Source organism: Scardinius erythrophthalmus, assembly GCF_964197995.2.
Source record: "Scardinius erythrophthalmus genome assembly, chromosome: 20".
Lineage (NCBI taxonomy): Eukaryota > Metazoa > Chordata > Actinopteri > Cypriniformes > Leuciscidae > Scardinius > Scardinius erythrophthalmus.
The window spans coordinates 6,245,842-6,317,930 of NC_138240.1; the positions used below are offsets into that span (position 1 = coordinate 6,245,842).

Here is a 72,089-nt window from a genome sequence, read left to right on the forward strand (position 1 = left end):
TTTTTTTAGCTTAAGACCGTCTTTTTCTGATAGATTGGCAAAACTCTTTCTGTTAAAAACAGTAGGCTACTTCAAAAATAGGCTTTTCAAAATAGTAAGCACGCATTTCTTGGAATGAACCAGCCATTAAAATATACCTATCTGCAGTCCCGAAGGAGTGACTCTTATGAACCGATTCTTTTTATTGACTCGAACCCAGACGACGCGACCAGCAGACCTATAGTTCGATTCCCGAGGGAGCGACTCTAAAGAGCCGGTTCTTTTCACTGCGAACAGCAGTTCTTTTCACTCCTGGAGGAGGGAGAACTCGGCTCTAAATCCAGCCACGAATCACGGAGAATGTGCGTGAAATGCTTCACTGCTGTTCTCTGTAACTCCACAGGGCAGATTCGGTTTGATATTACTGCACGGACGGGTTTGGGAACGTCGGAGTGACATTGAAGAAGACGCTTTTCTGAAGACCCTAAACCAAACTGAACCTTCCTCTCGAGCTCATCTACAGTCATCATCCGTACATTCTGGACCTGTTACCACTGGACTGGTAGGCTACCACTGACCATTTCACCCTGTGTGGATACTTCTCCAGACCGCAGAGGATTCGCGCAGTTTCCAACGGACCATATTATGACTCATTTTACTTTGCTTGAATGAGTTGTCCATCAATTTTATTTGCTTTGATTTTCGACCATAATAAATATTATATTGTTACATTTTTAATTGATCAAATAACAATTAAATAATGACTTTTTAATGCCCGTCCCTTCAAATTTAATATTTTAATGCGTTTTATGAGATGCGTAAAATGGAAACCACTGCGCGTAAATTCACGTCGGATTAACTGTCTCTTCGCATCCCGGCCACATACCCGTGAAAATCTATGGAAGTAGCCGAGTTTGCTTTGAACTTGCTTTAGGCTGGGTGCCGGGAGTGTTTTCTGCGGGACGTAGTGAGGATGCAGTCGGGGATGCGGGCGCTCTGTGCCGGCGGAGGCGCGTCTCTCTGCTGCCTGCTCATGCTGTGGATGATCTACACCCACATCCTGAAAGAAGGCAAGTGTTGAGCATCCCTATATTTGACTTTCACTATGGTAACCGAATAACCTCATATTTTTCTATACGTAGGTTCTGTCCTTATAAAGTTGCTTAACAAAACACGAGTCAGATTTATCCGAGACAAGCTTCTGTGCCTTAACACCCAGGGGAAAAAAACAGTGTGTGTAGGACAGAAACAACTCCTCTGAGAGACCCTGGAGAGCTTGTGACATTATTATGGAAATCTATAGCATAATATGGAGGGCGTGCTTCACAACCCAGAGGAAAATTGTATTGCTTAGGGGTTGCTCGTTCATTGCTCAGGGGATTTGTTGAAGATCTCATTCACTGTATGTAACTTTGTCTCAGAGGTTTTTCCTAAAATTCATTTGAAGAAATCAAATTTGAGACATGCAGTAAGATTGTATAGGTATGTAAAGAATTTAATGAGGAATTTTGAAGATCTCTGATGGCAGACTTGAGAAATCGGAGTACAATTTGTGCCATTGTAGAGATTTCTCTTCGAGAAGCAGTTGAGACCTCATTTGTGAATTTCCTTTCCTTTGAATGGCTTTTAGGGCTGCATCGTGTATGTCCGAATATTTGTACCGTGAAGCTCATGGGTCATGAAGTTCTTGTCTTCTACTTCTATTGCTGCGAATGATTTGTTCAGGGACCACTGCTTTTGTGTGCATGCATTCGCATCAATGCCTACTGATATGCATCACACACATGCTTTGTTGCTTGTGTGTGCATGTCTGTCCGGCGTTTCCCTGTGTGTTCTAGAGGTAATGAAGAGGACAGTCATGATTTGAGTCAGGGGTAAGAATGTGACTCATTTGATAAGCTAACTGGCCTAAAAAGGCACTGGGAGGCATGTCAAACATGGTACAGCGTTTGTGTGCTGATTTGGAAGTTTTGCAGATGGCTGTCAGTGAATGGTTTTTGTCATGGGGGTTGAGTTAAGATAGGATATAATAATAAAAGATATTACAGACATTAACACTTCATCTCACGGTGGCGTCTTAGCACGGTAATACTGCAGATTTATGGGCACCCTGGTGCACAAATCCTCACGCTTAACCGAGACATTCAGAGCACTAAACGTTAGTAGGCGGAAAGCGGTGTCTTGTTTGAGGGATCAAACATCCCTTTTAGATCCTCTCAGTTAATGGCTAAGCTTTATTTGGGCTTCATGGCCTCAATCTAGGGAGGGGAATCTCCTTTGCAAAAATACATTATGTTCTTCGGACCACCAAGAAGAAACGAGAAATACCAGAGGGCCTGAAATTTTTGCATCACGTCCAGCTACAGAGGCTGATCAATCAGTCATCAAATGTCACTGAATAATTTTACGGTCGTGTTTTACTGGCAAGATGAGAGGATATTTCTGCCATTAAGACTTTGTAATGTTTTTGAGATGGACAGACATCGCTCAAATAGTTTGAAAAGCATCGCTTAAATAATTTGGTCTTGGAAGGATTTGATGTGAATGTATTGGATTCAGGATTGATGTGCCCCATTAAATTTTATTGTGGACAAAAATATTTACAAAATATTATTTTGTGTTATGCCAAAGTTTATGCTCTACTAGTATAAAAACATGTTTAACAGTTTTTTTATTTTTTGCTATTTAGTGCCATTTTCATGTTTCATTTAGTTTAACTTCTACAGAGCCCTGCTCATGACATGTAGACAAAAATATACATATCGTAGCCACAAATTAAGAATTCATTCTCTTGTTTAAATACATTGTGGCCATAAGTTACATTTCCCGTGACTTATTGATTTGTTCCCTCGTTTTAGTAAATCATGGCCACGTTTAACTAGTTTGTTCCCTCAGTTTGATTTAATACAACAAGGCCACGATTTACTAAAAAGAGAAAGGAATTCATTCAAGGCCACGATATACAGTACATTTTTCCCCCGCATGTCATGTGCGAGGCTCTGTACATTTATGCATTTGACGTACTTTTATGTGACTTGCATTGCATTGAAGAATTTTTTTTACATATTTCTTTATATCTTTTTATATACATCATATACTTTATATAAGTCGTACGTGTTTAGAATGACATAAGGGTGAGTAAGTATTGACGGAATTTTCATTTCTGGGAGAACTGTCCATTTAAGCGACATGATTTAGTTCAATAGCTGGATGAAATGACATCTTCTGATTGCTGTGATGCTATAGCGTGGTGGCCTTTCATTTCGATAATGATATCCGTGATCCTACTGAAGTTGTGTGCGAGATATTGATCGGCCTTTGTCTCTGTTTGGCTCCGAGTCATTTACAGATGAAAGCATGTGGCATCGAATGAGGCCTTGACCCTTCAAGCACCATAGGCATGTGATGAAAAACCCTCGTCGCTCTTGTCCTTTTAATGGCCTTTTAAAAGATCCAGCGTACAGATGCACATTATTATACTACTTTAATTGTGGTAAGATGTAAGTGATACGGAGATGTGTGTGTCTTTGTGAGCCAGCAGCGTGTGTGTTACTGTCGTGATTTAATTATGCCGTCCTCCCAGGCCAGAGCTGTCGTCCAGAATCACAACAGAGCTGCTGTGATGACATCACCGATAATGCACAGAGCGTTTTCATCACTGATGCCCGCCGTAAAGAGAGGGACAGTGACGAGATGAGAGATTTACAAGATTAAAATCAATTGTCAGGAGTCCAATTAAAAATTCTCTCTTCTTCCATTCTGGAATTCCCCGGTAAGCTCAGCGCAAAAGATTAGTCGTTTGTTAAATATTGTCGAAAGAAAGGTTTCATTGAGCACTTTCCGCACGACTGAGCATTCAAACTAATGCCTGTGCAAATTTGATTCAGCTGCTTTTTTATATGAGATGCAAACAAGCTTCTCTGCATGTGCAGGCTTTTAGGACACAAGTTCATGTCACGACTAACGTCTCCCTTTATCAATCAAGTGCTCCAAATGCTCCCCTGCACATCAGAGATACTGCTCGGTGTGGTTAAAGGTGATGTGGGACATTTTTCTAATGTTAAAGCACTTTCTCATTTCTAGCTTAATATGCAGAGACAACTGTAAGCCGCTCTTAGGTTGATTTCAGGGAGTTCTAATAAACCTGGAGAGCTATCCAGCTTTCCCATTCATCCGAAAGGCCGTTGCTCTGCTGGTGTATGCGGCCTGGACGCTGCGGCCTTTGCTTCAGTTCCAGAAAGATTTTCTGAGCCAATCACCTGAGCCTTATATGCCTCTGATCGTTCTATATTAGCCATCTTGCAACAGACAGGGAAAACATAAGTCTGTTTCATGCTGTTAAGAGCCCTGTGAGAAAAATAGGTCACTGGTGAAACATCTACAATAATAGTGAATGCCTACTTTTTAATGGGCGCCAGCGCCACAGGGCTATTCGATTTTAGAAATTTTGATTTTGATTTTTTGTTTCAATTTGTCTCTCATTTAGTTGACTCTTTTTTTTTTTTTTTTGTATTTTAGGGCTTCATACCAAAGTTTTTACATGCCACTAGACTTTAAGTTTCATTAAAAAATTCCCATCTATGTTAGTTTTAGTTTTATTTCAGTTAATGCACATTTTTTCATTTTCTTTTTTTAGCATACAACCTTTTTGTAAACCTTTACAGACCCTATGAAATCAAAATCTGAATTGTGAATTTAACTGAATTGTGGCTTTTAGGTTCCTTGACTTTTAGGGCATCTATGCTAATGTTCTCCAAAATGTTGACTGTTTTTGTAGAGATATATATATAAACGTTGCAGTCTTTCTCTTCCAGGAAAGAGATTGCCACAAATCATTGATGAGTCATCCTGCACTAAACAGATTTTTGTCCAGTCAGATTGTCCCTCCCCAGTAATTATTGAATAATTGTTCATTGTAGTGACAGCTAAACCCTATTGGCTAATTTTGCGATATGTCCCATCTCAACTTTGGTTACACTTTATTTCAATAGTCCATTTACGACATTCTAGTAACTTTGCAACTACAAGTTGACAAACTCTCACTAATTTGCAACTAAAAGTCAACTAACTCTCATTCGAGTATTTGTAGCCTATTAGTTTAGGGTTAGGTTTAGTAGAATAAGTTGACATTGCTTGAAAAGTTACTTCTAGTCAGTAGAATGTCTGCTAGGGAGCATCAAAATAAAGATATTAAGCAGACAGTCTACTAATGACTGCTAGTTGACATGTATTTGCAAAGTTACTTATTGTTAGTAGAATGTCTAAAGTGGACCATTGAAATAAAGTGTTCTTGTTTCAATAAAAGATGTCAACACAGGACAGAAAACCTAGCTCATGAGGTATTTTCTGGACGTGCACTCAAGGAGGGTAATTCATCTGTTGATTCTTGGCAGATGAAATTTCATAACCACCTTTGAAAACCACCAGCAATGATTTAAAATGGCATGATTTGTAGTAGATGTTGTTCCCTGACTGTTATCCAAAAGTCCCTTTACAGATGAGAATAAATCATATTAGTAAACTTGTCTATGGCTGAGAGACAGATGGAGGGTGTTTGGCTTAGGAAATGGATTTACAGTACAAGAGAGTGATGTAATAAAAGGACTTCTGTGTACTTTTTAAGACAGGCCCATTACCTGCAACACGTGCTTTGGTCTGTCAGGCCCTTTTGGGGGTTCGGTAACAAAGAAATGTGTGGGTCTCTCCGAGTGGCTGTGAATTCTGCCCTGACAGCTCCCCCACAAAGCGCCACCATTCGTCATGGCACAGACAGGAAATCAAAGTGCGCTTGGCTGTGGGTGTGCACTCTGGGCCAGAGAACAGACAGATGGATGAGCTGTCACCAACATCAGCGCTGCCAGTTTTATTTAACAATACATTTGGAAATGTCAGTGTTCCCTCTGCGGACTTTTCGCCATGCCACCGCCGACACCTTTCGGCTTCCGACGTTAAGCTCTATTCTATATCATCTATTAATTGTTCTATCATCTATCTATCTTATTGATTATTCTATCTATCTATCTATCTATCTATCTATCTATCTATCTATCTATCTATCTATCTATCTATCTATCTATCTATCTATCTATCTATCTATCTATCTATCTATCTGTCTATCTATCTATCTATCTATCTATCTATCTATCTATCTGTCTATCTGTCTGTCTGTCTGTCTGTCTGTCCTATTTAATGGTGCACTATTTAATGGAGAAACGTCTGTAGGAGAGACAATTGATACCTAATAAAAGATAACTGAGCTGTGAACGAGCAACCTCTGAGCAATAAATTTGTCCTCTGGGATTACTTGGCTGAACCATAAGGTTTGTATGTCTGGTTATTTTTGCACTCTCTCTAAATGCCATTGTTATAATGCTGTGTAGGTGGGCAGGACAGATATGTCATTTCCAGCAGGACAATTTGCAAAATGCGATTTCTTCCTCAACAAAGGGCACCAGCCCCCAGCATGCCGGATGTTAATGATGGTCCGTGTCATAAATTTAGTGGCGAGAAACAACTTGTGCCTCTGTTGGTAATGAAGCCGTAGAACTGAACGGATGTTTATGGAAAACTCAAAAGCTTTTGTAAGGCAAAATCAATTGTGCGCATTGTGGCACCCATTTTTTTTTATAATTTTTCGCTGCTGGGTATATATGAGTTTAATTTATGTCAAATGCCACCCTGCTCTAGTTTGCTGTTCTCTCTCTCTCTTTTAGCTGAGAGGAATTCTGGAGTGTCTAATATACGAAGATGAATGATATGATGTACTGCAGTATTTAACTTCACTGCTGTGAAATGCCGTCTGAGTTTACTATTGTCAAATGTTGTGTGAAGTGTGTGACCTTTGTTCCCTGGCTTGTTGCTAACTTGTTCAATTTTTGTTGTAGCCATCCTCATTCCACTTGAGGCTGACAGTAAATGACATAGATGTTTAAACAGTTTCTTAGAGGGTTAGTATGGGTTAATTAGCTCTTCCGTTCACAATGGAGGAGGTTATGGCCGTCTCTATTGCTGAACACAACTGTTAACAGCAAAGACAAACTCTACAGACAGGCAGTTTTGAAATTGCGTCTCAAGCTGCACTCCTTTCCGCTCTTACAGTAACAGAGGATTAGCTTGGCTGTCTGTGGACTGAAGAGATGTATTTGAGGGAATCTCACGATACCCGTCAAGAACATCATATTCCACCACAAAGAAAGAGAATAGTTACTTGCATTCACTGTTTCTTTCATGTCATTTGTGGCACACCAAAGAGGGTGTTTAAGGAGGATTGTCCTTGTGATGAAAGTGGATTGGGATCATGATCTAAAAAGGATGGAAACAAGCACCATAAAACATTAAGTCTGTGTCTTCTGAGACAAAAAAAAAACAATACAATAGCTTTGTGTGAGGAGTGGACTGAAATGCAAGTTATTTTCTGAATATCTTGCTTGTCGTGAAAAAAAAGCAAACGGCTAACTTTTTGTGTTCGACGGGAGAAAATGATATGGATAGCAAAATACAATTTATTTAATTTCATTACACATTAGAGCAGACATTTTGCCCTAAACTCTTTACTTCTAACTACTCATAAATCTATTTGCATTACTGTAGTGATAAAACAAAATTATTTTTATATAGTTTTTATACTTTATTGCCTCTATGCTGATTTTAATATAAAATATTGCATTATAGTATTTTGATACTAAAGCACATGTGAAACTTACTGTTACAGTAATGAGAACATAAAAAGAATTACGAAAAACTTCAAAGTGAAATGTTCACACATTAGAGTATTGATAATCTGATTATTATTATTATTATATCATTATTTTTTACCATCCATTCACCTATTCTCCAAACCACGCTTGTCCTATGTAGTGTTGCAGTATTGTTGTTGTTATTTTGCATAACAATAATGACAGTTGATGAATAAATGTGCATAATTATCATTAAAATGTTAATATAAAATATTTTATCTTTTGAATTTGGTTTGAAATATAACCTGAACATGTTCTTGACAAGATTCATGACATTCGTTCACTCCCATCGTGTGTTAAACTTTTAACACTCCCACTGATTCAAGTGATCGAAACCCAGTGAGAGTTTGCTGTGAAATGTTTTGTCTAACCCTTATCTTTTGCTGCAAACTCTAGAAAGAAACGAATGTCTTCTTCCTGTCAGCTGTCCTGTGGTGTTGTGTTTGGAGTGGAGGTGGTGTTTTGAACCGCACTAGCTTTGAGCTTCATGTTCCCTTGCAGTCGTACCTACATCTTCAGGCTAAAAGTGACACCGCAGACCTGAATCTACTTCCTCTGGGAGAGTATAGAGAAGTATAGAGCTGAGTTTGGTGTCCCCGCCGGTCTCTGCTGTGTGCTGCTCTGTGTCCAGGTGCATGTAGATCCTTATCGTTTGATTCGCTCTGTCGTGTCTGGACTAAACAGGCAGAAAAATCTCCTGTCGTATCAATTAACTTGACAACCTGTGATGGAATGGCTGTCAAGCTTTTGGCACATCAAACCCTCTGACTCTTTTGCTTTCTCTCTTTCTCTCCATCCTGTTTTCTGTGGCTTATCTCCATCCATACCCATTCATCCTCTGGCTGTTAAACACGGACAGAACGCTGGTTTTTACATGCCATGGATGTTCCTGGCCAGCTGTTTTCGTGGATGTGTGTGTCGTTTTGTGGGTGTTTCTTTAATTACGGGAATACGGGCACATCTATGTCCCAGGGGTTGGTTTTTATTAAAATTAATTAAAAAATTTAAATTAACTTTTTTTTTTTCCTGTTTGTTATATGAAGGTCACTCTCTCTTGGAAAATGTTTAAAATGTCTTCATTTTCCAAAATGCTTATTATATGCTGATTGAGTGTAATTTTTACCTTTATATTTAAATGATAAAATTGTTTTAAATGATTGATATAATTATTCATAAATGAAACGGGACAGTCAAAAGACAGAGTCGAATAAGCACTAACAGTTTTGTATTTATTAAGAAAAATATTTTTGTACATTTTTACACAGATTAAAACTATTAATTAAAACACAATTTTACCTCTAATTATTTTTTTAAAGTTAGTGTTTTTGGTTTTCAAACATGAGTGCAGAGCATAATTGAAATAAAATATGAAACGTGATATGTGAACAAAATCAAGATAAAAAAATTACTTTTATCAAATATTTTATTTCACTTAATTTCCAATCAAGCTCTAATTTCGTCAAGTTCATGTTTATGGCTTTCAGAACTGACAAATACCAGAATCCGTATGTAATGCATGAATATTTGCAGTTGGCAGACAAATCAAATTAACTAGTCCAAGTGTGTAAAGTATGAATTTATTTTCTAACAGACCCAATAGCACCCGTACTTGAAGAAACTCCTCGGTATGAAATGAAACAAAATGAAATGGGGCAAACAGAGAAGCATCAGAGAACTGAAGGAGGGGTTAATTCTCTTATCTAAATTCTGAGCTGTGGAGGATTAATGTGGGCCGTTATGGAAAGAGGTTGTGGCTCTATTTTGGAGGAGGCTGATCAGAGAGAGAGAGAGAGCGAGCGAGACCGAGAGAGGTGACCTTCAGCATTCTCTATAGTCTTTACAATAATGATGTCTGCTGGGATTTCTCATCTCCACTCAACAAGATGCCCCCATCGCCTTCAAGGTTAAAACAATTTCAATAGACTTTGCATCTGACACGTTCGGCCTGAAATTGCATGTAAGTTTTGCTCTTGGTGTGTAATGTTTCGTATTGTGTTGATGCAAGAGAAAACTTTTTGGTACATAAGCGAGAATGGGCTTAAAATGAGTTCCCAATGCAGTGTTTTTAGTCACTTATTAGGTAATCGCATGTCCTTTGGAAAATGTACAAATCTAGTTATATTAACAGCTCCCAGTGTTTTAAAAAAGATCAAGGGTTTTCACCGTAGGAATGGGGTTGACTGTCTCTCTATTGCACACTGTGTTCAATTCCCCTGGATTCTTCCATGAAAGGCAGGTGTCTACTCATGCTTGGCTGACCTTAACCTTGTTTTGAAATAGTAATTGTTCAGGCCGCTGGACTGTGAAACCAATTGGTCGTCCTGTAGGGAGTACAAGTTTTGCGTTCAGCATGTCTGTCTTAATCTGCTCAGTCTGTACCGACTGTTGACCAAGCAGTAGCGGCCATCAGCTCTACAATGCTGTCTTCGCATTTCAGTGGGTCAAGTGCAAATGCCACGGGAGGGTGGGTTTGCTGTTTTTGTGCATGTTGGAGTGGGGAGGGTGTAAAATATGATGAAAAGCAATAAGCCGTTCAGCCCTGCAATCAGCAGCCGCTTAAAGCTAAAATCAAGGCTTACGCGTTGACGATCAGAGAATATGGTGCATGAATAGAGTTTTCTGATTTCTTTTCGGGTTGTCTTTCGTCAAGCCTTGATTAAAGTTGTCCCGATGCAGTGTCGCTGCATTTTGGAGACAATAGTTAGCCATTTTGCTTTTTTTAGACGATGAGATCTGATTGGCTCTCCGTTCGGTCTGATCGGAATGAATTATTGCGCCCTTGAAATGAGCTTCCAGTGAAAAGGAATCTTAAAGCTGGAGTCAGCGGTGATTCATCACTGTTCCCGAGTTCTATTACACATATAAAAATCCCCTTTCATCACATCTCTGTTGGCTCTTCAACAGTATCACATAAGATTAATTAATATTGTAAATCTGCTTTATTACCATTTTTAACAGCCGGATTCATAGAGTTGTACCCGGCCACTTTTCCTTTTTGATCAAACACAAAGAAAGAGCAAAGACAGGAAGTTAATGACTGAGGAAGACGTTTCTTTCTGACGTGAATTATGACTATGATTATGTATGAGACGGGCTCATGCCTACCCAGACTTTTTAAACTTTTCATTCTTTTTCTGCAAAGCTTGCTGGTCATTGTGGTACCTTGAATAGAAGTTGTAAGCTTTGCCAGCACACTAAAAGTGTCAAAAATACTCAGCCAAGCATTTACGCTTGTCAGAGAAAGTGTCGAGGGGAAGTGGTCTCTGAGGACATGAGAGAGAGAGAGATTTTGCTTTTATAAAAAGGCTTGAACAACAATGAACACCTTAAGAGAAGTAAAAAGCTACCATTTATAAAGAGTGACATTTTAAAATGGTCTCTTCTTGTAAAGACATGATGAGAAACCAAAATGAGAAAATGAGTTTTACCTCTCTCTGGTGCTATGCTACCTTGCCTGTTCTGGTTTATTTCAGATGTCTAGTAAATTGGTTGTCTTGATATTTTTGGAGAGATCTAGTATTTGTGTAATGCCTGCTACAGACTGTGCGATTTTGGCAATCCTATAAGATCATTACAAATCACACTGTACGACATGGATCTAATAAACTTGGGTACGACATGTATGTAGACTGTACGATGATGTGCTAGTGGTAAACAAATAGAGCATGATGAATTGCACTTTGGCAATTGGTCATTGCTAGGGAAAAGAGGCCAACTTGACATGCCAATTTTGTAAATGGAGCTTGAGGTAAGTAGCTTTAAGTTTTAGCGAAATGTCGCGTTGATCAATATACCATTTCATTTTGCGTTTTCATTGGCTAGTCAGTAGATGTAGGTCGAAGCAGCCAACACACTGCTACGATGATCATGCCAAAAAAGAAGAACAAGAAAACACCATAAAAGGGGTCCAGTCAGTGGTCCACAGCTTTGTGTGATGCACAGTCAAAATGAATGTTGTTTCTCAGTGTTAAACTGGGTGTATCCTCTGAGACCGAATCACTGAGTTGAACTAAAGAACCAAATCAGTCTGATTCATGAATCATTCAGACCAGTGTTGTGAGCTTGATCAACCAATTTATTTAAAGTCTCCCTGTAGTCAATAATATTGTCCCTTAAAACTCATCTTTGATCACCAAAATGACATTTAAATGTCTTTTCCTGTGAAAAAAAAATTCTTCAAGCCTTAAAATAGCTTGAATGTAACTACACCCTTGTTTCATTTAGTATATGCGGCTACACAAATATGCTAGCACCGCCTCCACTCACACAGCTCACAGATTCACTCGACCAACTTACTGAGGTAAACGCTGCACAATGGTATTGCTCTTAACAACGTCGGAGACATAACGGTAGGGCTGCACGATTTGGGGAAAATGTCTTATTGCGATAATTGAGGTCAATATTGCGATTGCGATATGCGATATAATAAACAAATGGTTTCATGAGTCAACTTGCTTGGTTCTCAAGGAAAATAAATGCACACACAGATTAGTGATAATCTGCCTAAAGAAAAAAGTTCTTTAGTCAAGAGCAGTGAGTGTTTTTCTCTGTTCCCATTGTTCTGTGATTAACTTTAGCGACAGATATAATTAGTGGCTACTGTGTACTGTCCCTTTAAGACCAGCCGCTGCTGTCAGAGACGTGGATCTCACACGCGCCTCATTCTCTCATGAGTCACAACTCTTCACGTTCATCATAAGACTACTCTTATGTTATGAAGATACTCGACAAAAAGACATTTTCTTTGATTAACTTTAGCGACAGATATAATTATTGGCTACTGTGTACTGTCCCTTTAAGACCAGCTGCTGCTGCTGTCAGAGACTCGGATCTCACACGCGCCTCATTCTCTCATGAGTCACAACTCTTCAGTTCATCATAAAGACTACTCTTATGTTATGAAGATACTCGACAAAAAGACATTTTGGCATAATTGTGTGTGTGTTATTATTCGTTCAAGCTCGAAAGAGAACTGTATTCTGGCATGCTGTTTTGTGCGCACGCACGATATTAGCGCGAGTCTCTCTGTGTGTCACAGTCAGGACATTCACAGGCAGCGCGCTCTTTTTTGTCTTGACGCGCATGAATGGTTTAAAACTAAAAGCTTTTGCATGAATAAGAGCGAGATCATGTAACACTAGCCAAAGGATGCCAAACATTAACAGATGCTGCGTTAATTGCATTAACAGCGCCAATTTGTTTATTTAATATAAAATCGCAGCATTTTGCGTCATATAATCGCGTAGGTTTGACATCGCGATTGCGATATGATTAATCGTGCAGCACTACATAACGGTAATTAATATGATTAGCCTTTTGCTTGACTATGTTATTAAACAGCTAATAATGTGTTGCTAATGTTACACAAACTATGTTCCCGTTCGGCATCTCAGAGTCAGACAGCTGCCTTCTAAAAATCATCAGAAACGCTTTGAACAACTCAGAACGTCAGTGGAGAAAGGCATATATAGTTCATCATAACATCGTAATATACATCCACTATATTGCTAAATCTACCCGATTTTTCAATCAACAAAAACGGATAAAAAGGATAACCTGGCATCTCTTGAGACTCCCCTGCTAGTTCAATGTTAATGAAATGGATGTGAATGAATGAATGCTAAAGCCCGCTGGCACATTGACCTGATTGGTTACAAGGTAGTTTGTGACGTCAGAAACACCAGCGATTTCAAATCGTGTTTTTGAGACTGTCTTTGGTTCACTGCAGTGCAGTTTTAAGGAGAAAATACTCAGCAATGGTGTTGACTTGTGAATTTGCACATGGTTTGTCTAAAAGCACATTAAAAACACCACATAGACATATAAACAATATTAAAAACATGATTTTCACCACAGGGGGACTTGTGAATATCTCAAAGACTCAAAATAATGATTGATTCCCAAAATGTCTCATACAGAACTATTGTATGAGTATGACTAAAGAAGATTTGGATAGTTGAGTCAAATGAACAATTTTTATAGTACACAAGTCAAATAAACCACTTTTATGGTTCTTGTTCACTTTCATTAAATTGATTTACAAATACCTTTGTGTTCCGCAGATGAAAGAAAGTTACACAGGTTTGGAATGAACAATGTCCATGTTCTTTTTTGGGGTGTACTGTTCCTTTAAATGTTTTGTTCTGTTTCACTGAAAGTTGTCCATGTTTATTTCCCTCCTTGACTCTCAGACTGGTACATAACAGTGCACTCAAAGATAGGGTAATTTTAAGGGATATTAAACCTTTATGTTGAAGTTTTAACAAGTTATAACAAGATTAAACCATTGATATGCTTACTTTCAAAGCCATGCTTTCTGAAATGTGTGTTTGTGTGTGTCCTCCACAGGTCAGTTGGCAGTAGGGACATGTGAGATAGTGATGTTGAATAGAGACAGCAGTCAACCCAAGCGCACCATCGCCAGGCAGACAGCCCGCTGTGCCTGCCGGAGAGGACAGATCGCTGGCACCACACGGGCCCGACCAGCATGCGTGGACGGTGAGATGCAGCCCACACACACACACACACACACACATACACATATCCGCTCACAGCATGCAACAAGCCACGTCATGTCGTTCAACTTCACTGTTTAATTTGCATGCATTGTTTTTTTTGTCTCGTGTCAAAATCTTGTATCACACAATACAACACAATAGTCAGACTTACTACATGTAAAGAAATGTTCCTCTCTGCAGTGTGTGCTGTGTCAAAGTCGAGGATGGCTGAGGATCGGTGAAAAGGGAAAGAAAAAATGTAATCTTTGGATTGTGATTGTCACTGTGGTTTAGGAGGAATTTTTGAGCTTGTCTGTTCTGCCGAGCGCCGGATATGGCGGAGGATCTCATGAGGTTGGAAGCTTTCAGCTTTTCTTAGGTTGTAAACCTGAATATGATGGTAGTCGTTGTTTTTGTAGCAAATAAACCCAACTCTCCTGACAGCTGGGGTCGTGTAGCTAGTTTCTTCTGTGCAATGGTGTTTTTGGTAATGCTACAGCTTGAGCTCTTCAACGACACATTAGTAGCACTTTGTGACGGCAAGACCAGAGTAATTAACCAAGAGAGTACCATAATTACAGCTGTGGGAAATTGATTTTTATTGGCTTTCTCTGCTGCCTTCATGCTCCATTAGTAGTGGATCCATTAAAGAAGGACCTGTTGCGTACACACACACACACACAGACACACAGGCTGTACAATTACAGACAACCCTATGACAGCTGTACAGACAATTAAAGTTTTAAAGAATGTAGAAATTACAATAAAGGTCCATCCATTAGCATCTAGTCAATCTACCTTCTACTTCTCATCTGCTCATTATATTTCCTGCGTTATAGAGTTCAAGGACTATGAAATTTAAAATGGAAATTGATTTTTAAGTGAAAATGTATGAAACCATAAGTCAATGTGATTTCAGCTTAATTTACATGGAATTGGACACACACACAAACACACACACATAAATATATCTCATTCAAAAGTATGGGGTCACATTTGTTTTATTGTTTTTTTAAACTCTCTTATGCTCAATAATGCTGCATTTATTTGTTTATGTTCAATATTATGAAATATTATTACAATTTAAAATAACTCTTTTCTATTTGAATTCAAATTAACATGATCTTTCAGAAATCATGCTGATTATGCTTATCATTCTAATGCTGATTGAAAACATTTGTGGCGCTTAATATTTTTGTGGAAACATATTAATTATTTTCAGGGTTCTTTGATTAATATAAAGTAAAAAAAACAGCATTTATTTGAAATAGAAATCTTTTGTACTGTTATAAATGTCTTTACTGTCACTTTTGATCAATATAATGCATCCTTGTTGAATAAAAATAGTATTTTCTTGTATTAACTTACTGAGCCCAAACTTTTGAATTCTAGTCCCTCTCTCTCTATATCTATCTTTCTCATCCATCCATCCATCCATCCATCCATCCATCCATCCATCGACAGACAGATATTTTTATATACTGCTTTGTTGTTGTTGTTTTCTGTGCTTCAAGTTAAAATGACCAACTTTTAAAAATTCTGGTTAAGATTAGTCAACAAACTAGTCGAAATGCCCTTCAGGCAACCCACCTATATTTATAGTTTTGCACTCTTTATTAAATGATTTTCTAAAATAGAGAAAATAAATGGAAATATATTTCCTGAACCCACAGAGCTGAGAGAGTGTGCGCTCACTCTTGTGCTCTATCCGGTTAGATGTCAGTCTGCAGGTGAGGCTGTGTCTGGCAGATGAGTCCGAGGGGCAGATGGTCAAGGGTCGAGGGAGCGAGGGAGGGCATGCGCGAGTCGGGTCCCTGGAGACGTCTGGATCAGTGTAGGCGTGCTGGAGCCGGCTCAGGTGTTGCATGCACACAGAGAGACAAATTGAGTCATGATGCAGAACAGAGGTACCATGGGAAACGGTGTGTGTGTGTGTGGGTGTGATTCATCCTTTTTTGAAGCTGGACTCCGCATAAACGCACTGGTCAGTGGGTGGTATCTTTTTTAACATGCTGGGAGGAACAGGAAGTTGTGGGCTGCTGCGTGTTTATATTGACTCTTGTTCCACTGCTTTTCTGGGGAGATTTAGCATATTCCTGCCCCATATACAGTGACCCTGAAAGAGAAAGTATTCTTGTTCTATCTATTTGCAAGCAGTTAATGATGAGTGAGTTTGGAGCGGAAGCACACGGCTCCCCAGGAGGCCATGTGTTCACTGGTTGCCTCTACAGCGGAGAGCTCAGCTCAGGAGCCTCATCAGGCTTCACATGAAACAAATAGGGTACGAAAATATCTGCTAAACTCCGTGTGAGCTGTAATCTGCCGGTCTATGCTCCCTGTGTGGCCTAGTTAGAGCACTTCACTGTACCCAATGAGACGTGTGTATTTGCATCTCACATGCATTAATGATAATTAAGGCTATATTCTTATTTTACATTAAAGGCTTGTTTTTAGATCAAGGCTTTAAAGCCAGCGATGGATCGGCACCTTTACGGTTTTGTTTATACTAGGAGTTTCCATTCTAGGACGATATGAAAAGGGAAACAGATTTTTCTGGAAATTACTGAGGAAAACTGGTTTTGAATATTAGAGAAATCTGTTCTAGTTCTAGGCCAGCAAATAAAGTGCATGTTAAAAGTCAGTACTAGTATGAGTACAAGTTCAAGTCAGTAGTCAGTATTCAGTAGTCATTACTAGTTATACTAGTATGTGTACCAATTCAAAGGCACTTTTAGTGCTAGTGTGGGTACTAATTCAAATCAGTACTAATGCTAGAATGAGTGCTAAATCAAAGTCAGGATTGGTACTAGAATGTGTGAGAGTTCAAAGTCAATTTTGGTTCTATTACGTGTACTAGTTTAGTCAGTATTAGAGATAGCAGACATACTAATTCAAGGTTATTGCAGGATTTAGTAGAAGTGATGCACCAAGATGTTTTTTTTTTACCAAAACCGAAAAATCTATATTTTCATCAGCCAAAAAAATAATCAAATTTATTTAAAATCAGTTCTCAAATAAAAAAAATTAGTTGTATATAAACATTTAAACTGCATATAAGGTGGTTTTATATCAACCTATTATTGATATACTTGTGTTGTTGAAATTTAAACATTTAAATGGTGGCTGTAATAACTTGTTTTCATGACAGATTTGTTTATTAAATAATGAAGACAGCAGGTTTAGTAAAAAGTCAGTACTAGAGTGCTGAATATAATTCAGTATTAGGGCTAGTAGATGTACTAACTCACAGTCATTTCTAGTGCTAGTACGAGTACTAGTTCGAAGTCAGGACTAGCACTAGAATGAGGATTAGTGCAGAGCCAGATCAAGTGCTAGATCTTGCAACGTTTAAGTACAGTACTGAGTACTAGTTCAAAGGCTTACTATTAGTAATAGAAGGAATATTCATTTAAAATGTTCTAGATCATAGATAGTACTTAACTTGCTATGAAAAATCAGTACTATATCAAATATTCTACTAGTGCTAGTATGAGTACTAGTTGAAGCTAGAATGAGTACAGAATTAAAATCTGTTCTAGATAAAAGATAGCATTGTTTTTTACAATGAACAATACAATGTGCTAGTTCAAAGACAGTACAAGTGCTAGTATGAGTTCTACAGTAGTTCAGATCAGTAATGGTACGGTATGTTTACCTAGCATGAGGTTACTCAAGTTCCTTATCAGCATTATTGCTACCCTGGTTTGAAGTTTTATTTAAATTTCAAGTCTTTCCTGAAAATATTATGAGTAGTTCAAAGTTTTGCTTGTCACATGGATATGGTACAATAGCATCTGTTTCACATGTTGGACCAAGATCATGCCCAACGAGAGCATGCCTATAGTGCTCAGGTGCTCTGTGTGCTTTCAGCAGATATTTCTCACAGATGTTAAAACTAGTCCACACACCCCAGTGCTTCTTTCAACCAGATTCCAACTGGAGTGTGTAATCACAAGCGTTACCTCAATATAGCCATTCCTCAGCATGAGGCATCACGGCTCAGACACCCTGACCGACTGTGCGCTAAATACCTCGCTCAAGCATTCCAGCTTCATTTAAGCCCATTGATTTTCTTTAGCGCTCTTTGTTTTTTTCTTCTTCATGGCCCAGTTGTATTTGTGCTTTTGAATACTGTCCCTCGGAGGGAGGCTTGTTTATGTGATGTGGGATGGATTTGATTGTTTTCGGCCCCCCAGGGACAGGAGGACTTGGATGAGATCTGTAGAGCTGGCTCGGCCATCCACAGCTTTTGCTCCGGATCGGGTTTAAGGCATAATCCTTCATTTCAGCGGCACCACTTTACTTTGATAAATTCAGAGATGGAGCTTTGATAACGTTTTCACAAACTGCCATGAAAGACCTGCTGTGTTTTAGATCGAGAAAATGGTTGTAAACATATCTTAAGCGTCTGGTGTCTGGTGAAATTTTCTGAAAAGGCGAGCCTTTGTGCGCAGAAAATTGCATGGACAGAGTAATCAAGGAACGGAGGTCTCACGGGGATGGTATATTAATGAAATTGAGGATTTTACAGTCTAAATCCTGGAAGGAAATGTATTCTGTGCACATCCATGTTCAGTTTCGTTTAAGTATCAACTTTGTTGAATTTCTCATAACATTTCTTCAGGGAAATAAAAATTAAAACCAAAAATTATTCAGTTGTTGACTCATAGTAAGATTATAAGAAATTAATTTGTATATCTTAACTCATTTAGCTTTGGAAGAATATGTTGAGAAATGTTTGACCTTGGTATCTTGGCAAATCTGAGCTTGAGTTTGAGATCTTTTCTGATTCCCTAGATAAACAAGAGGAGATAACTATGGTACTTCTTGGTAGAAGCAGGAGTAATTGCTATCTTGGAGAAAAAACTGAGATATTACAGGGATGTCATTTGTCATTGTTCTTTCCTGGTATGCAGACGAGACGCAACCACCTTCTGATTGTCTGATGCTCTAAATCATCTTTGACCTGTTTTGTTCCCCTCACCTTCTGAACACTGGTTGATCTGCGTCTGAAGCACAGGAACAGCAGGGGTTTATGGAATTTCACATGGATCTACAGCGCAAACAAGAGAACTGAAAGCGACAGCCTCAGTGCATACACATGTCTGATGTAGCTCTCTTTGGTTTCTGATGGTTTCAGTTCTACAACGTGAAGATAATGAAGTGTGCAGTGAATCAAGGCCTGCAGGCTGCTTACTGAAACATGCATGACTTTGCCATAATCTCAAATCCACTTTCATACACAAATCCATATTTTATGTTGAATATAAAGGTTTGGTGTTTTTTTTGTGATGCCTGTTGGATCTCAAAGGGTTGTAGTAACAAAAATATTTTATAAAAATCCATTATAAGACAGAGATGTACCGGTATTATGACAGATGTTATAGGCCTACATGGTGTCATTTTCCTAATTTAATCATCTCAATTGTCAAGAAAATAGAAAAACCACATTGTTTTCAGCATTGGATATATATATTGTTTTCAACGTTTAAGCTCTATTTTAAATCTGAGCTGTTTTGAAGAACCAGTTATCACCTTTAGCTTTTCTGCATGTTATGCAGCTTTAAATGGTTGTGTAAATTATCAAATATGTCCTACATTTTCTAATAGTTTAGCCCCACATATACTACTCTTTGTAATGTTGTACACTACATGGCAACAAAAGCCAGTACAGCACTGTACTAAGCACCTGTTTTAATGCAGCAGTTTATTGTGTATAAGTTGCAATTGATTTGTTGTGTTTTGAAATACAACCTGGGTTCATACTGATTTATTGGTAGCACTTTATTTTACAGTCATGTTCCCCGTGTACATACTATTATAGCAATTACAATAATTGGGTTATAACTTGGTACTAACCCTGAACCTACACCTAACACTAACCCCTGTAGTTACCTTATATTACCAGTGCTTTCCTGGGTAAGTACCCTGTAAATGCACATACTGTAAAATAAAGTGTAACTGATTTATTTTCATACAAATTGTGTTGCTCAATTGTGTTATACATAGCACTAAAGGGACATGGTGATGGAAAAAAAGAAAAATTTTGCGTTCGCATTCAAAATGTCTTTGTTTTTCTGAAAACAAAGGAAGATATTTTGATGAATGTTTGTAACCAAACTGTTGATGGACCCCATTGACTTCCATGGTATTTTCTTCCATACTATAGAAGTCAATGGGGCCCATCAACTGTTTGGTTACAAACATTCTTCAAAATATCTTCCTTTGTGTTCAGCAGAACAAAGACATTTATACAGGTTTGGAACAACTTGAGGGTGAGTAAATGATGACTGGTGATTTTTGGGGTGAACTATCCCTTTAAGGCAGTGGTGCTTAAAAAAAACTTCTGTGTTTGTATGTTTGTAGCCCGGATAGTGAAAAGCAAGCAGTGGTGTGAGATGTCCCCATGTTCAGAGGGCGAGATCTGCGGACTGATCTTCAATCGCTCCGGATGGACCTGCACCAAGGGCGGCGGCCGCATTAAAACCGTCACGGTGAGACACGTTCTAAATATCTGTAACATTTCATTTATTCACTTAGTTGAAGCAATGTTGCATCATAAACACCACCTGTGTTTCAGCTCATTGGATAACACGTTCTAATGACTTTCATTAACCGACATTATTTCTTTATATAATGCTCAAGAGATCATTAGTAAATGTGCATTCAGATAGATTAGAAACATCATTAGACATCTTACATATTCATAATATATGTTTATATTTTAATGTTTTGTAGTTCAGCTACTGATCTGTTAAGCAGTAAATAATGTTTGCTCATTACGTATAAATGAAAGTTATTTTGTAAGGGTTGATGTAGAGTCAGCCTATCATTATTGCAAAATAAACACTGACGGAGTGATCTGGACCACAGGGCGATGTGTAGGGGTCTTATATGACCCTGGACAGGTTTATTTTGTGATAATTACAACGTGACTGTACGATATTTCATGTAAACATACACTTGAGTTGGAATTATTTTATTATGTGAGAAGACACCTCAGTGATTTGAGTGGGACGGGACTGGGACAACAGTCTATTATAGTTTAATGGTTCTTATGTTAAAATATTTGATAGCAGAATGCGCTGATTGACCAATTAGAATAAAGTATTTCACTGTGCAGTGTAATTAAAAGTACTACACTGAATGCAAAGCCAGTGCAAAGCATTTTCATCATTGCTCAGATATTTTACTTTTAGTACAGTATAATAGAATGACTTTTATTTACACTTTGTGTGAATAGTATCAATAACTATTTGCATTTACTGTAAACAAGATGCTGTTCTTCTATTTATACCTGCAAACAGTATTTACCGTCCTTTACACACTATATACAGTAGTGGGAAAAAGTGATGTCCGGAGGGGACATTTGTTTTTTATGACCCTACAAGTTCGATTAAACCATCAAAATGTGAGGCAAACTACAGCTTTTACTTTTAGTATTTTTACTGGTTTTATTTTACTATACAAAAAACAGAATGCATAGAAAAACAAAAAAGATCACAGGAAAAAGCATACATTGACTACAACATAATCAATTATTCATATTTTGTTGGTCCTCTCATGTTTTTGCATGTGTTCATCATTTATTTGTATGGCAGCCTGGCCAAAATGTTTGCACAATTTGGTATATTTTAATTGCGTTATCACAAATATACTACGCAATATGCCTACAAAATTTAAACACATTTTTGATATTTAAATAAAGGGTAAAGATGTCGTGTGGTTAGTTTTGGCCACTACTGTATGTATATATACCATTCAAAAGTTTAGTGCCAGTAAGAATTTTTTTACAAAGAAATTAATACTTTTATTCAGCAAGGGCGTATTAAATTGATCAAAGGTGAAGACATTTATTATGTTACAAAAGATTTCCATTTCACATAAAAGCTGTTGGAACTTTTTATACTTTAGTGAATCCTGAAAAGAATGGATCATGGTTTCCACAAAAATATTAAGCAGCACAACTGTTTTCAACATTGATAATAAGAAGATTGTTTCTTGAGCATCAAATCATCATATTAGAATGATTTCTGAAGGATCATGGGACACTGAAGACAGGAATAATGATGCTGAAAATTCAGCTTTGATCACAGGAATACATTACATTATAAAATATACCATATTAGAAATATTTTACAAAATTGCTGTTTTTAATGCGTTTTTAATCAAATAAATGCAAAATTGGTAAGCAGAAGAGATTTATTTCAAAAACATCACATCTTACCTTGTGGTATGTCCGGTCCCTTGGACATAACTGTACACTATTAGCATTTGTGTCTATTTCTTTAACAACAACAAGAGCAGCAAAAACTATTTTATTTTGCCATAAATTTGCCTATATCAGTTGAGCAAATTGTCACATTTTTATTTTGTGCATTCAGCATGAATTGAGATTCAAATTGGGGTGCAGTCTCAGGAAAGTTTTTTAAAATTCATCTCGACAGGCTCCTACTTGTGTGAGTGGCTGTACATGAGATGGATTGGGCTCTGTGGTGTGATTCGTTGTTTGTAATGTGTTGCGTACATCACAGGCATAAGTGCTGAGCTCAGGGGGTGTTTGGGCTGTGCTGACCCTGCAGGCTCCTGCCCCATAATGTCTTGAGTCATTCTGTTTTTTTGAGTTGCTTTGCACAAAATGACAAGGAGCAATTATGCTGAATTAGAGGGTGTTTTCGTAAAAGAAAAAGGCATATAGTGGGAAGTGAGGCTGCATATGAAACAGCCTCAGTGCAGTTCTGCTCGGGTTAGACGGGTTGCGCCATTCAGGCAGAATAGCTGAAATCATTCATGTGTTACCGAGGGTGTGAGTATTCGTGGTCTGTCTTCATTTACGGCTTTATTTGCAAAGTTTAATGCGTGCCTGTGCTTTTTGTGTGTTTGCATGTTCATTTAAAGTAAACATGAATTCAGAATTGACCTTGTTTACTTTTTGCGTAATTATTTAGTGCACGTTTTCCCCCCAAAAAAAATCAAATATAGTAACTTGCGCCACCCATTTAAACACCCTCTTTTCACAATCCAATCATTCCTGATTCATAAAATCAAGTCCTTTCCCACATTTTTATTTCTGTAGAATATCTTGTTTCACTTAGAAGTTTATTAGGTTTAAGTTGATTTTAAGATTATCTTATTTTTTCTCTGGTATCTCAATTCTTTCTATCTCTCTCTTTTTCTCACTATTTCTCTGGGCAACTTCCAAATAGCATTTTTGCACATTTGAAGGGCACTGCAGAAGGGAGACACTCTTAGTGGGCTCTTCTACAGGGCCGTTAGCGAAGTGCACATGCAAATGAAGTCATTTTGTCATTTATGATCGCATGATAATGGCGCAATTCATTTTAAAACCTGAGCTAATTTAATAAATAACCTGCTATTTTTATCACTCAAGGCTTAAATGTACGGTGGCCGCGAGAGCTCAATGTGCTACAACCGAGGAAGATACATGTAAATAGAAAAAAGCACCAGCAAATTAAGAAAACCAAATACTCACAATGAACATATGTTCAGGATGTTAAAATAATTAAAAAAACCTCACCTTTCAGGTCATCGCACACACCCCTGATGAGTAGACATTGAACAATAAGCATGTATCAGCCAGGTTCGTCACTTGTTGGGGTCCACTTGAAACATTTCTGTCCTATTTGCAGCCCGGTTCTGTATTTGGTTGCGTTGTGAGTATTTTGCAGTGTGTTTCTGTATTTGGTTGTGTTGTATTTGCAGCGCGTTTCTGTTTTTGGTTGAGTTGGGAGTATTTGCAGTGCGTTTCTGTATTTGGTTGTGAGTATTTTGCAGCGTGTTTCTGTATTTGTTTGAGTTGTGAGTATTTGCAGCATGTTTCTGTATTTTGTTGCGTTGTGAGTATTAGCAGTGCATTTCTGTATTTGGTTGTGTTGTGAGTATTTGCAGCGTGTTTCTGTTTTCGGTTGCGTTGTGAGTATTTGCAGCACATTTCTGTATTTGGTTGTGAGTATTTTGCAGCGTGTTTCTGTATTTGGTTGTGATGTGAGTATTTGCAGCGTGTTTCTGTTTTCGGTTGCGTTGTGAGTATTTGCTGTGTGTTTCTGTATTTGGTTGGGAATATTTTGCAGCATGTTTCTGTGTTTGGTTGAGTTGTGAGTATTTGCAGTGCGTTTCAGTAATTGGTTGCGTTGTGAGTATTTTGCAGCGTGTTTCTGTATTTGGTTGTGTTGAGTATTTGCAGCGTGTTTCTGTATTTGGTTGCGTTGTGAGTATTTTGTAGTGTTTCCGTATTTGGTTGAGTTGTGAGTATTTGCAGCGTGTTTCTGTATTTGGTTGCGTTGTGAGTATTTTGCAGTGTTTCCGTATTTGGTTGAGTTGTGAGTATTTGCAGCGTGTTTCTGTATTTGGTTGCGCTGTGAGTATTTGCAGTGCGTTTCAGTATTTGGTTGCGTTGTGAGTATTTTGCAGCGTGTTTCTGTATTTTGTCGTGTTGAGTATTTGCAGCGTGTTTCTGTATTTGGTTGCGTTGTGAGTATTTTGCAGTGTTTCCGTATTTGGTTGAGTTGTGAGTATTTGCAGCGTGTTTCTGTATTTGGTTGCGTTGTGAGTATTTTGCAGTGTTTCCGTATTTGGTTGAGTTGTGAGTATTTGCAGCGTGTTTTCTGTATTTGGTTGCGCTGTGAGTATTTGCAGTGCGTTTCAGTATTTGGTTGCGTTGTGAGTATTTTGCAGCGTGTTTCTGTATTTTGTCGTGTTGAGTATTTGCAGCGTGTTTCTGTATTTGGTTGCGTTGTGAGTATTTTGCAGTGTTTCCGTATTTGGTTGAGTTGTGAGTATTTGCAGCGTGTTTCTGTATTTGGTTGCGTTGTGAGTATTTTGCAGCGTGTTTCTGTATTTTGTCGTGTTGAGTATTTGCAGCGTGTTTCTGTATTTGGTTGCGTTGTGAGTATTTTGCAGTGTTTCCGTATTTGGTTGAGTTGTGAGTATTTGCAGCGTGTTTCTGTATTTGGTTGCGTTGTGAGTATTTTGCAGTGTTTCCGTATTTGGTTGAGTTGTGAGTATTTGCAGCGTGTTTTCTGTATTTGGTTGCGCTGTGAGTATTTGCAGTGCGTTTCAGTATTTGGTTGCGTTGTGAGTATTTTGCAGTGTTTCCATATTTGGTTGTGTTGTGAGTATTTTGCAGCTTTGATTTGCTACAGCTGTAGGTATCATTTTTGCTGCAATGTTATCAAAGATTCTTAATAAGTGGCAGTATGTATGTCTTTGTGTTGTTTTTCAGTAGCCACCTATGAGACTCACTTGAAGCGCCTTGGAAACGAGTTAGGCGTAGTGATGCTCACTTTTGAATGGAATTCACCTCTCTTGTTCTGACCCTCCTTCTTGTGTGTCTGTCTACTCGCTAGTACAGCATTGGTTAGTGTGTGTATGCCATTGTGTAGGCATGTGTGTGTGTGTGTATGTGCCTGCAGCCTTGTGTCTCTCTGCCTGGGGCAGCTGCCGCAGATTTCATGCCCCTGTTTCTTGCACCATATAATCTAGTCTGACAGCAGAGAGGAGTTTGCATGGGAGTTGTTTACTTATATGAGTGTGTATTGAGTTGAAATGTCCCTGTGTCTGAACAGATTTTTGCGTCTGTGCATGATTATGGATAAGTGTCCATTTGTGGGTGATTGCGATTAGGGTGTGTGTGTGTGTGTGTGTGTGTGTGTGTGTGTGTGTGTGTGTGTGTGTGTGTGTGTGTGTGTGTGTGTGTGTGTGTGTGAGTGTGAGTGTGTGTGTGTGTGTGTGTGTGTGTGTGTGTGTGTGTGTCTGTGTGTGTGTGTGTCTGTGTGAGAGCATGTATATCCTTTCAGAATGACTCTTTTTATGGTGGACTGAATGCTACTGTGTTACAGTGTCAGCAGAAGCAGTTTTCAGCAGATTTGTGACAGCTATTCTTAGAAAGATATTGATATGCTTCTGGAAAAGTGTTATAGCCTTTATTGTGAGGTCTAGCAGGAAATTAGCAAGATAATATGAGTACCCAGTGAAGCAGGTGGTTCATAAATCAGTGGACCTGGAATAAAGAGGGTTGTAATTCCTGTATGTTGCAGTTGCTGACCCATATGGGTTTTTCAATGGCTGATGGTGATATCTAGAAAGCAGGGCAGTAAGTATAATGTTCATAATACATTTACTGGACTTAAGAAACTTAGGTTTACTTGATTATCCATACATGGATACATTTGTTCATCTCTCAATCATAATACGTTTTGCCCCCACAATGAAAACTACGTAGCTTTGATCATAAAACAAAGCATTTAAATATCTTAATAAGACATATTATTGGGAGATATAGAGTATCAATGATGTTTATATGCATTTTATGCAAGTAATGTTCTAAATATTTCATCTTAAGTTTTAGCCTTATAAATACAGTATCAGCAACTGCACTAAATTGCATACTGTAGTTTTACTCAGTTTGGGCCTCTGGATAAAACTGAGGTATTTTTAACTCCATGTTCTCACTTTATCATACTATATGAGTCATAAAAGCCTGATTTATCAAATATAATACAAAACATAAAAAAAGTATAGGCCTATGCATTTTTTTTTTTTTTTTGCCTAAAGGCAACAAACAGGCAATAAACTGTTTCATCGCAAAATATTAAATTTGCCCGACCATTAATTATTTACATGATTTATCAGACCTTACATGATTAATAATGGCAAAAGATATATACATATTTGCTAGAGTTAAATGCACATAAGATTTACTCAAAATGCACACACTGGTCCTTGTCACAAAATCAATCTTCTATAGTGTGGTCAGGACCATGACACAAAGATGAGGGGTCCTGTATCACCCTAAAGGTTTTTTTGCGCTAATGCCTGACTGACTGTTGATTATCACTTATTACTTGACTGCTTACCACATTAAGTTTAACACATTAAGTTTTATTATTTTATTATGCAAGATGAAAAAAACCACAGAGTGGTTTGAGAAAAATGAAACTAGCACAGCTATGTAGGAAATTGGTTGCTTGTATTGATTCATCTCAATGGCAGCTGCACGGCTAAAATATAAGTTAATGTAAGTCTATTTCATAGCTTTGAGTGCTTTCCGAAAAAGTAACACTGGTGAAACTAGTATATTATAATGAAAAATTAGCAATATATATGTTTCTTGCTAAACAACCAGCCATCACTTACAATGTTACATTTTTTATTACTTCAATTTTGTTTTAATTTTTACATAATTTACAGTTTAGTGTTCATTATACAAAATGTTTGACCATATTTTGTCATGATTGACCCATCAGAATTAGATATTTCAGAAAGCTGAGTGATAAACCATTGTATAACTATTCTGTTGGCAGATTTTCTTAAATTGTTAGTTCACCCAAAAATGTAAAAAAGGCCATCAATTACTCACCCTCATGTCATTCCAAACCAGTAAGACTTTTGTTCATATTCGAAAAACAAATGAAGATCTTTTGGATTAAATCTGAGAGCTTTCTGTCCCTCCATTGACAGCTACACAACTGACACTTTGCATTTCAAAAAGTTCATAAAGAGATTGCAAAACTAATCAATATGAATTGAGTGGTTTAGTCCAAATTTCTTAAGAGAATATATCACTTTTTATGATGAACGGATTGAATTTAGGCTTTTATTCACATACAAACATTGATCAGCGAACATGAACAATGTGAGGGTGAGTAAATTATGTTTTTGGTTGAACTAGCCTTTAACGTAATAGCAACTAGTCATAAATCCAGTCTGCTCATACGTGTATGTCACAGATTGCAGTGGGACTGCATTTGTGCATGTTGCAATTTGCAACAACATTGGATTGCATTTGTGTTACAGAATTGCTGTATTCATATTATGCAAAGATGACTGAATAGCAAATGCATCATGGGGTGGCGAATCAACAGAAACAGACGGTCCACAAGCACAGAGTGGTTATTCGTAGGCTCGATTCCAGAAAACGTGTGCAAATGGAGTGTGTTTATGTCGTTTATGTGTGCATACGTATGCCGTCTTTCTGCTGTAGCATGCACACACCTGCAACTTTCCTATATTCAGCCCCCCCAGCGTGCAGGGGATTCAGACAGAGCCAGGTTCTGACCCGCTAATGGAGTTAGCATATGCAGCATGCTGAATCCCTGCCAGACATTAATACAGATCACTCACGAGGGCCCCTAAACACGCCGGCCATTTGTCTTCACTAGTGAACTGCTGAAAGGTTCAAATTTGCCATAGTCTCAGGAGCCCACTGCTTTGGCATGTTATGCACTGTAGAGATATTCACAGAGATGGATATGAATAGGAAACAAAGAGGACGAGAGTGCGAATGGATCCTGTTTTCTGGGGAGAAGGGCTTGAGAGTGGGTGGGCGGCATGTGAACTCTGTCCGCTCACAAACCACTGAGTCATGCTGTCATGTCTTTTATAGTCCCTGTGAAAACAATGCTCTTGCGGGAACAAGGATCGGTCATTATATGTGCTTACCTGATGTTTTCTCAACATGTGGTTTTCTCCGTCTGCTTTTATTTAGCTTCTCTGCAGGAGTGCAGATTTGATAGATAACATGAAATCAAAATTAAAGTCACCTTGAAAGCAAAATTGACTATTTTGCAGTGTTTATTTTTCCAAATTCACGTCTCCTTGTAATCTTTCATCATAATAACTTCCCCTCCCTCATGCAGTGTCATCTCATCTCTTCTCTGATGACAACCTGTCACTGACATGAGATCACACCAATAGCAAACCACAGCAATGCAATGATCCAGTGAATTCCCAATGGGCAAAATCAAGATCAAAATCACATTTTTCTTGTTCAAGGAGCCGTTTCTGTCTGTCTGTCTGTCTGTCTGTCTGTCTGTCAATCATTCTGTCATTTAAACCTTCAAACTTCAGGTTTTTTGCATGAAATGAGACATTCTCAATTCACTTTTTAATGAAGCACAGCCCTGCTGTGCAAACATGGAATTAGGAGTAAAATGCATGTTAGAATAACAGGGTTTCTTAATTTTTTTTTGTGCAAAATTCAGTTTCTTAGCTCATCCTAGGCTGTTGTTGCCTTAGGCGTGTTCACTGGGGCATTATTTTCCTGTTCTTTAATCTTCTTTATTATTCTAGGTTCTGTAATGCTGCTTTTAACCATTTGTATTATTACAAGCTATACAATTATATAGAAACAAACTAGGGCTGTCAAAAGATTAATCGCGATTAATCGCATCCAAAATAAAAGTTTGTGTTTACATAATATATGTGTGTGTACTGTGTATAATTATTTTGTATATATAAATACACACACATGCATGTATATATTTAAGAAATTTTTGCATACATATACTGTATATATTTATATATAATTTATATTATATATAAATATAATTTTTTTTATATAAATTACACATTTTTCTTAAAAATATACAAGCTTGTGTGTGTATTTATATATTCAAATTTAATTATACACAGTACACACACATATATTATTTAAACACAAACTTTTATTTTGGATGCGATTAATCGCGATTAATCTTTTGACAGCCCTAAAACAAACATATTTTAGTCAAACACCAAAAAGAAGTTGAACTCCCCTCCAAATCGAAACCTGTGTTTAACCCAAAGCTACTCCCTTGCTTCTCTGTCTGTGATTTATTTTATTTTTTTTTTGACGTTGTGTCTTTCTCTGTCTTAATCTCTGCCTCCCCTCGGTTTCTTCTGGGTAATGGCATTGCTCTGTCATCAGCACCGAGAGAAAGGATGAAGGAGACATATAGAGGGAGGGAAAGAGCGACGGAGCGGTGCGGAGGAATGAGGCGATTGTTTTCAGCCAGCCGTTGTAGGGGCCGTCTCGGTGAGATCGGCTGCGACAGGGTCAGAGCAAACACAGCGTCTCATCCACGAGCCGTCTCCCTCACTCCGCCTGCTCGCTTTCCGCTCACGCCTGCACTGTTAGAGGCCACTAAATATCTGACACACTGGAGAATTGGCAATCCTTTGAGATTCTGTACCCTTTTCAACCCCTCCCCTCTTCTTTTTATTGAATACATTTATGGAGCCGAGCGCGTGGCGCAGCGGGTCGCCTGATTTGATTCTTCTTCGCCTCATCCGTAGGGAGGAGGGCATCCAAATTCAGCTCGGTGGGTCCTCAAAGGGGCCTGTGTGACACAGCGGTGTGTGCCTTTATTCATAATTGAGTGAAATACATTAGTCGAGTGCCAGCGTGGGATGTTTTTTGTAATTGAAGTGGCAAGGTGTTAGCAAAAAAGAAAACACCCTTTCTCTCAGTGGAGTGACGCTAGGAAATCTATCTACCTTGTTATCTGCTGTCGCAGGCTGTGGATTTATAAAGTATGTAACCAAACAATATTGGTTACCAGTGATTTCTAATTTGAGAAAAATAGATTCATACAGATTTGAAATGAATACAAGGTTTATTAAATATGACACAATTTTAGCAGTGTATGTGCATTATTGGATGAACTATCCTTTTAATAAAACCCTACAACAGAATATTTTTTCTTGGGAAGCAAGATATTTTGACTTGTTTGTATTTGTAATATAATATTGTCTTACTGCACTGGAATATTTTTTCACTTGTCAAAAAAATACATTGAAAAATCTTCCAGTGTTGGAGAAGATAAAATGCATTGACAAAAGGCTTTGAGTGTCAAATATAGGCCCTACATTTTTCCCTGTTGCTTTCTGCAAATATTTAAATTCTTGTCAAGTAACACATTTAGTAAAATAAATCTATTTATAGTAATATAAAACCTATAATTTAGGACAACAAGTGTATGCCTACAATGTCAAAACAGGTTTGATTGAAAAGCCCTGAGCACATCCATGCAAGTCTCATTATGTATTTGGTGCTCAAGAGATCGTTACGAGTAATTGCCTTATCAAAGCTTGCCTCTAATCAATATCAAAATGTTTCCGTTTATTTCAGAGCACAGAGAATGAGCGCAGCACAACACTGGCAATTACATCTAAATGTGCCATTTCTGTTTGGGTCGACAGATCCAGATTGCCTTGTTAAGGTTTGAGTGAATTAAGCACGTGTTCTGTTCTTTTGAGTTTTCTTAGCATGCATCATTGTTGATTTCAAAAACTCTCCTCCCTCACCACCTCTCCCTCTTAAAATGATTCCTTTATGTTTTTGGCCTCTTCTCTTTCCCGTCAGAAGCCCCTCTCAGCCAGCCGCCTCGTCACTTAAACCACGTTTAGGCCATTTTCCATCTGAAGGATTGCCAGGGTTTCTTTGAACTATGGTTTTTGCATCCCACATGCAGCGCTTCACATTTCCCAGAGGAATATTTCGGAGATGTTTGCTGCGGGTCTATCAGGCCATGATCAGAGGACGTCTAATATCGTCCTTCTCAAAGGCCCCCGCTACTGTTTTGGATTCATTTGAAGACATAGCCTATTAGCATACCGAGACTAGAGTGTTAGCTCTTCTACTACAGGAAAACCAACAGGATGAAAAATTCGTTTGAAACATCTTCCAAAAGAAGGTGCTTTCAATAATGCATTTGAAGTGATTGAAACTGCGATGCCTCAAAGAATTTGAATGGCAAGAGATGATCATATGCAGCTGGGATTAAACTATATCTCTAAACGACCCTCTTTACCAGTTCATATATGCGTCTGTTAATTTATTAATTTCTTTATTCATTTTATTAACTCGCTTTGTCATGGGAGCCCTGCATCGAGCAGAGAACAAAAGCATAGCATTAAAAAAGAGAGAGAGAGAGAGAAATGCTCTCCCTCCATTGTGACCTGCTCTCCCACAGGCGGCTTGAAAAGCACATATCGCACCAGGGAATCTAGCCTCCTTTTGAAATTCATTTCATTGAGATGCTTGATAAAGCCTGAAAAATGTCTCCTAACTATTGGCTGACTGGAGTTTAGCAGTCATTTTCAAAGGCTACTCTATCAATATACGCTATATTACCCATCAGGTTCGTCCCTGCAGTTTGCCAGTGATTTATAATTGCCTTAATTGCTCCACTCACAGCCACTGGAGGAGATTAATCAAACCTTAAATTCAAAATCCAGTCGAGGCCAGTTGGAGGAACGGCCCTCGCCGCCTCCCGCAAAGGGCACGTATCGCTTTTACTGCTGTTACTGTGGAAATGGAGACTAACACGAGTGTGTTAATGCACGTCTCCCACGGTTACAAAATCACTAATCCCTGCCTAAACCGCATGAGGTTGAACGGCCACACTCTTCCAAATGCTTTCCATAGGCCTGCTTCACACATCATGAAAATAAGCATCAGTGCATGTATTTTGAATAGTATGTTTGTAAATTAACAATGAATCCCTAGGTTAATAAAGGCAATGAAGAAATGTTGCTCATTGTTTGTTCATGATATGAATTATCAATTTTACATCACAAAATGCTAATCTGATATTCTAAATATTTAAAAAATTCATCCACATATCATTTCAAACTTGTATACTTTCTTTCTTCTGTAGAAGACGTATTGAAAAATGTCTAGGGTTATTTGTCCATAAAATGAAAGATGGGGCAAGTTTACTTTCAGGGTAAACAGAGAGTAGCTCTTTCAGAGAGTAAATAGTGTTGCTGTTAATAATATTGTCTCTGTTAAGCACTTTTTACCTCCTGCAACGTGAACACCTGGAGCAGTAGCATCATTTGCGCTAATGATAGCTAATCCGCTCAATTAGCAAAGTACACATTTGTAATCTGGGCCTCTCTGCTAGCAGGCAAGTTTACATACTCTTCATCTTCCTCTTGCAGACTAATGCCCTACGACATTCACAGTATGTGGCAGCACACAATCCCCTATGGTAACATGCTAACAGAGGAGCTGTTTCATCCGATTGTTTGCAGGCACAAGAAATGGCTTTTTCTTTCCACATGTCCCTCTGTCTCTTACTCAGTATCGTTCTGCCGCTTTCCGGCATTACCACATGACACCGCATTCACCTATTTAGCCCATTAATTAGCATGAACAGTTAATAGTGCTTCCCACAATAGCTGCCTCAGCAGTTTTTTCTCAGAGTTGGTGTCACCAAATCAATATCTAGTCGAGCTTAAAGCACTGGAGGAACTGAGTCGTAAGAAGCAGAAGACTGTGCGGTCATGGCTGCTTCTCTCAATGATTTTTCTGTTAGAAGCAAGCCATCCCTGCACCAATATGCATTATTACACCATGTGAATTTTTTTTCTGTACTTTATGATTGTACGATATATGACACCAGTAAGATCAGATTTGTGCTACAACTGAGCACTGACGGGGCCTTTTACATCATCAAAAGAGTGCAACAGTCGGGTTTCAGAAGTAAAAATCCTATTAATTTTCTCCTTGCAGGAGCTGATTTTGAACAAAAATGTATGAACCTTTAAAGACAGACCTACTGTGACTGACAAGGTTGTTATCGGATGGCTTATGCGTTTGTTCTGTCAGTCCGTATTATTTCGACTTATTTTTTAAAGAATTCCTGTTGAAATCTGCATTACCCATGATTCCTCTGCGAAATCTACCAGTCAGAGAATCGCGACGCACAAACTCTTGAGCACCCGCCCACTCCCATGAAGCACAGTGAATGATGTAATTGAGTCCGTTTCCTTACTCTATCAAACTTCTTAAATAGTTGCATGCATAATATGCATATTTTGCAATAATAACTCAAAATATATTATTTCTATATACAAAATTATTATCTTTAAATCAATAGTTTTGTATTTCTCCAGTTTTATTTTATGTAATTCGCAATTCTTTCCCTCATTAAAGCTGTGGTAACACTTTATTTTACAGTGTCCTTGTTATACTTAGTAATAAGAAGACTCGTGCGCTGTTTTCAGTTCTCACAGAAAGTTATTTTAATGTGATTTTAAACCATTCACGCACTGTTGTCTGTGCTGTTTCTGTGCTCTGTTAAAATAGCCTTGTAAACACAGTTGGTTGCAACAGTATATTGGATCCGTGCAGCTCTTAAAGTGACAGCAGCCTGATATTGCTGCTGCTGTCTCTATTATAACGTTAACAACAAACAACAAAAGACAAAGAAACTTCACTTGCTGTTTTTGACTGTATAACTTATGTAACTTTGTGTAATGTATACTGTACATTTTATTCATAAAGTGCAGTGTTATTTTACTTTTGATTACAGTTGCTATACCTGAATACCTGAAAATCTTAAAGGACAAGTTCGGTATTTTACACTTAAAGCCCTGTTTACAGATCGTATCTGATGAAATAGAACGGGTAAGATTAAAATTTGGACACATGCTGCTGTCCCGAGAATTTTAGGTTTATTTCGCTTTCCCCCCCACCCCCACAATGGATGTCTATGTGCACTCGAACATTTATTCCTAAAACACATTAAACTTTCGTTTACAAAGACGTGAAACTCACCGAGTGGTCAGGGGTGTTCACTGGTATGTTCACTCAGAAATCGCTGAAAATGATGCATTCCAACAGGTTTTATCGTAGTTTTTGTCCAACTCCATTGACTTGTATTGAATGTGCTGTGTGAGGTACGGTATTACTCCGCCGCTTCTTCTTCGGCTTCTTCTGTGTATTCAATGAAATGCCAGTGGTTTGCTTGCAATTGGCAAATGTGCATTATCGCCACCAACTGGGCTGGAGTGTCTATTATTCAAGCTCTCAACGGAAGAATCTACAGGTGTGAGACGTTTGGAAAAATAGATCCACAGTTTTACAACGAATGGTAAAACACCTGTTGGAATGCATCATTTTCAGCGATTTTTGAGTGAACATATCAGTGAACATCCCTGACCACTCGGTGAGTTTCACGTCTTTGTAAACGAAAGTTTAATGTGTTTTAGGAATGAATGTTCGAGTGCACATAGACATCCATTGTGGGGGTGGGGGGGAAAGCGAAATAAACCTAAAATTCAATTTTTACCTTATTGGAATCAAAATTAGGAATCGATAAGAATCGGAATCGATAAAATTCCCAACCATAGTCAGCATATATAATTACAATGTAACAATGGCACCTTAAAAGAAAGGGTAAAAAGGAAGTCATGAAGTTTACAGTCTTTTTGTCTGATGTTTCACCTCGTAGCTGGTGGTTTTGGTTCAAGGCTTATATTTGTTAAATAAAGACTTTTTTAAAAATCCCAATGGGAAAAATACTTCCAGAAAAAGTGGTTGGGCACTGTTGTACACTGTTGTGTCATCATTAACATGCTAATGATAAATTACAATTACAACGCACAGCTAAATTACAATTTGTTGGCTCACGCTGGCTGAAAGAAGGATTTTGAGGTCATTTTTAGTACAATTGTAATAATGAGAACTCTAATGAACATTGTATTTATCTTGCTTATCTTGTAGACAAGTTCTTCATTTGACATTGGAGGACTGTTGCTCAAACTTCATCTGAGGCTAAGATTCACTGCCAAAGCAATTAACCCGCTGTCGATCATGTCACACCAAGCAATCAAAGATAATTCCCAAAGTTTGTCTCAGACAGCAAAGCTGTGGCAGAAAATCATATACAGTAGTGTGCAGTGAGCTTACGTGATAACACTCTCAGAATTCTCCTCACATCTCGAGGTGAAGGAAGAATGTGTCTAGGATCTTGAAGAACAGAAATTGGAAAAAATCAAATCAAAAAAGCTTGCAGCCAGTTGCAGGATTTTCTTGTTTGCTTTTGCTGTTCTTGTTGTTTTCATTTAACAATGCAGCATGAGTGCTTAGCATTTAGATGACATGTTTGAGGAGAGGTGCAGCAGATCAGATGCACTGCGTGAAGGGTTTCACAGATAGCGCCAGGCTTCCAGGGCAGAGAGGCATACGGGCAGGCGGGCACTGGAAAAACCAGCTCTACCCATAGAATCACGGGCACTGTCAACACCATTGTGAATGACTCGGTGACGAGCCAATCAGCACGGGTGCCAACGAACAGCTTAGAGTGCCTTCTGCATGCCAATGAATGTAGCGGCTCCAAGAGCCATGAGCTTGCCAATGAGGGACTCGAAGTCTTGAGGGGTTAAGAGGTTTTTATAAACATTGAATGAGCAAGTGGAAAGTTGGAAGTTTCTTCAACTTGATCTGAGAGTAAAGACTTCAAAAAAAGCCCTGTGAAGTGCAGAATACAGTGCTGGCTAATTTGAGGTGCTTTCAGAGCATAAACCAGACAGCAGAGGACTTGTATTACCACCATTAGCAGGGTTGAGGGTGTTGCAGACAGTCTGGCAGTGTTGAAGAGCAACTAACTAAAATCACTTCTAACTTGGCCTTATCTTTCAGTGGAAATGATGTATATGGATGAGTGGATGGATGGGTGGGTGGATGGATGGATGGATTGTCTTTTGTGGGTCATTGCCAAGCGACAACCTTCTTGTCTCTCTCTGGAACACAGAAGTGACTTAAACTGCAATTCATCGACTGGCCGCTAGAGACAGGCTCCAAAAGAGAGTCAATCCCATAAACCCCTATGTTAAAATGTCCAACATTACAGCAGAAAAAAAATAAGTGGACAGCCTGTTACAAAAAGTGATTTTGGTCTATGTAGCACATTTTGACCTTCGTGACAACAGTGAGGGGGGTGATTTTAAAGTTCTGCATAATTAAGGTCATGGCCACTTGAGTGACAGGTGGGTTGCCACTACTGTCAAAAAAATAAAAAAACAACTTAGCTAATCTCGGTTAACCGGGAGTGATGTGCAATGACGCGCTGCCGAGATGGCTGGCTCCGCCCATTTTGGGCTTAAAAAATGCTCTTCAGAAACATACGTGTGACTTCACGGACACTACGTCCATATTTTTTTACAGTCTATGGTCATTGTCAAGATAGAAATTTCAAAAATCTAAATTTCAGAAAGATAAGTGGTAAATATTAACATTGCTACTAATCATGATGACTTTTGTTATTTTTATTTTATTTTTAGGAAAGGGTTGCAACACTGGATAAATTCTCAAAAGAATATGGTTTCATTATATTTTTTTAAATGGTAGGAAAATCACAATGTGCACATTTGAACAGCATCTTCTTACTCTGAACTTTGATTTTGGGAGTATTTTTCTACAATCTTTTAGTTTTAGTTTAGTGTTTGACATTGGTAATTATATATTTTAATTTAAATGCATTACACTTAAATTATTAATTACTTTTTGGGGGGGCAACTTGTTAAACTTATAACCTGGAAAACAATTATAAATAAATAAAAAAATGTATTCAGGTTCATATTATTTAAAGGGATACTTCACCCATTAGGATTAAGCTTTGTATCAGTAGAAACCCAGTAGTATTTTTGGATGACCGTGCTTCCCTCCCTCATGTCCCCCTGAGACGAGAGATTTCTGTATTGTGCGTCTGAAAAAAAACCTCCGATGACGCAAAAATTTTCATTTTGCGTCATCGGAGGCTTTTTTTGTCCAGAGGCGAGAGACTACATCCTGTAGTAGGAGCTCGTTCCGCATGTTTTCAACCCGCCCATAGGGGATCTCACGATAAAACGGCATCTTTTCAGTTTCGAGTCAACTAGTAGCCTAGTTGTGTCATTTCTTCCGATAATGCCCTCTGTAACCGGTAGGCGTGGCTTGGGAGGCCTCGTAGGGCAGCAGAGCAAGTGCATTCTGGGAGTTGTTGTCTTTCATCCACATGAGCTAAAAATACATTTTCTGGCTTTTCTCAGTCTAGAAGGCACCAACTTCTAAAATAATTTCACATTTCTACTACATAAATGACCCAATTTAAGTACACATTGATCTTTCCAGCTGTGAAATATCCCTTTAATAAATGGTTATGGAATGATACCTTTTATATGGAGTTTCTTGACCATTTTAAATCGTGTCACCATATATTGAGAATCACCCTTACACAGTTTTTCATGTTATTTGGTAGAATTTTAATTATGAAACATTTCTGACATTTATGAATTGATATCGTAAGTAAAGATAACGCAGTCTAGTGAAATATCTGACCTCTATTTTCTTTCTCTTTTTTAATAGCCTCTGCCCAAGGAGCCATCCTAAAGGACTTGAGATTGCTGTGAGGAGGTGAGTGGTGCTTCAGTAAGATTATCTCTTATTTGCTTTTCCTTAGTAAGCCATCATTGTCTCTGAATCTAATATGCGATGACGGAGGTCGTCTAGCGAGCAGGTCCGAAGCAGAACAGCGACAAAACGTGGCGAACGACAAGAGCGCTATCATAGCGTTTGCTTTAAAGCAACATGACAGATACAGAGCAGAGGTACAGAGGTGGAATAAGGCCGAGCAGAAATCGAGTGGAAATCTTATCATTTATCCAGCCAATTGTGCCCCGGCGGCGTTGATGAAGTTGTGTTAAGAGTGACGCACCTGATCAGCAGAAGGGCTAAAGCAGGATTAGAGGGCAGCTGGGGGCGCCGGTTTTGCTGCGGATCGGGAGATGAAGGGAGAAGATGATGTCGCAGGACGTGAGCTGAAACCTAAAATCCCTTGCGCTCTGCCTCAGTAGCGATTGCAGATGGCCTGATGGTAGCAAAGAAGGAGATACGGTTATATTTAACAAGATATATTTACATGCCAGCTGTTGTTTGTCTTTCCGTCATGCTTCAAGCGATTCCCATCGAGTGTACATGGCTTGGGAAAGACTAGTTTTGCAGTGCGGGAGGATAATATGAGGACAGAAATTTGCATAAATGTATGTTAATCCTTGAGGCAATTAGCACCTGTCAGTTTTTGAGCAATAGCTTTCCAGTCTTTCCATTACATTGCAAAATAAAATGCTGAATACTGTTCTGTTATAATAATAAAGTAATTTAACACCAGTTTTTCTGTATTGAAAAGTGTCCTTTGGGAAACAATACCTTTTCACGCCAGTGTTATTCCAACAGTCAAACTTTTAACAAAAGCACTTTGTTAAAAAGCTAGTCATAAGGGATGAGTTTTTATTGAAAAACTCCATTATAAAAGGGTCCAGAGTGAGCACTTAAGGAAAATCTCAGAGGGAAGCTGTTGTGTAAGACTTCTAGGGCGGATTTTAGGCTTTGTGGACTCAACGGTAGTTCTAGGAAATGAAATTCTCTATGGCCGTTCTAGTCAGTGTTATCACCATTTCCAACATAGTGTCTTCCTCTCTCAAGAGAGCGCCACATGTATCACAAGGCAATCTCGAGTAGATGGAGAAACAGTAAAGAGAGAGCTCCATAAATATTTACATGGAGAGGAACTGGAATGGACAAAATTGTGTTCTGATTATGGCAGTTACATTGGCGTGCATAAAAAATTGATCTGGGTAATGTGGGAGAATGTCTGATTTACAAATGAATTATAAATTCTGGGGATTGTTAGTTAAACCGCAATGAACTGATATGATCTTTTTTCTCTAACTCTGGGATTCCCAAACTTACTGCCATAAAAAAGTGAGATAATTACATAATTGTTTTCAATTCACCTATTTAGATGGAAACACTGAATGCCTGATGGTTGCCTTGACAACCTGTTACCTTTGCAATTATTATTTTTGGAAAACATTTTGGCACTTCAATGTCTTTTATAAAATTTTAGAGTTAATATAATTTATGCTCTACTCTGGAACTGGAACATTTCTTTTGCTGAAACTGTAGAACAGGGGTTTTCAAAGTGTGGGGCGCACCTCCCCAGGGGGGCGCCAGAGCATGCCAGGGGAGGCGTGGAGAGTGGTAAAAAATGATAGCCTAAAGGCCCGTACACACCGGGACGAATATCGGCGCGCGTTATTCGCCAGCGTTTTTCAACGCGTTTTTTGTTCACACCCAAGCGATTTTCGCTAAGGATGAGCCGAGTGAACATGCAAATTCATTCCCTGACATTAGATGGCGCTTAATACCACTCCATAACAGTTCTCTTTTATCAAGATTTTTGTAGTCGCTGTCGCGTTTGTCATATAGTTCTTTATGTTCCGACACCAACGAGACCAGCAGCTCTACATTCATCTTGCCTTGCATCTTCCTCGTCTTATTTCTTCCCGGCAGTGTTTAGACGCTACTCGGCATATATCTTCTTCGCCGTTACATATGTGTGCTCGCACTGCTCGGCAAGACCGTTTTGTGTTTGAGCGCCCCCAAGTTGTGTTTTACTGTAACTTCAGAAGCTCCAGACACGTGAGCAAAAGCGCCAATCTCATTGGTCGGATAGTTTTTGACGCAGCGCGTCAAACCAAAAAAACGAACCCAAGGCGTTTTTTAAAAAATGACGCTTTTACGCGTGGCGTTTTTCGCGTCGGTGTACACACTCACATTGCCGCCCTTTGTTTAGTTACGAGGCATTACTGTGCGTTCACACCGCCGGCGGCGAGAGCGTCAAAGTTGCCGGAAGCCATTCATTTTCAATGAGAGCCGGCGGCGAGCTCCGGCGAGGGCGGCGCGGCGCGTCTTGGACGGCGAGAGCGGCGAGAGGAGTTGAAATCAAGTCAACTTTATGGTAATAAGCTATGACGCGGTTCGGCGGCAACTAGCGGTAACCAATCGGAATGTAGAAGTCCTCCGCCTGAGAGGAAAAAAATCACGCATTCTATTCTACGTCAGAGCGTCCCCGAATCTTTCTACGGCGTCGGTGGCAGGGCGGCGAGAGCGAATTTTGCCGCTCTCGCCGGCGGCGGTGTGAACGTACAGTTAAACGTCGGTGAATATCGAGCGCGAAATTCGTCCCGGTGTGAACAGGCCTTAATAATTAGTTTAAATTAATAAATTAAAAAAGTTAAATTGTTATTATTCTGAAAATAAGGCCTTGTTTACACTGCAGGTTTTGATGGCCAATTTACCATCCGTTTACACGTTCTTTCAACTGTATCCGATCCATGTGTTTACACTTGCCATACTATCTGAAACACTGCACAGAGTTAAATTCTCTTGCGCTGATGGACGAACGCGAAATATGCTTGATGCTAGCTCTGCGATAAAGGCCTATGCAAAGTTCGCCAAACATCACCATTATTATGAGCCGGAGGAGGATGAAAAGTGCCATCATTGCAGCCTGCGCATATGCTTCAGTTATTTTGTGTGAAAGATCCCAGGACTGGTGGGAGCATATTGTGTTTAAATATTGGCTTTGGAGGAGCAGTGGGTCCAAAATTTTAGGATGTTGTGTCAACGTTTGTCCACATTCCTTTCCTACGACAACACAACGTTTAGTCGGGCCATCCGTCCCTTTGCAGATGCGCGTCAGGGTTTCTGTGGAGAAATTTACTAATCCAAAAAAAACCCTGAAAAGCTTGCAATGACTTCAGTCCTTATCATGCTTTTCACTTTAGAATGCTGTTCCCAATATTTAATAATTCCTTTAGAAGGATGTAGTAACACTTGAGTAATTACTATCCAAAACCTTACAAAAATCAATGACTTCAGTCGATATTAGGGAGTTATCATGCTTTTCACTTTAGAATACTGCTCCAAATAGTAATTCCTTCTGAAGGATTTGGTAATACTTGAGTCATTACTGGTGGGTTCCCATGATCTTCGATTTAGAATGAATTATACATTATGCATTACTCTAATTAATTATGAACTGTACAGTATAGTTCTTTGTAGTCCTTTGGGAGGTAGTATTAGCTAAAAAATAGTAGTATTAGCTAATAGTGAATTACCGCATTCAAGTGAGCACCATTGCCTTCTAATTCGAGTTTCTTGTTATAGTTAATATACTCTTTAAAACAAAGGGGGCTTTTCACAGAGATGTCATAGAAGAACCACCTTTCAGTGAACAGTTCTTAAAAGAACCATTTTTTTCTTAGTGTGAAGAACATTTTAATAATCTAAAGAACTTTTTTCCTCTGTAAAGAAACTTGTGTAAGGGGAACGTTCCATGGAGGTTAAAGGTTCCTCACAGAATCATAGATGCCAATAAAGAACCTTTAGTAGTTACTAGAATGTTAATATTGCGTTACTCATTTGTTCCCGTGTAGTTATTCATTAATGACGGAACAGTATTGTAAAGTGTTACCGAAAGATTAATTATGAACGCTGATTAAAATAGAGCTGAGGACTGTACTAAAGCATGATTGTATTTAAAATAAGTGAATATCTTAGCAGGACAGCAGCTCGGAGGAAACAATGCTGATTACCGCACAGGCAATGTTATTTACATATTCAATTTTAATTCTCCAAATGTGAATGAACACTCAGACAGACAACGGGTGGCATAATTATTTCCCTTTAAAAAAAAAAGCCACACGATGTGCGCAGCCACATTGAAAGGCCTGTGTGTAACAAAATAATCATTTTGCAAAGGCTTTCTTGCTAAAGAACACGCGCATTCACCCTCTACCATTTACATTTTTCAAAAAGCATGTGCCTTTCAAAGCAGATGCTCTTCAGAATGCTGTCATATAAAAATTATCATTCACTAAGTAAACACAAACAAAAGAGCCACACAAGATCAACAAACATGAAAAGACGAGGCAGGAAAAGGTAATGCATGTCGTTTTTTCTTGCCTTTGATCATGCCACAGAATGCATTTCCCTAATGTCCTCGTCGATGCTTTTCTCTTTGTGTGTGCACAGGTTTGCTGACATTCACAGGAGCGACGCCAAACAGGAATCATCCATCAGCCCCCACACATTTGTGTCCACCCTCTCATCTCGGAGCTAAAGATATCAGCTGCCCAAATCCACATCACCCTCAAACAGGAAATGGAACCCGTGCACCATCAGTCAAGCATCTCTACTGTTACTCGCAGGTCATCGAGTCCCAGCAGCCACCATCATCTCACAGCAAGGGGACGTGCAACCTTTCTTAGTGAAACCTTGACATAATTCAACTGTTTCTGTTTTGATCTTGAGATACATTGGCTAGGAGAACATTTCACTCGCTTTCCAGTTAAGCAGACAGAGAAGACTGTTCGCGCAAGATTATATAAGTTCCTTGTGAACAGTCTGCGAGGGTGTTGCTTAAGAACGATCTCGATGGACCCCAACTGCGTCTTCAGAGCAAGGACATGTCATCGACGAAAGGCCAAGGATGAGCAGAGACCTTTAAATATACACCAGAGATCACCTCTGTGTAAAGGGATAACGTGTTTTCCTTTCAAATAGAGAATTGAGAAAAGCGGACAAAGCAGCAGATGACTGATGTATCCTGTAGATTTGACCTCACGTGGTTTGAACATATGGATTGTGTGCTGTTGAGCTCTGTCTGCGAATGGCAATGCACTGATGCCGTCAACTCTAATCATTGGTGATTTAAAGATTAGCAAACAATGTGTGGATGTCATCTGTCCCTTCCTCTCTGGGGCGTCTCTTTCACTCTCTGCTTTAAATGTCTGTCTCTAATGGATATATCGTTTCTATCAATACTTTATTTTGACTGTAAATTGACACTTGCAATGGGATGTTGACCTAGATAGGAAATAAAGGGTGTGTCCATGTAAATGTGCACAACGCTTTGAGGAGTCTCTCCATGGGCCACGCTGATTCGCTGCTTAAAGTCAACATGAAGTCATAACGCATATCTTATTATATATTGCATCCTTGCTGAATAAAAGTATTAATTTAAACATAACATAAATGCGTAAAAACTTATGTTAAATGCTTTGCAAATGCTGATTCATGTTTTCAAAAAGTCAAAATTGACCTACTTAGTATGTAGACATTGGTCTCATTGTGCAAAATTCATTGTTGCATGTTTATCCTACTTTGGTTGACGTCACCAAGTCCGCTTATACCTCATCTAACAGGTGTCAGTGGCATTTTAGGTGTCGAGTAATCCTGCTCGACTGACTGCAAAATTTTAACCATCAGTTGAATTGCAGTGGCTAAAACCTACATTATTTCCTGTATTTTAAATACATGGTAGAACTTAAACAGTGCTGTCTCATGTTGACTTCAAGTAAGTGAAAGATGCGTCTTTGTGTTTTGCTCTTTGTTTCCTCTAAAGCAGTCTGCTTTTCACAAAGCACGCAGATCTATTCTCAAATCGGTTCTCCAAATGACCAGTGAAGAAGATCAATCCATATGATGAATGTAACTGGTTTCATGTAGCAGAGAAAAAATAACCACTGTCCCGGAAGATGAAAAAGTAAAAGAATATGGTCACTTTCAGTGAACAGCAGTAATTCATCAGTCTCACGAGCTAGGCACGGGTCTCTCAGTTGTGAATTTTAATGGTGTTTTTATGGTTCCTAATAAAGTCTGTTATGCTTCTGGCAAATATGCAGAGCACGACATCGCTCGCTTCCAATTACTGAGAAACTCAAGGAGATTCAGTGTTCATTCGTTATGGCGTATAGTTATTTAGGAATAGCAGGGCTATCTCTCTTTCTCTTTCCTTCTCTCATGAAATCTCTCTACCAGTGTATGTGGAGTGGAGTGACTGATTTCTCCTCCTCCCTCAAAGTGTTCCGTAATCACTCTTGTCCAGATCCATTCCAGGTTTTCTATTCTGAGTCCTCGCTCGCTCCCCACTCCCTCACTGGTGAGGATCCAAGGGGTCAAGGTTTGGCTGGTTTAGCATGGTCCAGTTTGCCCCTTCTGGTAGATATTGTAACTACACCATCTGATCCTAAACAGCATTTTTTTTGTGGCCTAATGGTTAGAGAGTTGGACTTCTAACCAGTCTAGATTCAAGCCTCAGTGCCGGCAGGAAATGTATGTTGGGGAGTGAATGAACAGCACTCTCTTCCACTCTCATTACGCACAACTGAGGTGCCCTTGAGCAAGGCACCGAACCCCCAATCGCTCCCCGGGCACCGCAGCAAAAATGCCTGCCCACTGCTCCGGGTGTGTGTTCACGGTGTGTGTGTGTGTGTGTGTTTGTGTGTGCATTTGATGGGTGAAATGCAGTGCACAAATTTGGCTACACGTCATGTCACTTTTTTATTGACTCCATTCAAAATATAAAGATATTTTACTTTATATAATATTTATTATACTTTTCTGTCTGCTGCCTTTGAAATCACCGCACCGGATAGTAACTATACAGTAAAAAATTAGTTTCTTATCGCAAGCAACATTTGAATAGTAAATATTTCATTTTATTTTAGTAGATATTTTATTTGTACCAGATATTAACCTTGTTTCTTATAATTCTGATTTATCTTATTGTATTTGTCATAATTTTGACTTTTTTCACAGTTATGTTTCTTGTAATTCCAACTTTATATCCATTAATTGTGATTTTATTTCTTGTAATATCAACAGTATTTATTTTATTTCTCTTGACTTTTTTACTCACTGAGGCAAAAACAGGCTTATAAGTATAGGCTGTCCATCATTAATTTTCTCTAAACATTTTGTAGTTTTGTTCATTGTTCATAAAGTAATATTTCACAAATATTTTCACATTTCCCATAAATCCTGATTTATCCCGAGGTTTAGGGCAGTCAGCCGTATCCGGATCTGATGAAGGACCTGCGCCTGGACACGACGACAACGCAGTCCTGAAGTGTAAACTAGTCCCATGTGAAGGCCTCCTTCCCTTCCCTTTACCTGTGTACTGATAAAACGTTGTCGGGATAATTCTGGTTCACGTGGCTACGCGTTTGCGTTTTGTGCAAATGAGCGGCCGGATCGCATTAAGGGTTTTCTGTTAGAAAGGTGTCGTGTTAGCGACCCATAAGTTAATAACTAATGAACGTTGCAACAGAAGTGAATCAATCAAACTGGACAATAACTTTATTCCAGAGCTGCTGTAAAGCCAAAACAATCTCTGTTACTTTAATTTCCTATTAACACTGTAAGGCCGTGTGTCCACCAAAGCGTTTTTTCACGCAGCTGGCACGTTTTTTCAATTGTTTTCAATGGGAGCGCCGCGTTTATTAAAACGCCATGTGCGTAACGAGGCGTTGAGCGTTCGGGCGTTCAGCGTTCGAGAATGATCAACTTTGGGTAAAACGCAGCGCTCATCACTGTCACTTTTTACCCAACCGTCCAATCACAGTGGAGGAGGGGCGGGACTAATACCACACCGACCAACCGCCACATTCTGCTTGTACAACAACGTCAACAGATGACAACAACAAGCATAATAACGGAACAAAATCATTTAAAACAAGAGCAGAGAAAATACATTACATTGTATTGACATTTTATTATAGAATCAACACAGAAACAAAATATGTGTGAAATGAGATAATAGTAACACTTTCGCGGATATTCCGTATCATAACAAGCAAAGTGTCTCAACTGAAAAAAACGCAACGCTGGCAAAACGCTCTCAAACGCCCATAGCTAGGCGTTTGCAGCAGAGCGCCTAGCGTTTTCAGCTGGCTAAAAACGCTTTGGTGGACACACGGCCTAAAGCTACTTTGAAACCATCTATATTGTTAAAAGTGCTATGAAGGTGACTTGACTTGACAAACATATTTCTTTCAGAATCCTAACACTGTTTACCGCATGATGGTATTGGAGCGATCCTGGAGCGATGGTCTGATTTTCAATAAAACGCTACTCGCTCCAGGCAAAAATCACAGAACTCTGCATCTCTCCACAGCGCTCACATACTCTGCTGTCTTTGAGTTTATCCCTCAAGTGCTGTTGTTAAAAGCCTGGTGTGTACTGCTCTGACAGCATTATTCTTTTACATTTCAGCTGACATCCCAATGTGATCCTGCAAGTCCTCAAGCCTCCTGTCTCCACTGTATCTGTGATTTATTATTTATCAATAGGAACAACCTCATTAATGGCCTGAAAGTCTTCAACATCAACATCATCAGCATCATTCCTGTGATTCCTAGGTGACATTTATGTACATATTTGCTCATTGTGAGTAGTGCTTGTGGTTATCGGATCAATAAGGCCATAACACGAAATCACGAGTGCAGAACGGTCCTGAGAGGTTGCGTTATTACAGCAATATCTCTGCCGTCGCCCCGCTGTATCAAGCTCCAGTACACTCGTGTGATCTATCTATCAATGCTAACCATGAATGAAGCCATCATCTGTCACATTCTCATGACTTAAGACCACATATGGATACAGTGCATGTAATTCTCATGTATATTCCACAAGGATGTTCTGCAGGATGCTGATGTTGAAGGAGTTGAGGATGTGTCGCTTCACTATTCCAGGGCTTCTCTAGTAGTTATCCACCCGCAGGCATCTGTCATTAAGTTTATATAATACAAGCATAATTGGGGTTTATGCCCGGATTAAGAGATCGTTACACTTAATTACAACGAATCATGGTGCTCGATGATGTCTGGGCCAGCTGATATAAAACAGCCGATAATGTGAGAGAGAGAGAGGCATGCAGAGGCATAATTACCATTCTTTGTCATCTGTAAGATCCTGAAATTTAAATTACATGCACGGGATTTTGTAATCCATTGATTTATTTTTATTTTTTTAGCACTCAATTCCATGCAAGACTTGAAACTTTTTTTATACATCTGCAAATCAATGCAGTAATATCAGTACAAAATGTCTGTAAGTGTGAATTTCATTTCTGACCACCGCATGCATTTTCACCTGTGGCGGTCCGCTTTTCATCACACTCAAAAGCCCAGACATTATAGCAGCTCGAGTACGTTGAAATCTAGCTGAGTGAGTTCTGAAATTACCTGTAATACAGACGATTTAATACAGAAAATGATATAGGGATGAATCAGGTTGATTGAGACACATTTTCCAAGACATCTCAGTGGCAAAAAGTCTCCCTGAATTCCCCCTAAATACGCAACTAGTTTTGATGGGGCGTCTGTTTTAAAAAAGCAATGAACTCTCAGGGACGAATTCATTAACATTCACTGAACACATTATTTCAGTGCACAAACCTGTGTTTTCTTCACTAATCACCCACAATCCAGTGTAGCAGCCACTAAATACATAGTGCAAGCACGCAATTTACTATAGATTGCATCTTGTTTACAAAATTCAGTGCTATTTGCTTGGTCCAATTATACTAATACCACTCGATCATGAGTGCGACCTCCCTTTCTCATGCTCATCCCAGCCTTTCTGTAGGACAGTGATCGAAAGGAAAGGCATGTGCTTTTGTGAGAAGACTGTTATTCTGTCATAGAGGTAAGCTAAATTTTATTTTTTTATTTAAATTGTGCTTTTACCTGGGGATTTATAGAAATCTTCTTAAAAGTAAGGATGTTTGCATAAGATAAATTATAAGAAATTCTTAAGTATGTATGTTCCTAACCACGATGAATTATAAAAAAAAGTATGGTGTGGGAGTGGCATAAGTTAGTCGTCACAATGAGAAGAAAGGTTGACATGAAGCACGATAAATCTCAAACCTCTGGGGAATCACCCGTTTAAAAAAAAGCTGAATAGAGGAAAGTCTACTGGCAAAAAGAGAATGCGCCAGAGCTCGTAATAAAACAAGAATCAACATTGGCGTGGCTTTTCGGAGATGACAACAACTGAGGGATTTGAAATGTATTCAAAGCGATGGTGCTTTTATTACTCAACTTCTGGGTGAGTAATTTTATTGAACAGATAACTTGCCATATGTTGTTCTTTAACAGAATTCTTTGTAAAGCATTATCTATTGTGAATGACCATTTCATTATGGTTGTTGTATATAGCGCTGTGCTGGAATTTATTTTCAAGGTAGTTACGTGTCTATTAATGGGTAAAGCTACAGTAACGTCTTCAGCTTGAGATCCTTTCCATCTAAATTGCTTATATCTCTTAAGCCTTGTAGTTGTTTCATTTGGAGATTGTATAATCTTGGAGATTGTATAAAAAAAAAACATTTTACAATGTTTAATGAGCAGTAAGATAACCAAAACTATGGTCTTCCGCAAAATGCATGCAGTTTTGTTTTTTAACCACTAAAGTTACATTGTTGCATAGAGTATGTTGATAATACATATTGATTAAATAGTATGATGCTTAATATTTTAAAATAACATTGAAATTTAAAAAAATACATTGAAAATCTTCTTTTTCTTCAAGAATTAGAATTTTTCCTAAGAAAAAAAATTTGAGAATATTCTTAAGAAATATTTTTACGAATACAAAATATTCTTCTTCTTTTTTTATAATGTTTTGCGAATCAAGGTTCTAATTTGCATAATTCATTTGAATTGGGTACTAAAAACCATGAAAACAACGTGTGCTTATAAACAATGCTATTCACCTTATGTTGCATCGTAGAAGTAAGCTTTTTTCTATGAATGTGTGAGACTTCCGATTCATTCGCCACTATATTAAATAACTGGAAGAATAACAAAGTGCAGTGAATGGTCAAATAGTTTGCTCTACAAATCAAGTGTGTTTATGATTATGAAAATAAAATAATATGATAGCAAATAACAGTTTGGCATAACGGCCAGTTGCAGCTAAAATAACTGGAAGTGAATGAGACCGGAAGCCTTGACACGATCAAGTTACAATGGCCGCACCCACTCTTACTGTGTGTTAAGAATAAGGTGAATAAGTGGGTGTAGTTCACTATTAGTGAAAGTTAGTGAATCCCCCCCTCGGAAAGAACCACAGCTCTTAAATGGGGCTGTGGTGATGTGACTGTTTATTTAGATGGAGAAGGGGACCTAGAAAGGAAGGAAACACTTAAAGTGAACATCAGATGACCCCTGCAAGAACCCACTGGCCCATGAACATGTGAGTGTTAGAAATCTGCTCCTCACTCTGAGCATTCGCTGGGAAAACACAGTCTCATATAGACGCTCATATATGCAGCCGTACTGGTGCAGAGAATGAAACCTGACGTCCGCCTACAGTCAGGGCCTCGGGACACTTCCCACATATGTGTGTAGTCATTTTCTGACACCTCCATGAAATTTTAAATAAATGTTTATTTTTAGCTGTTTTAGCTTTTTAGCATATGAAAACCTGTTTATACTCTTCATGTGTGTACATTTGCTTTATCTGAATGAAGAGATAAGCCTATGATTCATATCAAGTCATATTTTAGAAAGCACCCAGCCACAACAGTCCACAAGCACAAACCTGCATTAAAGTATATGAAATGGCATTTACTCATTTTCCATAATGATTTTCCAAAATAATTATTTACTATTGTGTAGACTGTTTGATCTAGAAACTTTATCTAGGACTTTAAAAAGTCCAAATCCTATTTTGTTAGACAAAAAAAAAAAAACATTTTACATTCGACTGAACTATCGAATGTAGGAAAATAAACTGACATTACTTTAAATTTATACTCAATTTAAGTATGAGAAACTTAAAGGAACACTCCACCGTTTTTTTAAATAGGGCTTATTCACCGTCTTTCCTACATTTAGATAGGTGGGCAAATGCTTTTTTGTCTCAATGCATGCATTGTTTTAGTTTGGCAGCGCTGCCGATAGCTTAGCTTAGCATAATGAATAGAATCCTTGGTTGTCAGCTAGCATGTCATGAGTAAAAGTGATTATAAAGAATAAAAAACGAATTACTTCTTGTGGCCTACGTATTCACAACGAGTACAAATAGCAATGCAGATTAAGACTAGGCAATTTCCTAGGCAGATATTGACTTGGGACTATATTAGGGGGAAGCACAGGCGAAGCACTGCTACTTGGGCGCAGAGATATCACACAACACCTGAAATCCCCCAACTTCCATCAACATACCAGCGTGAATAGTAGCCGGCTATTTTTCCTACAGTACATGAATGGCGATGAACATGGCGGATTTTGTGACAGACGAGGAGGGTGACTTCTCAGACAGTCAAGAGCCAGAACCATACCTCTATGAACCAGAGTTTTCAGAAGAGGAGCTGCGTGCTTTGGAAATAGAACGACAGGAGGAGGAGGTTGCGATCGCTCAACAGCCTGAGGACGTGAGGATGAGAGTCAACATGAACTGGTGGTGAGTGTGATATCTCTGCGCCCAAGTAGCAGTGCTTCGCCTGTGCTTCCCCCTTATATAGTCCCAAGTCAATATCTGCCTAGGAAATCGCCTAGTGTTAATCTGCATTGCTATTTGTACTCGTTGTGAATACGCAGGCCACAAGAAGTAATTGGTTTTTTTAATTTATTTTTTATCACTTTTACTCATGACATGCTAGCTGGCAACAAAGGATTCCATTCATTATGCTAAGCTAAGCTAGCGGTGGCGCTTCCAAACTAAAACAATGCATGCACTGAGACAAAAATGCGTTTGCCAATGTAGGAAAGACGGTGAATAAGCCCTATTTCAAAAAACGGTGGAGTGTTCCTTTAAAATATTAAAGTCGGCATGAAACGGAAGTTGAGATGGTAATTTTTTCCTTGTTGTGACGTATATCCGAGTGAAACGGCTTCTGAAATTAGAAAAAAATGGTAGGGCGGGGCTTGATTTCGTCCTTCGGGAATTGATTGGATCGTTGGAGGTTGGGCGTTGCAAACAAAATGGAGGCAGATTTGAATGCCAGTTTACATTCAGTTGTGGAGGATTTCTCTCCACCGGAATCCCCACCGTTACCCTCCCATGAAGGATTTTTTATTTTATTTTATTATTCCCGCGAACCAAGATGAGTCAAGTCAAGTTATCAGCCTTATTAGACATTCTCTGTTATCAGTCAAGTTCACCCTCGAGAGCATCTCGATAGCCGCACCCTCATCGGCTCTGGCCGCACCCTTTCGCCATGGCACGTGACCGAAAGAGAAGAGAGGTCGTTTCGAGGGGGGAGGGAAGGGTAATGTATTTGATTAAAGATTATAAGGGTACATGAATTAAAAAAAAAATAATGAAGTGCACAGATAAATAATTTATAATAAACACTACAATATTACATATAAAAAGAAGATTTGTCAAATTTGATTTCATGCCGACTTTAAACGGAAAGAACTTAGAATGTGAAGTTTTGTGGTGAGGGTCCAACTAAGTGGCAGCAAAGCATGATCCATTTGATCATTGGTGATCAATACATGTTTCTTATGATAACTATTTTTTGTTATTCTGAATTAATATATGTTTTAGCTCTATAGTATTTTTGATTATATTTTCCAGCAAAAGTTGTGTTTTCAAGTCACCATTAGAGTGATTAATGTTCTCTTCTGTGAGGTTTTGTTCCATTTTAATTATATAACTTGGCTCAACAAACTGAGATACTTCTACATCACTATTATGTTGTGAAGGGTCAGTTTAAAATGCAAGCTTATTGAACTTGGATCCACAAGTAAAAAAAAAAATAAAAATTAGATAAACCTTATGAAAGTCAAAACATTTTTTCCCATAATTATACTAAAAAAAAACCTGGTTGCCTCAGGTTTTTGAGTTGTACGACTAACACAGCTAAAGATTCTTTGGGAGTTTATGAATTAATATAATGTAGCTACACTTTGAATGTCAGAATGTGTAAATACAGTCACTATTATATTAATCAACTGTGTTAACTGATAGACTTTAGAAAGTCTTCATTACCTTGTAAAAGCAGTCTAAAACATTTATGTGTACATTCATGCATTTGGCAGATGCTTTTTATCCAAAACAATGCTGAAAGATCTGCTTGTTCTGCCTGGATGGCGTGCCAAAAGGGACATTATGCAAATTACTACAGTGTGATTATGTAAAAAAAATATATATCTTTGCTATAATGTGCACTGATGATTTATCCACACTAAGCCAGGGAAACATGTGAACTCCTCAATGATCTCAGGATGAGTCAGTGAGACGTAAGTGCTCTTTTCCTGCTTTAGTTTACCCATGCAAAACAGCCAGCACGCTTTTGGCATCCTAACTTTACTTTAGTGCAATAACAGGGTTGCGCAGCCTCAGGACATCTTTCAAAATGCATTATCCTGGAAATACTGACGCAGTGTTTAATATTATTTGTCTTCTCCAGGGCACTCGGCCATCTTTGTGCTGGTATGCCAAATTGGATTGTACTTCGCGGCTCGATTATTTTTCTCTTTTTCTCCTGTTTTTCGTTTTTGATGTCAATCCTGCAGCACCCACAGAGACCGAGATAAAACGAAACTTCTGTTTTGATGATAATTTGTCACAATGGTAGAAAAGAGTTTTTTTTTTTTTTTTGCTTTTGACGGGGTAAATTGAATAAGAGACTGTAAGCAGACAGTGTGCTTAAAGAGATTTTTAGATTTAAAAATATATATCCCTGACATGAAATCTTTAATTCGTAAATACGTACATCTTCATTGTTATTCCGGGGGGAACATCGGCTCGGGAAGGATCAAAGTGTAAAAACGCTTTGCAAAACAGCCCCCAATGAGAGTGGATATGGAACAAGACGTGTGATTAAAATCAGAGAGGCGTAAATAAGACAGCAAAAAAAGCAGGCTTTGCAGAAAAAAAATCAGAGTTGCATCGATTCATTACGGCATGCTGTGTGAAATAATTGTGCGTTTGTATGCAGCGGTTCGGGCAGCTGGCTGCAGGGCACACACACACACACACACACAGCCTACAGTTTACATACATCATCAAATGCGAATCTAACACTTCACCTCCCACTGCAGCATAGAAAGCCAAAGAAACGGACATCAGCTAAATTATGGAGCAAATAAGTAATAGTTTATGTAGGCTGCTTGTGTGTTCTCCCCCAGCTTGTTTCAGAAGGTCACCTGATTAGATTCTATATGTAGGGCTAAACAGAAATATATTTCAGCTCCAGGGCCTGAGTGGACATGATTTTTGCCATGGAAACAAAACAGAGGTAATGAAAATACCCTCCACCAAGAAAATGCACAACATTTGTGTTATAATAAACAACAGGAATAGCCCACATGTGATGCTCCAAAGTTCCAGTAAGTGCAAGAGCTGTTTTCTTGAGGTAATGTAACCTCCTCGGTTCGTTTAGTCTTCACCATTGAGTAAACTAAGAACAAAAGTGCCTTCTCAGAGTCAGACATAAGGCGTTCTGGATCACTAGTTGTTAATCAAACTGAAGCAGTGTAAACACAAATGAAGGAGGGTAGCAGCTGCGGTTCAGTGGTGCGTGGAAAAATCCCTCCCTCAACCATAATGCCACTCCCTGTTTTGCACTTATTTACTCGAGATAGGCACAGGTGTGCACGCTTTAGCAGTTATAATAGCCATAGAAACCAGCAATTGGCCAAAACGAGATGAATCTGCATAACTTTCCACCGCCAATTGTCTGTAAACGCAGCCAAGCACTCGTTTGCAGCAAGCTGTTATACTGTAAAATCCAAAGTGTGTTTGTGTGGCTGGATTGTCATGTTTGCTGACAGTGACACAGGCTATTAGCCGTTTGAGGCTAGTCTATGTTGTTTAAACCTCTTAGCCTCAGAGATCAATATGGTATAATTGAGTCTGTGAATGTCTTGGTTGACATCTCTCCGTCGCACTGCCGCAGCGTGGGGAATTGGCACAGCTGTGTTTTGCAGGGTGGGGATTTTGAGTTTGGGCCACTTGAGGAAGCAAAATGTCAGGAAAATGTCAGAAACTCATTTAGAAAGTGGTGTTGCTACAGAGATAAATCTCATCTTAATTATGTGAGCGGAGCGAATAGGCCTTATGTTTGAGGACAGTCATAAAGATGGAAAGGTTCTGTGTGATTTGGGAGTTGACGGCGCACCTGGCGTAACTCTTTACGCAAGTAGCCTATGTGAAGGCAGACATCAAACCTCAATACTCAAGGGGGTGATAAAGTTCCCTTCAAATGTCATTAACCTGAATGTTAGAGACATTGGCGTGAACATGATGCCGACTTTAATTTGCTTAGCAAGATAGGCCTACTCCTAACTGTTGAATATGGTTTACTTGCATTGTGTTATAAACTGTGATCTGACCAATTTTGGAACTAAACAACACACAATAAAGCTTGTTAGAAGTGTATACTTGCATCGAGAATGATTCGGGCATTATCTTTTCTTTTTTTTTAACATTTGTATTTATCTTTCCTTATTATGTTATTTTACTTGGATTTATTTATTTTCTATTAAATTTCGAATCTAAAAAAACAGTTGTGCTGCTTGAATTTTATTTCAGGATTGACTGATGAGTGAAAAATTCAGAAGAACCACATTTATTTGAAAGAGAAATATTTTGATCAATATAATGCATTCTTGCTGAATAACCATATTAAGTTAGCCAAAAATGAAAATGATCCCGTAATTTACACACAAGCCATTCTAGGTGTATATGATGTCGGGTCAGAGATCACTCTTCTGGCGGAACCGGAAGCCAGTGAATATAGTTTATAAAGATATAAATATGGATATTTTTCTCACAAAAACGCATCGCTTCGCTTCAGAAGGCCTTTATTAACCCTCTGGAGCCTTGTGGATTACTTTTATGATGGATGGATGTGCTTTTTGGAGCTTCAAAAACTCAGGCTCTATTCACTCCCATTATTAAGCTTGGAAGAGCCAGGATAGTTTTTAATATAACTCTGATTGTGTTTGTCTGAAAGAAGAAAGTCATATACACCTGGCTTGAGGGGGGAGTAAATAATGGGATAAATAAAATTTTTGGGTGAACTAACCCTTTAAAGCTCCAGTCCGTAACTTTTTTGGGTTAAAAATGATCCAAAATAAATTTTTGAGCAAGTACATAACCAGCCAGTGTTCAAAACTATCTGCTTGCCTTAGCTCGATTTAAAACGGTAAGCTTGTAATAATGTTTTTAATTCCAGTGGTACTGGTGGATTTCCGCGGAAATTCGAGCATGTCTTTGCATCATTACGTCACATCTGTACACATAAAGAAGGAGTCTCGGCTAGTATAGGCTATATATGCGTGTGAGGATGCTGGAGATTTATAGCCTTTTCTCACAGCACTTGAAATAATTAAACTTAGTAATTTGATGGTGGATCCAGAAAGGTTTAAACGATAATCACCAGTGACAACTAGAGATTCACCCGTTGTAAAATGCAAAAGACTTCGGACTTCGGAGTGGCTACAGAAAAAAAGAGACTGCAACCGGCCCATGCGAAAACAAGGATAATATCGGAAGGGCATTAAATGTAGTCACGCAATGCTGATGTTGTCAACATTAACAATTTGAGAACGAAGTATAATTTGCACGGTTTGACGTGATATTATAAGCAATCTTTAGATTTAATCAACACAATTTACTGCAATGCTTTTTTTCCCCTTAGTTGGTCAGAACAAAAGTGGATGTTACTTACTTGTTCAGATTACATTTTCCGGTGAAAATTCTTATGTTGATCTTACTTCCAAAAAGTTGAATCTGTGATTCCGAATGCCAGTATCCACACCTGTGACTGACAGCTGCACATTCTCCTCAAAACATTGGATTCATCAGCGCAGTCTCGTGCCGAGGCACAACCCACGTAAAGTTGATAATTCCGCGAATAACTGCAATTGCAGATTTCGAACAGAGATGGCGACAAAGAGGAAAAACTACAGACTGCAGCTTTAATTAATTATAAATTATGTTTATGTTTCTCTCGCTTCACCTGAACACTGAGTCATTATTGCTGTGTAAATGTGTTGATGTAGGCCTAAAGAAGTTCAGAATGAGGTGTTTAGTTTCAATAAGTGTTCTTTTTGAAGTGTGTTTTGAGTTCTAAAAAAATTTTTCATAGTAGGCTACACCAAACATTTATTTAAAAAAAGAAATTTCAGTTTCTCATCATTTGACCCCTTTCAACTCCTTAAACACACCAGAGATGAGCATGACTCATGAATCTAGCGCTGCATTAGAAACAGCTCCTCCATGGCAACAGTTACAGCACTTCAGAGATCCACCACTGAGCAGCTGTGCTCTGCCTGTGCCATCATCATAAACCACTGTTGTTTATCTATGAATTATCTTTTTTCCAGCTCTTTTCTTTCATTTGTTTAACAGCTCAGATCAGAGTACTGTATCTCGCTTATGGTTGTATTTGAAAGAAGAGCAATTATTATAAGTAGGCTACGCGCTCGCCGCAAGGAACAACTCGATTCATCAAAGGAGAGTTCACGAGTCATTTTCGCAAAACAAACGGTCCTTGTATTCATCCCTGTGAGCCACCCACTCCTTCGCCCACCCTAAAAGATTTTTAAAAACTTGTCAGATTTTCTAATTGTTAGAGACCACAAACATGAGGATAAAATTATAAATGTAACAGTTGTGTTCCTGTAGTGTGTGTGGAGTGCCGTGATGTGACCAAGACAGCACAGCACACACTAACAGATTCCTTTCATTAACAACCAGGCTGTGTCCGAAATCGCATACTCAATTGAGTAGGTTTATTTTGAATAAGACCGCTAAAAAAAGTATGTTCGATATTGTATGAAAAATGTAATCTGGACTTACTACCTTTGCCATGTTGTCATTATCATGTGACCTACCAGCATTAGTTATGTCACTTCACTGCCATTCACAAATACTCTCCCGTGGCCTCAAGGGATAGTAAAGTGTCCTTCAAAAGCACACTAAAGAACTCGCCGGAAGAAGTAAGTTATCCAGGTACTTTTTGCCAACTCTTTTATCAGTACTGTGAATTTGGACACACTTCTTTTGTCACATACTGTTTTTCGCCTAGTAGGGAAGTATGCGATTTCGGATGCAGCCTCAGAGTCCCGACTGTGAACGCGGGAAATCTCCCAAAATCTATCACTGTCAAATGTGACTTAGAGTAAACAAACATTTTGGACGACGGGCAAGAAGAAATGGCGACAATGGTATTAGGACTGCTTTTCAGCACTGAAAAAAGGAAAAATGCTACGTCCCAATTTGCCTACTTATTATGCCCTAAAAGTATGTTCTGTTTTTGTGAAGAAAAAGTACACAATTCTGAGTGTGTAGCAGAAGAGTAGGCAAGCTTTGGGGCATACTACTTTGTCATAATTGCGTCTTTAACGGACAGCTCTGCCGCTTAGTTACATCCACCCTGTCACCGTTTAAACTGCCCTGCCAATCATCTTGTCACAGTTAAAATCCTCCACATTCAATTTAATTTAATTTCCTTCCGTTTCGGGGAGAAATCAAGACAGTCGTGGGTCTTTCAAGCGGAGACTCTCCTAGTGTTTGCAATTTGAATATAATAATGCATTTAAAAGATAATGACCAAATGTATCTTTACAAAAGTTCACAATGCTGTTGCAGTATAATGCAAATATTGCAAATATGTGGATAATATTTAACAAATATATTTGTCAGGTTAGATACTGATAATTAATCACTCAAATTCCTTTATCTAAACCTTTCTACTTAACCGTAGTTCTCTCACATCCGCCATGTTTGTAGTTTTTTAAATCCAACACCCAATGGGTTGTGGGCAATATTAGCTGTTAGAGTGTGCACGGATCTGCACTTCAGGTTCTAACTGGAAAAAGTAGACCATCTGGGTATTTTTGGAATATTCATCTCAACATACTACGACTTGGGACTTACTAATTCTAATTTTCAAATACTATTTAGGAATGGATAGTGTGCGAATTGGGACGCAGCTATAGATTTGGATCAAGTCGTGTTATGCTTCTGTCTTCTGTCATCTCGCTTTCTGACTTGGAATTGTTTCATTCCACGTGATAATCTACAGAGTGTGCGTGCGTTTGACTTCGGGGTTTCCACCACACAACATGATTTCTGATCATAAATATTTTCAACAACGATCGGTGCGGCCCCGACGTTCTTCAGAGCCGATGCAATCACTCTCAACACAACTCACACTACAGGAAATTAATCTGTAGAATATCGAGATAATCAGGACTTTAGGAAGGAGAGAATTGGGCCCCAAACCGGTTTGATTATCTTGTAGTGTGTGGGTGCCTTTACACACATAAACATACATCCACCTTTTCACACACTAACAGGTACCTTCCCTTAAGGGCTCGGGATTCCTTGTGTCCTGTATCCACAAAGTGTAATGTGTGGTTGAATGAACAGAGCCTTTTACAGCTCACTGCAACTACAAGATAAAGGCGCAATTTCCATCTCACTGCTCTGAAACAAACCCTCTGCATGCAGCACTCAGAAGCATGATATTGAGCCACTAGCCTGCATTTAATTAGCTTCAAATAGACGAGCCTTTATCACTCGAGAGAAAAGAGAATTTTTGAGATGTTTGCTGCTGGCGGAGTGTTTCCTGAGGAAATCGCCTGTGTTCGTGCTTTTCTTTACCCTTCATCTGCTGTGTGCTGTGCTTTTGTTCACGACTCATGCACACTGCAAGAGCAACAAAATGTCACAGAGCATTTAGAAACAGGTCATTGTGTATGCAACAAAACAGACCTCGCATGACAAAGACAAACAGACAGCTGAACGCTGCTGATGCGTAATCAAAATCGCTTTCAACTTACGTTTTCAGTGATTTTTCTCTTCAATTGTGTTAAAGCTACAATGAAAAAATACACAGATCTGAAAAAAATGTGAGACTCATTGCCGCAGTATCTGTATGGTTGCTAACGTGTTGCTAGGGTGTTCTGCTAGAGTGATGTGAGGTTTACTATGGTGTGAAGTGTGGTTGCTTACTGGTCTCTGTTATATTCTGGTGCTGTTATGGCTGTGTCATGTTGCTTTGTGGTTATTAGGTTTTTCTGGGGGGGTTGCAATGGAGTTCTGGGTAATTTTGTAGCAAAACTCCCCATATTTACACTCTTAACAAAATCTACGAATGGCTTACTTATATAGTACTCTCTGCACAAAACTGGAATACAAAATACATGTCCGCTTATTATCATGTGCATCATTTTCAGATTATGAAATCTGAAGTAAACATTGTGCAGATATTATGATGCTGTATACTTTGATGTGCTAAACCCCTCGGATAAGCAGGAATGCCATTTTCATAATATACATTGTCCCCTGAGGCAAATTGTTTTAAGATATTGTGGCTAAACAGCTGAGCTCTTTTAGAGTATAATATCTAAACTGATATAGGCTAATCCGAAGGATCTCTATGCTTGGATAAACAACATGCAGGGACGGCACTTCGGAGATCATGTGATGCATGATATACGAGCAATGGATCATATCTGGACAACCTCTCCTTAATCCCAGTACCATTATGTGTGCCAGAAACTAATCAATACCCAGGGCTGGAGGACTGCTGAATTTGACAGCTTTAACATTGAGAGATGTTGTGAGATGCAACCCAACAGCTTGGATGAATTATAAGCAGTGGTCTCGGTCGCAGTGCTGCTGTTATCCGGGTCTCTTGGCAAATGTTGTGAAATGTGCCTTGAAGAGAGAGCCAGGCCCAATATGGTGCCCCCTGTCCCCAGAGGCAGGCGATGTCCAGATGGCTCACTCACTCTCTCTTTCCCTCTCGCTCCCTAAAAGGAGCCAAGCGGTAGAGGCGCGTGTGCACTAACCGAATCTACCCCTATTACTCCTCTTCAGAAAGTTAATAAACAGAAATATAATGTAATCTACAAGCAATTCGCTGTATGGCTTTGTGATCCGTAGATGCAAAGGACTTCATGAAGTGGAAAGTAGCTTGTTATTGGACTTAAAGAGGGCAGCATGACAAATAGAAATTCGGGTTAAGTAAGCATGTTGTAGCCATTTTATGGAATTATGATATATGAGAATTTATATTAATCAGTTATTGTAATCAAATGAGGACCAAAGAGGTCTATAATATATTGAGAAGGCGTTGCATTTCATCTCTATGGCATTTGCTCAGATTGCGCAGAACATCTTTGCTCATTTGACCATTTGACATGTGACGTTAAAGGCAACAATTACAGCATCTCTAACTCCTGCTGTTGTCATTTCGTTTAAGTGTGTTAACAAGCAGAGATCTGGAGCTACAGTTTGTTAAATGTCATGTTGTCATTGTGGTTGCAGTATTTTCTCCCACACACAGCTATTAGACATGCTCTCTTTTGCTTTCTCACAGCTAACTACCCATTCTAGTGAAATGACAAAACTAAACGCAAACAAACTCCTGACATCCACTTATGTTCAGCTCAATTGTAATTTGTTACAGAGGGTTAGAAACCAGAAATTTCACCCAACAGACCAACAAGCTGATACTCCACTGATCTATGTTTCTATCCATTGATCTTGTTAATTACTGACAGTAGAAAATTAAATATGTAAAATGTTTGAATTTTAAATGTCACAAACAAGACTGTAACACCCATGGCAATCGTAATATTATATAAATGCATTTTACATTTTTTGTTGTGGCAAAAAAAAAATGTGCTTGCCAAAATTGCTTGCAAAAGTGTGGAGGAGATTTATTTAATTAGTGAACTTTAGTTTTCCTTGGAGTTTACAATCAAACAATCAAAATCCTATCTTGCTTAATAGACTTAAAATGTGCTAATGCAACATGATTCTTTAACCTAATTTCAGTGCAAGCCATCAAAATTTGTCCAACAAAAGTTTACTTTAACAATTTGCATTGGGACTATATGAATAATTTTTATGGGTTTTAATGTAGCATTGTTAAAAGTGAGCAGGGTCTTTTTTCCAGCATGCTTTGGATAGGACTGGATAGGGAGAGTAAGCCTAAATATTGAAATTACATGTTATTTTATGTTTTTGAGCAGGGGACTTGTTACAGTTTAATGTTCTGCTATGTTGGGATTTATAAAAGTTTCTCTTATATTGAGTTTCTTTTATGAGTTTTGGAGGTTATTATAGTGGAAAGTGGAGCTTGTGCTTGGATTTACGACGTGTAGCCCACATAAATGCTGTGTTAGTCTACATTGATATACCCAAAACAGCAATTTTGAAGATTTCAGTATAGTTTTTACATAAATATAAAACATTACATGGTTATGCATGTGCTATTACAATAGAGTGGTGCAGGTATGACTTCAGAAGGCTAATTCGCTGCTGGTCAAGTTATGTTTACCACAAGCTTTATTTTACAGATAAATCGAAAAACCCCATTATAAAACCCCATAGGAAAATCTCGAAGGAACCTTTTAGTCTAATGGCAAATTAGTCCAATGTAGTCTACATCATTATTTTGATATCTTATCACTGTAGCTTTGCGCCGCCATCTTGATGACCGACGGTCTCGGTAACTAATGCCTGCAATATGTAGTGCAGTTGGCTTCAACAACAGCCGAAAGAGGAACCCTGAACTGGTATTTTCACATTTTATGCGCTTTAGATGTTATTTTGTGTAAGTAACGTTAGCTCTGCAGACGATGTGTAGCGGTGTGTTATCTGCGTTGTGTTAGGCTTCGAGTAATACTCATGAACGCTGTAGTTCGTCTCTCAATTCTCTTTATTTGATCTGCAGTAACAGAACAGTATATGAGGACTTGTTCAGCACTTTAGAGCAGCGTGCGGCAGCAATGCACGACACACGCTATGATTTCTCATGCAGACTGGGGCATAAACTTTTACAAAACACATTTTCAGAACATACAACAATAATTCATGTACCTGCAGTAACAGAACAGTATATGAGGACTTGTTCAGCACTTTAGAGCAGCGTGCGGCAGCAATGCACGACACACTGTAATTAATAAAGGATAAAATTAATATAGAAATAAAAATAATAAATAAAACATATGTGTGTCCACTACAGCGGGGGTTAAAGTCACGATTATACAAGTATTACATATAAAACAATCAGTTACAAGAAATACGGCCTTGTTTAATCAGCACATAAACTTGCGTGACCTACCGCTATGATTTCTCATGCAGACTGGGAAGAAATAAAGTGCGTCACCCCCAGATCAGCATGGCGGACGGAAAGGAAGACCCAAAAATGGTCATGACAAGTGGAATCACAAATTATTCTTAAAGCACACTTGCTACATTCCCCCCTGCTGACTTCCGCTTGTACATGACAAAACAAAATAACACAATATGCTACCAAGTCACTCAAAACAAAACAGGTACATATAAGCACATAATAGAGGACCCTAAGAGAAACAAAATCATTTCATAGCACCAAGAGAAAATACTGTAAATCAAGTGACACACTAAACTCCAGTCATAAGACTATTCTTATCAGAAATAGTAATGTAAGAGGGTTGCAAAGCCTCGTAACACCCAAAGGAATAATATGCCTGTTACATATTACATACTTCTAGTGGTCATTTTAGTACAGCACTTTATACATTTCTATCTACTTTAGATTGTTCGCAAATTCCCTTCTTTCAAGGTACTACAAACACAGATACGTGAATTTTAATCACAGTATTTAATTATTCACATATATGATACCTCTATAAACAGGAGAAAAAAAAAAAAAAAAAAAAAAATCTATAACCCAGACATAACCTTCTGGTGCATATTCTGGATCAGTCTAATGACTGGTTTAACCACTCTCCCACATCTGGTTTTGACAGTAAATGACCCGCCCTGAGTTGCAGGTACGCTGGAACACTCCAGTAAATGGTCAGTGGATACGGCAGTATCGACATCAGCCTCTGCCTGATTACTGCACCTATCAACATCAAGTTCACCTGTCAAAGATCTGCATGTCATTCGACCACTGAGGCTTGTAGAATTAGGTGCTGACAGGACAGTAGACCGTTCATCTGCAATCAACTGGACAGAATCAGACTCAGAACGAGCAACTTCGGAACCTGGGAGTTCCGATACCCACGCCACAGTTCTTTCTTCTGATTCATTGACAGGTAATCTCAACTCTGCATTTTCGCTCACAGACAGACTTGATCTGCTCGAGGCAACATTCATGGAAGAATCATCTTCTGACATTTCATTCTGAAGAGGTAGGAAGTTCACTGGCATGATGAGATTTCTATGAACAACTTTCTCAGTTCCCGTCTCACGATTTCTGATACGGAACGTGTGGACCTCATTGTTCATTTCTGTCACTATGTAGATGTGACTCTCCCATCTATCAGCGGTTTTCCTCTTGCCACGCTCACCCTTATTGGCCAGCAGCACTCTATCACCGATGTTCACTGGAGCACCTTTCTGCTTCTTGTTGTAGAGATTGGCTTGCCTCTGTTGTTGTTTTGAAGCTGAACATTGGGCCACTTTCATTGCTTGTGCAAGATCATCTCGGAAAGACTGCACATACTGGTTGTAATCAACCACCTGGTCATCAAGCAGCACAGAGTCAAACATCATATCGATTGGCAACCTAGGAGTTCTACCAAACATCAGCTGGAATGGCGGGAAATTGGTTGTCTCGTGTATTGTTGCATTATAGCAGAAAGTGAGAGACTTCAACATTTGAGGCCATCTGTGCTTTGCTTTAGGTGGTAAGGCACGGATCATGTTCCCCAATGTTCGATTGAACCTCTCGACACTCCCATTTCCCATTGGGTGGTATGGAGTCGTATGTGATTTACGAACACCAGCAAGCTGAAGCATCTCAGAAATCAGGCTACTTTCAAAACTTGCTCCCTGATCTGAATGAATTCGTTCAGGAAAGCCGTAGATGCAGAAGAAATTGTCCCATAGCTGCTTCGCAACTACTTTCGCTGATTGATTAGGACAAAGGTAAGCCTGAGCCAGCTTAGTGAAATGGTCAGTCAAGACTAATACATCCAGAGACTTATTGGACGAGTCTTCAGCTGACCAAAAATCCACACAAACCAGCTCAAGTGGTCTTGATGTTTTGACACTTTCCAGTGGAGCTCTGGCCTCAGGCTCTGGTGACTTGCTAACAACACATCTTTTGCAACATCTCACATACTCCTTTACATCTTTTTCCAACCCTTGCCAGTAGAACCGACATCTGGTTAGGTAGAGAGTTCTGTGTTGTCCCTGGTGTCCAGCTTCATCATGTACTCCCTTGAGGACTACATCACGGAGAGCAGCAGGCACAATGAACTGAAAAGTCTTCTTTCGTGTGACGACATCTTTGGAGACACGATATAATAAGCCTGTTCTTACTGACAGTTTGTTCCAGTTTCTCAAAAACCGAAGAACACCAGGTGCTTCCTTGTTCCTTTCCCTCCTAGACGGCCTACGTTTGCGCTCCACAAAGAAAAGCACTCTGTTCAGGTGAGGATCAGCATGTTGTAAGTCCATCAGCTCCTGTTTTGACAGCAATGGATCATCTGACAACCGAGATGGAATGATTGACTCTAGTAGCTGTGGAAGCAGGTAAGCATATGGCTGAACATGATTTTCTTGTTGTCTACTGCTTTGCAGAATGGCCGAAATGTCTTCTTGAGAAATACCAGCCTGACTTGACAAAGCAGCATTGTTCATCTCAACATCTGAACAGGGCTTGTCTTGTGCTTGCCTCTCAAAGGGATGACATGACCAGCGAAACACATCTTGCACATTGTCTGTATTCACTGCACGAGACTCCTCCAAGAGAGCATCATAGGGAACTCTGGTAAGTCGGTGGAACACACTGGGTCGCACAAATGGTTCACGGCTGAGGGCATCAGCGACTACATTCTTTGGCCCAGGGATGTATTTGATGTCAAAATTATATGGTGCGAGCTTCGCGACCCATCTTTGCTCACAAGCATCCAACTTGGGTTTCGTAAGAATGTAGGTCAGCGGGTTGTTGTCTGTCCATATGGAGAACTGTTGACCCCTGAGCCAGTGACTAAATTTGTCACAGACTGCCCATTTCAGAGCAAAAAACTCTAGCCTGTGTGCTGGATACCTTGATTGGGCATAATTAAGTGACTTGCTAGCAAAGGCTATGGGACGAGCAACCTCCCCACCCGCCACCACTTGAGAAAGAACTGCACCAAGCCCATTACTGGACGCATCAATAGACAGCAAGAAAGGTTTGCTAAAATCTGGGTGCGCCAAAGTGACTCTTTCAAGTAAAGCCTGCTTCAGTGAGTTAAATGCATCTTGACATTCCTGGGTCCAGTCAGAAGAGGTAAGTTTTCTGCCTGCCATCACACGTTTCTGTCCTTTGGTGTGCCTTGGTTTCCTCATGCCCGATGTTAATGCAAAGAGGGGTCTACCAATGCGAGAACAGCCTTCGATGTACTGCTGGTAGAAAACTACCATCCCCAAGAATGACCTTAGTTTTGTTTGTGATGGAATGTCGGTGCCATCTTCCATAAGATCCTGTTCTGTGATGTCTACAATAGCTTTGACCTTTTCAGGATCAGTAGTCACTCCTTCACTACTCACAATGTGGCCAAGAAATTTAACTGAAGGTTTCATGAAATGACACTTCTTCTGAGACAGCTTCAGATTGTGAGTTTGAAGTCTGTGGAATACCATCTCAAGTCGTTCCAAAGCAAGCTGTTCATCAGGAGCAAAAACGAGGATGTCATCAAGATAGCACAACATGCTCATGAAGTTCTGATCACCAAATATGCTCATCATCATCCTCATGAATGTCGCAGGACTATTACATAGGCCCTGCGGAAGCCTGTTGTATTCGTAAAGACCAAATGGAGTAGTAAATGCTGTGAATTTTCTGTCGCTCTCATGCACTTCTACGTTATAATAGCCTGATGTTAAGTCCATTGTGGAAAAGAATGCATTACCACCGAGAGCCGCAAGTGCATCTGCTTGATGCGGAAGAGGATGTGCATCTTTGACGGTGCGCGCATTCAGCCAGCGAAAGTCTGTGCACAGTCTCAAATCACCATTCCTCTTCCAGACTAACACCAAGGGCGATGCATAATCACTTGTTGACTTTCTGATTATGTCACGCTCCTCCATGTCGTTCAATGCCTCTCGTAACTTCTCATAGTGAGATGGTGACAACCTTCTATAAGGGAGCCTGAAAGGTTTAGTATCACTTAGACAGATTTTGTGAACAAAGCCTTTGGCCCTACCACAGTCTAGCCCATGACGTGAAAATACCGACTCGTACTTGATCAATAGTTCAGCCAACCTCGTTCTCCAGTAAGGCGACAAACAATTTGAGCTTATGTCAACGTCATGGAGTCCCAGGCTAGACAGCGTTGAGCCAGCGAGCCCATGTGGCGCACAGTGTTGACTCCCTGTCTCACATTTCACAGTACTGCATTTTATTTGGCTGTCAGTCTCTAATCCATTACACTCCAAATTTTTCATCGGTTGATCAGACATGCAAAGATAGTCGACATCAAAGTCCTCAAGAGCCATACAGGTGTACACATCAGCCAACTTGCAGTTGCGTTTCAGACAGACAGGTTTGTCCGATGGGTTAATAACTTTGACTGGCGTACTACCATCCCCCCATAAGGACACAACTATCCTGCCCACCAGCACATTTCTCGGTGCAGTGCGCGCTGTGCTGGGCTCCACAACAATTGTACTGCCTGCTGATAGGGTTTTGTCACTAATTAATTTTCCCCACACTATATGTTCTTTCATGGGCTCAAGAGTGACAGCATGTTTCAGCTTTACAGTTCCTACTTTATTAGGTGGCTCTGCCCCTTTCCATGACTCAACATTGCTCAAAAGTTGAATCAAAGCTTTTGTATCAGAGTCCTTGCTCTGTGATTCAAATACCCTCCCCCAGAAATCACTAGAGATTTTCATGTCGTGAATGATATGTTTTATGACATTACTCCCCAAAATTAAGTCAGCATTCTGCCCCTCAACAATTAAAGCAGGTACAGAAAAGGAGCAGTCGAACACTTTCATCTGTACATCACACACTCCCAGTGGGCTCGTTTTCTGACCACCACAGCCAATCAGTGTGAGTATTGTTGGAGATATGTCATCTGGGGTAAGTACTTTTGCTTCTATGAGTTTGGACAGAGCTTGAGTACTAACTGTACAGGCCATAGACCCACTGTCAATCATGGCTCGAAGCAAAATAACATCCTGTATTAAAACATCAGTAAAGAACAGATCATCATTTGTGTTAAGTCTCTGAACATTTTGAAAAATCACTTTAGTCTTGTCGTCAACAGTACTGCAAAACTCAGAATATATAGATGCTAAATCGATATCCTCATTATCAGGGGACATTATGCACGGCCCACCACTAGTCCCCTCCGCATGTGGGCCATCTAGTTTCCCAACTGAGCTGAGTCAGGACCGCTTTGTTGAACATTTGGTTTAGGGCCGGTCCCGGCGGAACAGGATGATGCTCTGTGGCCAGGGGCATGGCAGTTAAAGCACAAGCGGTTAATTCGACAGTGTGAAAAAGTATCGTGACTTGCATCCCCACATACTTCGCATGCAACATTTTGTTTGTTTACACTACTTCGTACTTTATGTTGAGGTCTGTTCACTCTAGTCGGCTGCTGGTAAGAACTCTGGTCCAAAACTCGTTCCAACAGTCTGATCATGTGACTCAAAGACTGATCCTGACTACTGCGCTCGGTATCCTGAGTTGGAGCTACTGCTGCACTTTTCTCCATACCTTGAGCATACAAAGCATTGGTTGACTGGGCATGACACACAATGTTACTCACATGCACATTAGACTTGCGTTCTTTTAGCTTCTTCTCCCTCTGATACTCATCCAGTCTAATCTGCACATCAGCTGCATTCCATTCATCCAGTGGCTTACACTTAAATATCAGAGCCAGCTCTGGATCAGGGCAGTTCCGAATAAACATTACAGTGACCTCATGCAAGGGGTCATCAAGAGTTTTTCCTTGTCTTTTCAGTCCTTCCCCAGCAATGTCGATCGCATTATGCAGCCTAATCCAGTAATCGAATGGATTCTCATTTTTTAAAGGCAGAGTGGCGTAAAAATCTGCCAACGGCATGCATGAATATACAGTATCACTGCAGTGTTGTTTTAGCAGGTCAAAAATTGGCTTTGGACCATTACTGAGGTCAATCAGTGGGTTACTTCTCAGCCCTACTTTAACTACATCACGTGCCTTGCCCTTTAGCTTTGTCAGTACCTCTTCGGCTTGGTCTTTCAAGGGAACTGCATGTTTTCTCAAACATATTTTTACGGTCTCCACCCACTCGTCAACACAAATTTTCTCTTCCCCATCACCTCTGAAAAACGGGGGCTCATTTACATCTTGCTTAACAACTAAGCTGACTTTTGACAAGTCACTTACATTAATAGTTGAATCACTTTGCCTGTTTTGGCCAAAACCCCCAGATTCAAGACAGGAAAGGATGTTCTGCCCAATGCTGCTACCTATTTGTTTTACTATGTCATTTATCAGAGTCACTGGTACAGTGGTTACATCAGAGAACTGTACAGAATCATCTGAAATGGCACAAGACTGAGACACAGTGGGCGTCGGCATATTAGCATGTCTTGTGTTAATAGGGGTTGATGAAAGTGGACTTATTTTATCAGCCCCACCTGTCTGATGGGCTTGCATGAACCTCAGTACACCTCTCCCTCTGCCCACATTCATCTGTCCATTAAAACCCTCCATATTAGTCTCTGACAATCAAATTAAAATACTACTTCTGATTGTTTTCCTTTTTTTTTTTTTTTTGTAATTACCAAATAAAAATAAAAAATTACAATAGGCTATAATTAACTTCAATCATCAAAATATTTCAGTCCCCTTTGACACTTCAAAAGTTTCCTGGAATCAGATCGTTCAGTTCACATCTCATATACCAAAGGCGAACCTCTCATCCACTCAGTCACGTGCAGCGCTCAGTCACGTTGCAGCGGCGCTCGTTCGCCCATCACCCCGGCAACTCCTTCACTCGCGTCTGTACCAGCCTGGTCCCACGAAAAGTGAAGCAACGATCACGGCACCAGTTGTAGCGGTGTGTTATCTGCGTTGTGTTAGGCTTCGAGTAATACTCATGAACGCTGTAGTTCGTCTCTCAATTCTCTTTATTTGATCTGCAGTAACAGAACAGTATATGAGGACTTGTTCAGCACTTTAGAGCAGCGTGCGGCAGCAATGCACGACACACGCTATGATTTCTCATGCAGACTGGGGCATAAACTTTTACAAAACACATTTTCAGAACATACAACAATAATTCATGTACCTGCAGTAACAGAACAGTATATGAGGACTTGTTCAGCACTTTAGAGCAGCGTGCGGCAGCAATGCACGACACACTGTAATTAATAAAGGATAAAATTAATATAGAAATAAAAATAATAAATAAAACATATGTGTGTCCACTACAGCGGGGGTTAAAGTCACGATTATACAAGTATTACATATAAAACAATCAGTTACAAGAAATACGGCCTTGTTTAATCAGCACATAAACTTGCGTGACCTACCGCTATGATTTCTCATGCAGACTGGGAAGAAATAAAGTGCGTCACCCCCAGATCAGCATGGCGGACGGAAAGGAAGACCCAAAAATGGTCATGACAAGTGGAATCACAAATTATTCTTAAAGCACACTTGCTACATGCATAATCTCAGCCTTGAAATGCATATTAAAGGACTAGTTCTTCCAAAAATGATAATTCTGCCGTCATTTACTCACCTTCATGTGCAAATCCTTAAGTTTCCTTTCCGTGGAAGACAAAGGGTCATTTTTGAATATGTAGCCTAATGGAGACTCTTCTTGTCGTAACATTAGCCTACTGGGGGCTGTCACGCAAAAAAATAATAATAATAAAAGACAAAAAACATCACAAAAGTATCATAAAAGTGATCTAATACGACTCGTCCATTATATTAATATTGTTATTTATTCATATGATAGCTTTATGTGACGAACAAACTGCAATTTAAGTCGTTATATTATAATCACTGATGAGCTTTACCTCTTGATAGCTTTTAATCGCAGCTGAATCATTCAAAAAGATTCGACTCGAAAGATTCTTTCATTTCGATATTTGTGTGTATTATTAAACCTTCTCTGTAATTGAACATCTGTTCTTTCGGACAGATATGGCAGTCTTTTATGATATTCGGCTGATGTCTCTGGCTGTGCTGATGGACGGATTAGATAGATTCATTCATGCCAGCCGAACAGCTGCAGATTCATAGATTCATTCATGACATCGCCTCGACTCTCATGAACGCTTGCCATGAAGCTCTATGACTTAAGTATTTCTATATCATGAAAGGCTAAGTGGGGCAAGCCTGGGGCAGATAATAATGGACTAAAGAAAACTGGGGGTAACAAATAAGGATCTCCAGGTATCTCTGTCTCTCTCTCTCATTCAAATAGGCAGTTTGGGCGGCCATACCGGGCGAGTCGGTCGTCAATATGGCGGCGTTCTATTTGTAGTGACAATAGTGAATTGCAGTTTATATTGTGTATTGTCATGCTGCTAGGCTGATTGTTTTGTACATTGATCTGCAGAAGATGTTAAGCCAAAGATTCATTTATTTGAGAAGATGTTTGACCCAGATTTTTTTTTTTTTTTTTTTGAGCCAAAAAAAAAATTGCTAAATACCCATTAGGGGCGTAACATTCACAGAAGTCACGGTTCGGTACATATCTCAGTTTTGGGGTCATGGTTTGATACGAGTTTGGTACATTTATATGTCTCATATTTCATCACTGGACTATAGTAGGGACACTTCCACGACATAAATTGGCACAATGCAAAATTAATTTGTCTCATTATAACAGCAGAAACAACTTAAAATACTCCAACATTTATTGTCATACAGATAAGAGTAAGACATAATTTGAAACTAAAGGGTCTATTTTTATTTGTGTACAGCTAGTAAGTTAGTAGAGCCCGTATAGGTTACTAGCTCTTGTTTTAGATTGGTGCATAGATCATCTTTTCTTCAGCTCTTTTTCCTGTTGTGGCGGTTAGCGAACAGCGCTGCATTACCGCACGCGCCCCCTTCTGGATTGGAGTGTGAATCGTCTGTGGCTGACTGTTTTCGTTGTCTAACTGTATGCACCGTACCGTACGGTGACTGTTCGGGATGAATACGTGTGATGTTGCTGCCCTAATAGCCATTAAATCTACATTCCAGTCTTAATTTGAAAGCAGACACAAAGGGAAATTGCTGCAAAGCTTTGGCTTTTCTTTCAAAAGACCCCAGAATACTTCTCAGTGCTCACTTAATTGAGACAGAATCAAATGTGACCAAGCAATTAGCACCTGTCTTTCACTCTCACCTGATGAGAATTGCACCATCACATCAATCCAGACTTGTGTGGAGGAGAAAATGAGCTCAGTCGTATCTTCAGCAGATGTAACTCTCTTGTGCATGCTGTTCTTTTTTGAGTTTGATGAAGGTGGCCCATCTCTGGAGGACATTGTGCATGATTTTAGAGCTCCCTGGCACCTGTGAGGACTTCAGATCACTTCGTCTCACTTCACGCATCAAGAGGACCTTTGAGAGGTTGGTCCTTAAACAGCTCTGACCCGGTCCCACTGCAGGCACACAGGTGTGGATGATGCCCTCATCTGCTTTCTCAACAGGTCCTGCTTCCACCTGACTACGTCTGGCACTTCTGTCAGGGCTGATCTTTGACTTCTATAGCCTT

General features: G+C 39.2%; 1 protein-coding gene across 1 annotated transcript; it reads left to right on the forward strand.

The window, feature by feature from the left end:
• Positions 1-265: 265 nt before the first annotated feature.
• tafa5l (TAFA chemokine like family member 5, like) lies at positions 266-43,513 on the forward strand. The gene is made up of 5 exons (XM_081349021.1): positions 266-1,049; positions 14,064-14,213; positions 20,579-20,706; positions 38,130-38,177; positions 42,642-43,513. Exons 1-4 carry the CDS (start codon positions 953-955, stop codon positions 38,151-38,153), a joined length of 399 nt encoding a protein of 132 aa, XP_081205147.1. The 5' UTR covers positions 266-952; the 3' UTR covers positions 38,154-38,177; positions 42,642-43,513.
• The last annotated feature ends 28,576 nt before the right edge of the window (positions 43,514-72,089 follow it).

Coding starts and splice junctions, on each gene's coding strand:
- tafa5l (XM_081349021.1), top strand. CDS start 953: ATGCAGTCGGGGATGCGGGCGCTCTGTGCCGGCGGAGGCGCGTCTCTC. Junction 1,050..14,063: donor CACCCACATCCTGAAAGAAG/GCAAGTGTTGAG, acceptor TGTCCTCCACAG/GTCAGTTGGCAGTAGGGACA. Junction 20,707..38,129: donor GCCGCATTAAAACCGTCACG/GTGAGACACGTT, acceptor CTTTTTTAATAG/CCTCTGCCCAAGGAGCCATC.